At 39.1% G+C, this 66088-nt stretch overlaps 1 long non-coding RNA gene across 1 annotated transcript; it reads left to right on the top strand.

Annotated features, from left to right (window-relative positions):
* The first annotated feature begins 8555 nt into the window (after window positions 1–8555).
* Window positions 8556–57519, top strand: LOC140843531 (uncharacterized). Its single transcript, XR_012121373.1, has 3 exons — window positions 8556–10019; window positions 12304–12367; window positions 56808–57519. It is a non-coding gene; the product is annotated as an uncharacterized lncRNA (long non-coding RNA).
* Window positions 57520–66088: the final 8569 nt, after the last annotated feature.

Below are 66088 nucleotides of genomic sequence, written 5' to 3' on the forward strand. Positions count from 1 at the left end.
CTCGTGACAGCTATCCAACCCTAGGAACACCTCCATCTATAGCAGTCCCTCCAAAATAGACTGCAAAGATTGTTTGTGGGAGGTAAACTCTCTCAGCTTTTGCTTATCTGGAAATTGTTCAATCCCTCCTTCAAATTTAAGTGATAATCTCACCGGATAAAGTAATCTTGGTTCCAGGCCATTCTGCTTCATGGCATTTAATACATCATGCCACTCCTTTCTGGCCTGTAAGGTTTCTGCTGAGAAGTGTGATGTTAGTCTGATGGGCTTTCCTTTGTGTGTTATCTTATTTCTGCCTCTGGCTGCTCTTAACAGTCTGTCCTTATCCTTGATCTTTCCCATTTTAATTACTATGTGTCTTGCTGTTGTCTTCCTTGGGTTCCTTATGTTGGGGATCTGTGCATCTCTATGGCCTGTCACTCTATGTCCTTCCCCAGATTGGGGAATTTTTCAGCAATGACCTCCTCAAAGACACTTTCTATTCCTTTCTCTCTTCTTCTTCTGGTATCCCTATAATGTGAATATTGTTCCACTTGGATTGGTTACACAGATCTCTCAATATTCTTTCATTTTTAGAGATCCTTTTTTCTCTCTGTGCCTCAGCTTCTTTGCATTCCTCTTCTCTAGTTTCTATTTCATTTACTGTCTCCTCCACCATATCAAACCTGCTTTTAATACCCTCCATCGAGTTCTTTAATGATTGGATCTCTGACCTGAATTCTTTCCTGCGTTCTTGGATATCTTTCCATACCTCCATTAGGATGTTGATGATTTTTATTTTGAACTCCCTTTCAGGAAGAGTCATGATGTCCATATCATTTAAATCTTTCTTGGGAGTTGTATTAACAATTTTACTCTGGACAAGGTTCCTTTGGTGCTTCATGTTTGTATATGGCGCCCTCTAGTGTCCAGAAGCTCTATTCTGGAGCTGCTCATCCCCTGAAGCAATGTCAGGGGTCTCAGGGGAGTGGTACTGGTGCCTGAGGGTAAGAAAGAGCTGTTCCCCGCCTCCTGGCTGCTGTTCCTGTCTCCACTGCCTGAGCCAGTGGGCCGGTCACACAGGTATAAGTTTTTGTCCCAGAGCAGCCGGATATGGATCCCTGCTTTCCACAAGCAGCTGGAATCCCAGTCTCCCCAAGAACTCTGCCTGTATTAACTTTCCAACCCGGTAGTCATGCGAGTCTCATGAAAGCACCATGAAATGTAGGTTTGTGCTCCCAGTGCAGATCTCTGGAGCTAGGTATTCAGCAGTCACAAGCCTTTCAGTCCCTCCCTGGTCTGTTTGTCTTCCTCCCGCCAGTTAGCTGGGGTGGGGGAGGGGCTGGGGTCCCGTGGAGCCACAGCTCTGGTATGTTACCCCGTTCGCTGAGGTCTGCTCTTTTCTCCAGGTGTGTGCTGTCTGATGCCGTCCTCTTTCCTGTTGCTCTCTCAGGATTAGTGGTGCCAATTAAATTTTCTAATTGTATCCAGTTTTAGGAGGAAGCCTCTGTCTCTCCTCTCACACTGCCATCTTTAATCCCATCCTGTGTGGCTACTTTTTGATTTATGTCTGTTAATTATAAATCCTGATAAGTCATTTATGCCTCAAACTTCGTTTTCTGACTATTAAAGCAATATAGTCTTACTATATTTTGTAGAAAATGTAAAGAATGGTAGAGTACACAAAAAGTACTCATGTAATTCCTCCATCAAAAGAATAAATCATTCTTAATATTATGGCTTATTTCCCTCTAGTCTTTTTTAAGAGAATTTTTTCCATAGATGAGAGCACATGGTAGGTACACATATAAATGGTGTCCTTTTTCCCAGTTATCATTATAGCATACACATTTTGCTTATTATATATAAAATTTTAAACATTTTAAATAGCTGCGTAGTGTGCCTTATAGATGAATCCTGTTTTACTTCAGTATTTCCTAATTATTGAGCCTTATATAGTTTCCAGTTTCCACTTACAGTAAATAATTTTCAGTAGGCAATTGTGTATATAACTCTTTATCTGCATTTTAAATATTTTAGGGAGAAGGAAGAAAAAGAATACCTTCTCAGTTGGTTAATTCTTAGAAGGAAATTACCAGCTGAGAAGGTATTGTTTTTACAGTAAAGAATAATGTATTTTTATCAAATCTATCATGTTTATTATGAAAAATGAAAAGTATAAAAAAATTATCCGTAGTATCAACACCCAGAGATAACCATCATTAGTTATTATCAGACCTTCTCTGTGACAGGTATTTCACAGAGGTTCTGATTTATTAAAATGACATGTAGACATTGGGCTATTGGCTTAACCTTAAGAGAATCTGGAATACAAAGCTGTTCTCAAGGACATTCTGAAAACTGCTTCTGTTCACTGAAAAGCTTTGTGTGTGCATTTTAGGACTTTTATATTTAGGTATAATTCATTAACCATTGTCTTAAGTACTTTTGAAGCTTTCCAAATAGGTAAAATATCAAAACTGCATTTTTAGAGGAAGGATAGAAACAAGAGAAGAGCATATTATACCCTGATTACAATATTCCTTGAAGAAGAGAGCTTTTTAAAAAAATACATTTGAATTTTTCATTTTGTTTTAAAATTTTAAGAGTCCTATCAATAGACTTGGTATTAATCTTATGTTGTGAAATAGTGCAGATTCAAGAAACAGCTGTACTATATGCAACAGAAGGACTTGTTACCAAATAACTTAATCACTAATATTTGTATCTACACCTATGTGTGATTTTTAATTGTGTGTTGAAATAAAAATTATATTTGCATGGACTATGTATGATTTATTAGAAATCATTCCTTAGTTTCTTGGCACCCAGATAAGTAATCCCCAGACAAGGCAATAATTTGCCTTGCTTTTCCCAGTCAAGGCAAATTATTATGCTAAATATTATTTAGAACAATCTGTTCTTTGATGGGGGGCCAGGAGGCGACAGCAAATACAAAGTAAGAGTTGTGTAAAGTTTTTATATTCTGTAGAAATTTTTAACTTTAACAGAGTTTAATGTGTTCTGATTTTAATTCCAGTGGGAACTTCTATCTCAATATAAGGCAGATTTAAAAAAAACATGTATTTAGAAATAACTGAAACTGGCCTCTTGGATTCATATGACGACATTTGGTTTATGGCCCACTGCCAATGGCAGATTCATTTCCTTTGAGTGAAAGGGATTCTAAAGATTTATTAAGATATCTTTCTTTCTGCTTTAGTGTACCTAGTACCTCTTCTACCTTCCATGTCCATATTTTGAAATGAGTTATTTATGTAAAGATTTATCTATTCAAAACATTTATGGAGAACACTTTCCCATACTTCAGAGAGAAACAGCCCATACATCCAGTCTGAGAAAGGTATGCTTTTGGGAATTTCAAAAGAAACTTTTCATTTTAAAATACATTTAAAATATACTTTAAACAGTTTAAGAACAGAATCTTGGATGAACTAAAAAATTATGCTAACATTTGTTTCACTTAATATTCTTTAAAATAAACATAGTATTTATGTGTTTTTCCCCCAGTTATAAAAGGTATGCATATTCATTATAGGCATCTTTGAAAAGCTTAAATAAGAAAATAAACATCCTTAATTCCACCAGAGATCCACTGTTAATATTTGGTTCATATCCTCCCAGTTATTCACATATATCTTGTGCATAATAAAAATTGATGTCATCTGTACATATAATGTTTTTTACTGTATAATTAACATTTCCCCAAGTTAAAAAAAAGTGTCTGAAGCATGGTTACATAGTATCCTTACATATGACTGACCCTGTTTTACTTAATCCATTTCCTGTTATTGAATGTTTAGATTATTTCTCTTTTTAAATAATGTTTCAGAGGCCATTCCTGTATATACATACATATACACACATCTCTTTGTATACCTGATAATTTCCTCAGGGTAATCCCATAGTAATAGAATTCTCAGGTGATCTAAAAATGTAACAACATCTACCTTTCCTCCAATCTGTTTGCCTTACCCACCATTTTAAAAGTATGGTTGAATCTTCATAAGGATTTATTTTATTACATAAATTATTATGTTTTAAAAGTCAAATTTTAAATTGGAAAAATGTCTATTTATTCATAAAGGGTAACTTGAGAACTCCATATCAGTTTTACTACTAACTTTTACTGATTTTGGAAACCCTTTCATCTGTGGACCACTCAATCACACTCACTTTTCAATCAAATGGTAGGCTGGTATGTTATCATTCCACCGTAACTTGATGTCTAAGTTTGAAAAGTACATTTATTTTTAATTTCAAAGATCTAATTTTATGATAAGGATAATGCTGCTTGGTACTTGAGAAGGACAGTTGGAACTAGGGCATTATAGTAAATAGCACTGAAGCAAATATTACCTGAGACAGCAAACATAAATTAATGCCTTCTAATTTGTTACTAGAAGAATAGCTCTTATTGTGTAACTTCCTTATAAAGTTCCCCAAAGCCACTTTTGTATGTGTGGTTTCTTTAAGTACATGAGATTATTATTTCTTTTATGAGAAGTCAAATAATTTTTTTAATTATCAAAAAGACAGGGTAACATTAATGTTCAATTACGATTTGAAAAATGAAACAATTCCTTTTATCCATTAACCTAGTTTCATTTCTGATCTTACATTTAATCCGTTGTATTCTTTGCAAATTTGTATTTCACACATTTGCTACTTTTTTCAAATTTAAGTTTTATTTAGCTTTTAAAAATAGATAATATATTGAGATGTTCCAGAGTTCGAAAGTTCCGGAAGCATACAGAACTGTGTGGCCAATATGGAAGCCACTCATGCACATGGCTATTGGAATGAATTAGAATTACAGAAAATTAAAGGTGCGGGTCTCAGTGGTACTAGCCACTTTTCAAGAACGCTTCCATCGTTGCAGAGAGTTTGGTCAGCACAACGGCGGAGTTAAAAAGTCTTCCAGCCCTCCTCAAAGCGAAGCTGCTGTTAGTTTTATCTGATCCCCTCTCAGGTATAATCTATGCCTCCAATCAGCAAATAGGTGTGAATATACTTTCCCCTTACCTTTTTTTTTTGGTATCATTAATCTACAATTATATGAAGAACATTATGTTTACTAGGCTCCCCCCTTCACCAAGTCCCCCCCATGTACCCCTTCACAGTCACTGTCCATCAGCATAGTAAGATGCTGTAAAATCACTACTTGTCTTCTCTGTGTTGTAGAGCCCACTCCGCCCATACTCCCCCTCACATTATACATGCTAATCGTAATGCCCCCTTTCTTTTCCCTGCCCTTATCCCTCCCTTCCCATCCATCCTTTCCAGTCCCTTTCCCTTTGATAACTGTTAGTCCATTCATGGGTTCTGTGATTCTGCTGCTGTTTTGTTCCTTCAGTTTTTCTTTGCTCTTATACTCCACATGTGAGTGAAATCATTTGGTACTTGTCTTTCTCCACCTGGCTTATTTCACTGAGCATAATACCCTCTAGCTCCATCCATGTTGTTGCAAATGGTAAGATTTGTTTTCTTCTTATGGCTGAATAATATTCCATACACAGTTGCTACTTTTATGTGTACTTTTACTTAACATTGTTGGAAACATTTACATGTATATATCCTTATTTAATACTTAAATCTTATAAAACTAATAAAACTTTAGAAAATAGAGGATTTAGAAAATAAAATGATGAAAATGACTAATATTTCACAGATGGAAAAGCTGGCATATATGATAAATACAATAACTTTCATTTTTTATTAGAAAAGTAATTCATGCTTATTGAAGAAAAATTGCACATAAAAGTGTAACGCAGGAAAATAAAGTAATTCATGAGTTTTTCACCCACTGACAATATTTTGGTTACATTTTTATCTATTTTTTCCTACTCTGAATTATATATATGTTGTATTGAGACTGCACTGATCTCCTGATTTTTTCTTTAATATAAGAATTTCTCTATATTGAAATTGATTTGAATTGAATTGAAACTTTTCATAGTTGTATAATAGTCATAAATTTACCATAATTCATGTAATTATTTCTCAATTATGATTTGTTTTTTTGTATTATAAATAGTATTCTTTGAATATATTCACACATAAATCTTTTTCATAATTTCAGATTATTTCCTTCAAATAATTTCTCTGAAGTAGAATCTTTAGAATAAATGGGATGGATGATGTTTTAAGGTTCTTGATAAAGACTGCCAAATTACCTTCCAGAGTAATTATGACCTATTTTTCATTCCTGCTAGCAATGTATAAAATTGGCTATCTCACTGAACCTCAGCTCACAAGGTTGTTTACTTTTTAATCTTTGTAAACAATATGTGAAAATGGTTTGTTTGTTTTTTGAGATAATTGCCATATAACATATCAGGTATTTCATTGTTTTGGATTTATTCCTTATTTCTGAGATTGAATATTCAGTCTTGCTACTTTACATGGGATTTAGTTTAATAGAAACCATTCCAGTTTATCCAGTATACACTCCAGAGTTGTATAGAAAACCTTCCATTGTCCCCTAGCAGAAGGAATATTAATGTTTTTTATCTCCATAGAAAGTCACTGAAGGTTTATTTCTTTAAAGATATTGCATGCATAATTAGGAATTAGAGAGCTGAATAAGTAAGATGAATAAGAACAAAAGGGATTATCCAGTTTGTTACAAAGTCCCTTGCCTGACTTTATTGTGACCATCTGGATTTTCTCCTTGGTACTGTGTTCTGAACTATATAAAGAAAGGATATAGAGAGTAAATTTCCAGAAATCTAAGTTCATCGTTATCTTTAAAATAAACTATTGGAACACAGCCCTTTTGTAAGTTGGGATTTTTGTACACACACTGGTTGGGGAAATCTCCAAATGTAGATTTCTGTTGATAAAATCTGTTTCTGAAAATGTGTTTACTTTGTTCTCACAGACCTATTAAATTACCTGAGGGTAAGAATCCGATCTTGTTCATTTTTGTATCCTGAGCATAATTCCCGGTACACAACGGTGTTCACTAAATGTGTGAATAACAGAATCTTTGAAAGAGTGAAAAGATTGAACTTGAAATTAGAAGACCTGAGGTTTTTTTCCTATTAATTCTCTTGAGCTTTAGGAGTTTTGTAGATTATGTAACATCCTTTGAACCTCAATTTCATCAACTCATGGCTGTACTGCTTGTTCCATTTACTTCACAAAGTTGAGAAATAGAATAAAATATGTTGAAGTATCTCGTTAAATAAAAAAGTGCTGTGTAGTTGTGAAACTCATCATCATTATCATTATTACACTTCTGGGAAGTACTTGGTTAAGAGCCTCACTGCTAAGAAATTACTTAAAAGAGGATGGCAGAGACTGCTTGCTAGCTGATCACAAATCCACTGTTTCCTCTTCTTCCTGGACATACAATGGCACTGTTTCTTGGCCTCCCTTGCATTTAGGTATGCTCATGTGACCGAGTTCCCATTAATGGAGTATACAGAAACAATGTGTGCCACTTCCCAGGTATGGCCCATAAAAACCTCTCATGAGGGCTCCTCCAAATTTTTTGTCTTTCTGTGTGACTGGGATGGAGACAACATTCAGGGTAGCCATGGAAGCCATCCATTACAGGTAGTACAGTCTCCTTGAACATCATATGCTTGCATGGAGGAAGTCCACCTATAAATGTCTTCATCCATCCAGTTCTGCTACTTGAGCAAGAAGTAAACTGTTTTTGAATCATTACCCATTTGGGGACTACTTGTTACAGCAGTCAGACCAGCACTAGCTGTGATATGGAGCATGTTGACACAGGCTCTAATTTTTCTTCAGTGCTTTACTTTTACATAATCCTGTTTAGCAACCTTACAACAAGGGCTAACAGTGTAAAGATACAAATATACAGGCCTGTGGTCCTATATGCATATTCTGTGACCCAAGATAAAATTGAGGAGAGAATTATATTTTGTCACTTGAGAATTTTTTGGCTGAGAAAAGTTAAATAATGAGGTTTGTAACTAGTTATTACCAAAGTTTAATTAGGTAATTTATCTGTTTTTCACTTTTTCATTGAGACCAAGTTCCCAAAAGAGTATCAAAGAGATCGTAAGTTTTGGTAATACCACTTCAACTGATACTTAGTATCTAAACTTTTTCTTTAACATTAAATACGATATTCAAGATAACACATGTAATAAAAAAGTTTTCTTAGTGACAGTAATCATGCCAAAAATTTTTTAAAACATGATTCATTTCTGTCCAATTCTTTTTCTATTTATTAAATGTTGTAACCCATTTCATTATAAAATAAGATTTTTGTTTGGGAGGGGTACTGGTATTTAAACACACTCCAGGAATTGTAGGGCAAGATATTTACTTCAAAAAATGTATGCTTGTGAAAACTTCCATGTCATACTCCTAAGGAATATTGATGGAATTAAAATATATACTTATCTTTTTATTTGGCAGCTTTTAACCAAAGTAACTAATGCTGTATTCTAGCATGCTCTTATTTGGGGAAGGAAGATTGCTTTAGTCAGTTTTCTTATTTAGCAAAGTTTAGCACATTTAATTTTCTAAAATATTTTGATTATGGAAATAAATACTACCAAGCATAGTGAAAACAGCTATGACAAAACCTATACACTTTGCTGCCTAGAGAAGGGACTTCCCCCTTTCTTCTTAGGCAATACATTTGATTTTATTCATTATATTTAATTATCTGATTTCCCTGGGAATCCCAAGGTCTTCTGTGAGTTACAATTAATGAGAATCAGAGAATAAGCTGTGGACATCAAGTTAAAAATAGCGAAAGGTAAGAAATAAACCTTACAGTGAAGCATTAGGAGGTAACAGCAAAGGACAGCGCAGCAGCCATAAGGAAAGAAGGAAAAGCTAATTGTATAAACAGGAGTCTGAAGGAATTAAGTGAATTGACAAGCTGAGTGCTACTTTCTTGGGTACCTTTTAGGAGTATTGAACTACTATAGTATATACAGTAATTGATACTAAATATTACCCTGAAATAATGTAAGTCTGAATTATGTTCAGAATACTTAAGGGTGGAATGCTAAGTACATTTTATAATTCCTTCAGAACTTACTGTAAGTTTGGGTGGTTCCCAATTATCTGAAAATTTTATCTAACTCAGAATGGCTTATTTCCTAACCAAGTATCTACTAATACATAATTTTTTAAACTAAAAAATGAGGTTTTTTTGGTTGAATGAGAAAATATATGTGATTGTTGATTTCGGAGTACCTAGTTATTCAGACTACCTTCAATGCAGTTCCTTCAAGATATTAACCTTGGAGTGGTTTGGGTTTATCTAGTTATGGGAGGAAGAGGCCATATTTTTTAAATCAAATTCCTTTGTCAAAGTTAAAATATAGTGTAATTATTTAACATTTCAGTTTTTGCACTTGGATTTTCAAAACAAAACCTAATCCAATTGGTATTTCTTCATGTAGATGGATTTTAATATTTTATATTTAGCTTTTTTCTACAAAGGCATGTCTATACTCTGAAACTTACCACTTGGCTTTTCTAGAAAAATTGTATTTCAGTATAATAGGAAGTGTCTTCTCCTTGGCTGATCATTTGTTTATATATGTATACCATTTGCAGTCAAATAATAACTAGTTGTAACCTCTGAGATTTTATTTCTTCAGTTTATAAATGGAGTTAAAAGGCATTACAATTTTACTGAAAGAATTTTATTTAAAAAGTAACTCTGCAGGGTTATTCTTCATAGCACACTAAAGGAAATCTCCAATGAAATCTACAACAGTGACTTAAACGTAGTATATGTGTATAAAATATTTGTTGAATTAATAAATGAGCATTGAATTTAAGCTTAGTATCACCATTGTCATAGGAACCTACAGTGAAGTCCCAGATGTCATGTATTAAATAAATTGTAATTTGGAAATGTTAATTGTTGTATACTAATTGTTTTTATTTGTGTCTGGAATGCAGGTGGCAATAAAAATGATAAATCTCAACTGGATGCAGTGAACTTTGAGAAAATCTACTGAGTACAAATAATGAAAATGTTAGACCACCCACACATAATTAAACTTTATCAGGTATGGCTTAGCCTTATATCTCTTAATGCTTTCACATTCATTTCTGTATTTTGCATCATCATTTTTCTCTTTTATGGTAGTTTTTCTAATCTATAAAAAAGATTTATTATATACTTTTCTTAAGCTGAGTACATCCATTTTTCTACATTTAAATAAAAATTAGGAAATCAAAAACTAGTAGCTTAATTTTCAGTTCTCTCTCACACTGAAAATTATTTATTTAAGAATGTCTTAGTCATACATTTTTGATACCCTGCTTAAACCCACAGGGTTTTGGTGGTGGCCCTATTAATGAGGGTATAGCATTTTTGCTTATTCAAAAAATACACTGTTTATGTTTCATGAAATATAAAAGTTAAAATAGTATATTACTTAGTGTCTTGTTTTGTAATACCTGGCACAAAATCTTATATTTTGTTTGGGTTATTTTATCAGATTAAAGTAAGAGACATTTTTAAAGAAATCAACTTGATTAAGATATAACTTTTGTAACCTAAACTGCACCCATCTCAAGTGAAAGCCATGTTTTGTAAAAGGAAGAATTTATCAAAATTTTAAAAAGAACTCATGTCAGAATAATAATAATAATACACAATTTTTGGAATATTTCCATTCATTACTATGTAGAATTTTTGTGTTAGAAAACTATCTTTAAGTAAAATGTCACATTATGTGAACCCATGACTTCAGTCTACAAAGTGTGATGTTTGCACCCAGGGTGTGCTGTGCTAAGCCCATATGGGCTTGTGAGAGCTGACTGTTAAATTTTAAAAAGTTCTGCAAGTTGATCAATACCATGTCAGTAGCTCCACATCAGAAAAAGTAGGAGCATTTATACCACAGACATTGGTTTACAAATCAGGGTCTTTTTTCCCCCTCAGTGTGTGCACATAAATGGGTTAGCACAGGTGTCCATTGGGGTACAATAAGGAAATATTAGAAATTCTATTTATGCTTATTTTTTTGTGGTTATCTTCTTGTGAGCACTTTGTAATGTATATAATATACTTACATAGTGGCACAAGTATATAATTTGTGTCTGTATATATTTATAAATACACACATATATAGGCATGTGTGTGTATATATATATATACACATGTACATACAGGTATGTATGTTTAGCTAAAAAACTTTGTTGATAGAAATTTGCAATTGAAAATATGTGGAGACCAATGGAGATCATTAGCATTATCCTTAGTCAAGAATGAGTCTGTGGTGTTCACCTCTAAACAATTCATAAAGTTGTAAACTACAGAGGTCCACTTAGGTCAAATTTAAACCAGAGTATTTCTCCTTTTAAGCTTTTTTTTTCTCTTTTAATTACTAAAGAGGATGTTTTTAAGAAGCCAATCACATCCTTAGAAGTCTGATTAATCATAAGCCAAAGTGAGATTAAAACTACCATGAAACTCATGGTAATTTATCAGTTAAAATTGATTTACTATTTGACTTATTTAGACCCTAACTGTAGGTAGCTCTTAGTTTTCTGGTGTGATAGGGAATAGTCCTAAACCTATGTATTAGAGAAAAAACTACCCTTCAGCCTTTCAGTAGACAGCAACTAAATTTTCACTCATTTGATTCTATAAATTCATTTCCTTTTGGGCTCAATATAATTTTAAAAAATCAGGTTTGGCATGCTGCTTTTCTGAACCTAGAAAAACCTAGAAAGCCTAATAAAAGTGTATTACAGGGGAGTTCTGAGGAAGCTTTTAAACAGTGTTTTAAAATAACAGTACTTTGTAGGAACATTAAAGTATTGTATGAGGAATATCATATTGTGCCAGATTAGCTAGGATACTGGCCAGATAAACTGAGCTTTTTTATTATTCTTTCCTTAACTAGAGTTTACCATATCACACAGGGCTAGAAAGTCAGTAAGGAGGTGGTAAAAAGTTGATGTTCAAAATTCCTTCATTTATATTAGCATTTCTCAAGCTTGGATGTCTATAATGGTCACCTGGGTATGTTGTTGAAGTGTGAATTCTGTGTCCATAGGTCTGGAGTAGGGTATGAGGTTCTGCATTTCTAACAGAAGCTTGGTCAGTGCTGCTGCTGGTACATGGACCTCACTTGGAAAAGTAAAGATCAAAATTTTTCACAAAAGCATTAACATAAGGTTATTGTCAGTCTTGTACACTTGGATAGCTTCTGAATTTCTCATAAGTTTGATACTTTGATTAAAAGTTTTAACTTAGGTAACTCCAAAGAATGTTGAATTGCAACAGATGAGGATTGGAATACTTTTCTGTCAGACTAATATGGAATTATTTATCATTAGGTAATGGAGACCAAAAATATGTTGTACTTTGTCACAGAATATGCAAAAAGTGGAGAAATTTTTGGTAAGCACTTCTTTTTTTATTTAATTTGAAGGTGTGACTAATCTCCATGGAGTATTTTTGTTAATACCTCTGCTTGTTTAAGAATCAGTAATGACATATACATGGAGGTCCTAGAAGATGGTGGCGTGAGTAGGACAGTGGGAATCTCCTCCCCAAAACATATATATTTTTGAAAATACAACAAATACAACTAATCCTAAAAGAGAGACCAGAAGTCACAGGACAACAGCCAGACTACATCCACAACCTGCGAGAAGCCAGCGCCTGGTGAAAGGGGGTAAGATACAAGCTGCAGGCAGGCAGGACCCGGGCGCCCCTCAACCCAGCTCCTGGCGGGAAGAGAGGAGTCGGAGCAGGGAGGGAGTGGGAGCCCAGGACTGCTAAACAACCCAGCCCTAGCCATCCACACCAGAGCGCAGACACAGTGCATGCATGGGGTGCTAGAAACTAGGGAAGCAGGACAGTAGGAGCTGTGAGTGGGTCCTGAAGCTGGCACCCCTGTGACAAAGAAAAGCGAGTGCTTTTTGAAGGTCTTAAAGTGACAGGGGACCCCACAGCTGGATGGAAGTATCCCAGGTCACAGTCCAGCAGCTGGAAATTCCAGGGAACTCCAGGCACAAGAAACCCCTGGGCAACAGCTCTTAGACCCCTCATGGAGGTAAACAGCCAAACAGCTCCCCGTCCATTACCCCTCTGGGGCCCCACCATAGCAGAGCAGCAGCCTGAGGCTGTCCACAGCCCTGAGAAAGGGAGCTTCCTCCATACCGGCCAGGCAAAATACAAAGACCCAGTCTACACACAATTGCCCAACACAAGACACTAGGGGTCGCAGTTGTCCCAGAAAACAAAGGACAGGAGCCAAGTGGAAAGAGGCTTGACTCTCCCAGCTGATAGATGTGTCAATAGCACTCCACTGCACCTATCAACATGAAAAAGGCAAAAAAAATTTGATCCAGACCAGACTAACCCAGACAGCTTCAACATCTTCTACATCTTCTCCTGAGAAGGAACCTGGGGAGATAGATTTAACCAGTCTTCCTGAAAAATAATTCAAAACAAAAGTCATAACCATGCTGATGGACGTCCAGAAAAATATGCAAGAACTAAGGAAGGAGAATACAGAAATAAAACTAGCTCTGGAAGGACTTCAAAACAGAATGGACGAGATGCAAGAGATCATTAATGTACTAGAACACAGAGAACAGGAATGCAGAGAAGCTGATGCAGAGAGAGATAAAAGGATCTCCAGGAATGAAAGAATTCTAAGAGAACTGTGTGACCAATCGAAACGGAACAATATCCGCATTATAGGGATACCAGAAGAAGAAAAGAGAGAAAAAGGGATAGAAAGTGTCTTTGAAGAAATAATTGCTGAAAACTTCCCCAAACTAGGGGAGGAAATGGCCTCTCAGACCACAGAGGTACACAGAACTCCCATGAAAAGGGATCCAAGGAGGGCAACACCAAGACACATAATAATTAAAATGGCAAAGATCAGAGACAAGGACAAAGTATTAAAGGCAGCCAGAGAGAAAAAAAAGGTTACCTACAAAGGAAAATGCATCAGGCTATCATCAGACTTCTCAACAGAAACCCAACAGGCCAGAAGAGAATGGCATGATATACTGAATGCAATGAAACAGAAGGGCCTTGAACCAAGAATACTGTATACAGCACGATTATCATTTAAATATGAAGGAGGGGGTTAAACAATTCCAAGACAAGCAAAAATTGAGGGAATTTGCCTCCCACAAACCACCTCTGCTGGGCATCTTACAGGGACTGCTCTAGACTGTAGCACTCCTAAAAAAAGCACAGAACAAAACACCCAACATATGAAGAAGGGAGGAGAAGGAATAAGAAGGGAGAGAAATAAAGAATCATCAGACCGTGTTTATAATAGCTTAATAAGCGAGTTAAATTAGACAATAAGATAGTAAAGAAGCTAACCTTGAACCTTTGGTAACCACAAACTTAAAGCATGCAATGGCAATAAGTACATACATTTCAATAATTACCCTAAATGTAAATGGACTCAATGCACCAATAAAAAGACACAGAGTAATAGAATGGGTAAAAAAGCAAGACCCATCCATATGCTGCTTACAAGAGACTCACCTCAAACCCAAAGACATGCACAGACATAAGGACTAGGGATGGAAAAAGATATCTCATGCAAACAACAGACAGAAAAAAGCAGTTGTTGCAATACTAGTATCAGACAAAATAAACTTCAAAATAAAGTAAGTAACAAGAGATAAAGAAGGACATTACATAATGATAAAGGGGTCAGGCCAACAAAAGGATATAAACATTATAAATATATATGCACCCAATACAGGACCACCAACATATGTAAAAAAAATACTAACAAAATTAAAGGAGGAAAAAGAAAGCAAAGCATTCATTCTGGGAGACTTCAACACACCACTCACTCCAAAGGACACATCCACCAGACAGAAAATAAGTAAGGACACAGAGGCACTGAACAACACACTAGAACAGATGGACCTAATAGACATCTACAGAACTCAACAACCAAAAGAAACAGGATACACTTTCTTCTCAAGTGCACATGGAACATTCTCCAGAATAGACCACATACTAGGCCACAAAAAGAACCCCAGTAAGTTACAAAACATTGAAATCCCTACCAAACAACTTTTCAGACCACAAAGGTATAAAACCAGAAATAAATTGTACCAAGAAAGCAAAAAGTCTCACAAACACATGGAGGCCTAACAACATGCTTCTAAATAGTCAATGGATCAACGATCAACTTAAAATGGAGATACAGCAATATGTGGAAATAAATGACAACAAAAACACAAAGCCGCAACTTCTGTGGGCGAGCAGAGAAAGCAGTCTTAAGAGGAAAGTATATAGCAATCCAGGCATATTTAAAGAAGGAAAAACAAACCCAAATGAATAGTCTAATGTCACAATTATCAAAAATGGAAAAAGAAGAACAAGTGAGGCCTAAAGTCAGCAGAAGGAGGGACATAAAAAAGATCAGAGAAGAAATAAACAAAATTGAGAAGAATAAAACAAAGAAAAAAATCAATGAAACCAAGAGCTGGTTCTTTGAGAAAATAAACAAAATAGATAAGCCTCTAGCCAGACTTATTAAGAGGAAAAGAGAGTAAACACAAATCAACAGAATCAGAAACAAGAAAGGAAAAATCACAATGCACCCCACAGAAATACAAAGAATTCTTAGAGAATACTATGAAAACCTATATGCCAACAAGCTGGGAAACCTAGGAGAAATGGACAACTTCCTAGAAAAATACAGCCTTCGAAGACTGACCTAGAAAGAAACAGAATATCTAAACTGACCAATTACGAGCAAAGAAATTGAAGCAGTAATCAAAAAACTACCCAAGAACAAAACACCCCGGGCCAGATGGATTTATGTCAGGTATTTTTTTATCAGACATACAGAGAAAACATAATTCCCATTCTCCTTAAAGTTTTCCAAAAAATAGAAGAGGAGGGAATACTCCCAAACTCATTCTATGAAAGCCAACATCATCCTAATACCAAAACCAGGGAAAGACCCCACCAAAAAAGAAAACTACAGACCAATATCCCTGATGAACGTAGATGCAAAAATACTCAGCAAAATATTAGCAAACTCAATTCAAAAATACATCAAAAGGATCGTACACCATGACCAAGTGGGATTCATCCCAGGGATGCAAGGATGGTACAAACTTTCGAAAAGCCGTCAACATCATCCACACACATCAACAAAAAGAAAGACAAAAACCACATGATCATCTCCATATATTGCTGAAAAAGCATTTGACAAAATTCAACAACCATTCATGATAAAAAACTCTCAACAAAATGGGTATAGAGGGCAAGTAGCTCAACATAACAAAGGCCATATATGATAAACCCACAGCCAACATCATACTGAACAGCGAGAAGCTGAAAGCTTTTCCTCTGCGATCGGGAACAAAACAGGGCTGCCCACTCTCCCCACTGTTATTCAACATAGTACTGGAGATCCTAGCCACAGCAATTAGACAAAACAAAGAAATACAAGGAATCCAGATTGGTAAAGAAGAAGTTAACACTCCAAAACTACTAGAACTGATATCGGAATACAGTAAAGCTGCAGGATACAAAATTAACACACAGAAATCTGTGGCTTTCCTATACACTAACAATAAACTAATAGAAAGAGAAATCAGGAAGACAATTCCATTCACAATAGCATCAAAAATAATAAAATACCTAGGAATAAACCTAACCAAGAAAGTGAAAGACCTATACCCTGAAAATTATAAGACACTCTGAAGAGAAATTAAAGAGGTCACTAACAAATGGAAACTCATCCCATGCTCCTGGCTAGGAAGAATTAATATCGCCAAAATGGCCATCCTGCCCAAAGCAATATACAGATTCGATACAATCCTTATGAAACTACCAACAGCATTCTTCAATGAACTGGAACAAATAGTTCAAAAATTCATATGGAAACACCAAAGACCCCGAATAGCTAAAGCAATCCTGGGAAAGAAGAATAAAGTGGGGGGGGGGGGATCTCACAACCCAACTTCAAGCTCTACTACAAAGCCACAGTAATCAATACAATTTGGTACTGGCACAAGAACAGAGCCACAGACCAATGGAACATTATAGAGACTCCAAATATTAACCCAAACATATATGGTCAATTAATGTTCGATAAAGGGGCCATGGACATACAGTGGGGAAAGGACAGTCTCTTCAACAGATGGTGCTGGCAAAACTGGACAGCTACATGTAAGAGAATGAAACTGGATCACTGTCTAACACCATACACAAAAGTAAACTCCAAATGGATCAAAGATTTGAATGTAAGTCATGAAACCATAAAACTCTTAGAATAATACATAGGCAAAAATGTCTTAGACATAAACATGAGTGACCTCTTCTTGAACATATCTTCCCGGGCAAGGGAAACAAAAGCAAAAATGAGCAAATGGGACTATATCAAGCTGAAAAGCTTCTGTACAGCAAAGGACACCATCAATAGAACAAAAAGGTATCCTACAGTATGGGAGAATATATTCATAAATGACAGATCCGATTAAGGGTTGACATCCAAAATATATAAAGAGCTCACACACCTCAACAAACAAAAAGCATATAACCCAATTAAAAATGGGCAGAGGAGCTGAATAGACAGTTCTCTAAAGAAGAAATTCAGATTGCCAACAGACACATGAAAAGATGCTCCACATCGCTTGTCATCAGAGAAATGCAAATTAAAACCACAATGAGATATCATCTCACACCAGTAAGGATGGCTACCATCCAAAAGACAAACAACAACAAATGTTGGCAAGGTTGTGGAGAAAGGGGAACCCTCCTACACTGCTGGTGGGAATGTAAATTCGTTCACCCATTGTGGAAAGCAGTATGGAGGTTCCTCAAAATGCTCAAAATAGAAATACCATTTGACCCAGGAATTCCACTTGTAGGAATTTACCCCAAGAATGCAGCACTCCAGTTTGAAAAAGACAGATACACCCCTATGTTTATCGCTGCACTATTTACAATAGCCAAGATATGGAAGCAACCTAAATGTCCATCAGTAGATGAATGGATAAAGAAGACGTGGTACATGTACACAATGGAATATTACTCAGCCATAAGAAGAAAACAAATGCTACCATTCGCAACAACATGGATGGGGCTAGAGAGTATTATGCTCAGTGAAATAAGCCAAGCAGAGAAAGACAAGTACCAAATGATTTCACTCATATGTGGAGTATAAGAACAAAAGAAAACTGAAGGAACAAAACAGCAGCAGAAGCACAGAACCCAAGAATGGACTAATAGTTACCAAAGGGAAAGGGACTGGGGAGGATGGGTGGGAAGGGAGGGATAAGGGTGGGAAAAAAAGAAAGGGGGCATTACAATTAGCATGTATAGTGTGTGGGGGTCACGGGGAGGGCTCTGCAACACAGAGAAGACAAGTAGAGATTTTACAGAATCTTACTATGTTGACGGACAGTGACTGTGAACGGGCATGTGGGGGGGACTTGGTGAAGGGGGAAGCCTAGTAAACATAATGTCCTTCATGTAATTGTAGATTAATGATACCAAAATAAAATTTAAAAAAATAAATAAAGCACAGATACACATACATACATGGAACAACTAAAACAAAATTTAATGTGTGATCACAGGCTTTTTGAATGGCGACTACTGCTAGGAAAAGAGTGAAAGGGAAAGCTCTTTCAATTTGGATGCACTCACTGTTCCAGTCACTGAGGATATAGCAGTGAAACCAATAGATGTGGTCCCTGCTGATGTTTTATGGTGGAGGAAAGAAAATAAACAACTAAATAGAAAAAAGAATCAGTAATGCGGATTAGACATTCTTAAGCATTATAATATAAGAAAATATCCAGTAAGCTTAAATTTTGGAATACAATTTATTCTCTTGTGTTTATGATATTAAAGCTACTGCTTAATTCTGTCATCTGTGTTAAAGAGATTGGAGAATAAACGATAGGGAGAAAATTTCAGTAATATTCAAGAGAGATTTTCTTTCCTTGTATCTTCAGTTTTACCTTTCTTTCCAGGATAAAGATCAGTCAGCAAACATTTACTGAACTCCTACTGTTTCTCAGGCATTGTATTAGGGGATACAGGTGTGACCTAAATAACACAGCCTCTGCCATTGTGGTTCTTACAGTTCAGTAAGCTATTACCTACACCTGTGAGACCTAAGGAACATCACTAAATCTCTCTGAGACTCAGTCCCTTATCTCTAATGAGAAAGTATTTGATTGATTGTCCTCTGTAATCCATGCTAACCCTTAAAAAATTACAAACATTTTATTATTTCTAGCATTCATCTATTTTATTTTTACTTTATGGAGCCATAACATTGTCACTAGTCTTAAATATTTTTGACTTTTAACCTGAATTTAAGTCAAAATTGCTTTTTAAACAGCTTTATTGAGGAATAATTAACATATAATAAATTGCATCTATATAATGTGTACAACTTACAGGTTTTCAGACACATACACATTTGTGAAATAAACCATCACAATTAAAATATCCATCACTCTCAAAACTTTCTTTGTACCCCTTTTTAATCTGTATTGCTCCACCTCATCACCAGACAACCACTGATCTGTTTGCTGTCACTATAGATTAGTTTGTGTCTCCTAGAGCTTTATATAAATGTAGTCATTAGAGTATGTACTCTTTTTTTGGTTTGGTTTCTTTCTCTCTTTCAGTATAATTATGTCAAGATTCATCCATTTTCTTGTGTATACCACATGTCATTTCCTCTTATTGTAATTACAGTTGACCCTTGGACAACGCAGTTTTGAACTGCATGGGTGCACTTATATGTAGATTTTTTCTGTTAAAATATATTGGAAAATTTCTGGAAATTTGCAGCCATTTGAGGAACATTTTCTTTCCTCTAGCTAACTTTATTGCAGGAATACAATATATAATACATACAACATACAAACTGTACTTTAACTGACTACTTAGGTTATTAGTAAGGCTTCCAGTCAGTAGGCTATTAGTAGTTACATTTTGGAGGAGTCAACAGTTCTACATGAATTTTCAGTTACGCAGGGATTTGGCACCCTCGACCCCCATGTTGTTCAGGAGTCAACTGTAGTTTTATTGTAAGTAGTATCCTATTGTATGAATATACTCCAATTTGCTTAACCATTCATGGGTTTATAGAAGTTTGGGTTACTTTCAGTTTTTGGCTATTACACATTAATTGCTATGAACATTCCTGTACAAGTCTTTATCATACAGCGTCCTTTCAAGTAATATTCACCACTTCATGTAGAGTATATAAGAACCTTATAATAACATACTTTTGTTTTGCCTTTCTTGGCCTTTATGTTCTTGTCATATACTTTATTTACACCTATTTTATAAAACATAAAATATAGTATCATTATTTTGTTTAAATAGTCAATTATGTTTTAAAGAGATTTCAATATAGTTTTTTATTATTACATATTTACTAGTGGAGTTAACATTGCTGCATTCCTATATGTATATGCATTCATTCCTTTGGGTAGATACATATTTTCACCTGGTGTAATTTTTCTTCTGCCTGAAGGATTTTCTTTAACATTTCTTATAGAGCAGGTCTGTTGGTGATGAAATCTTTCAGTGTTTGTATGTCTAAAATAATCTTTATTTTATTTGTTTTGAAAGATATTTGTGTTGGGTATATAATTCTAGGTTGACTTATTTCAGTACTTTCATGATGTTGCTCCACTGTCTTCTCATTTACATTGTTTCTGACAAGAAATCTGTCATTCTTCTTTTTCTTTATTCTTCTATGTGAATTGCCTTTTTTCTCTGGCTGATTTTTCAGGTTTTCTATTTACTGTTGGTTTCAGCAAAGTACATTATGATGTGCCTTTGTGTGGCTTTCTTTGTAAGTCTTATGTTTGGTGTCCATTGAGCTCCTAGGACCTGTGAATGCATAATTTCCATCAAATTCAGGAAATTTTGAGCCATTATTTTCTTAATATTTCTGACCTATGCCCTCTCTTCTTCAGAGACTCCAATTACACATTTATTATGCTGTTTGAAGTTTTCCCAGCTTCTGCTTACTGCTGCTCTTTTCCATTGGAAAAAACAAAAAAACCTTTTTCTCTCTGTTTTACATTTTATGTAGTTGCTATTTCTGTGGCTGATTTTCTGTTCTATGAGCTTAACTAGGGCCTTTTTTTCTATTTATTATACCTTCCATGTCTTCTGTTAGCTTTTTGAACATCTGTAATACAATTTTAGTAACTTTTAGTGTCCTCAGTCAGGCACCTCTTTCAGTGCTGGTTCAGTTTTGAATGGTTGATGGTTCTCTTCAGCTTTTGGTCATATTTTCCTGATTCTTTACAAGCCCAGCAGCCCTTGGGTGACAGACATTGTCTGTTTTAGCTTGTTGGTTGCCACTCCATTTTGTATTCCTGTAACTCATGTTGACAGTTCTATTACTTGAGAATAGTTTGAGATACTGGGTCTTCCTTTTACGGTTGGAGCAGTGCTGCATCTAGGTTTAATTATTTCCCTTTTGTAGTAGTCCTCCCTATGCCCCATGACTTCTGGAGTTTCTTTTTTTTAGCCTGGCCAGCAGGAACAGGCACTGTTCTCTCTAGTACTCTCAGATGGCTCTTTGTCTGGCCTGGATAGTTTTCTCACACATATGTGCCAATCAGTACTCTCCTAAATACTCAAGGTGACCTCTCTGCATCTTTGGAATTCTCTCTGTACGTAGCTCTCTCTTCTCTATTTTGTGGCCTACAGAGGACTTGGTCTACCTAGATTCACAACTCTGTCTCCTCAACTCAAGAAATTTGCTGGGCTCTGCCTGGGTTTCCCTTCCCTATATTATAGCCTAGACACTCTCTCCAAGCATTAGTTGAGGGCATTCCTAGGTTTTACATAATTTCTTTCCTGTTTCTCAGGGATCACTCTTCTTGTTTGCCTGATGTTCAGTGTCTCATATATTTTTTGTCAGCTTTTTGTTTGTTTGGCGAGGGGTTTGTTTCAGGCAGGAGGGTAAATCTGGCCCCTGTTACTCCATCTTTGTTGAAAGCAGGTCTCCAATTGATTCAAAATTATCTTTAATTTCAGTTATTTTTAAAAGTAAGAATTATACATACTTATGTAGTTTTGAAAAATATATTATTTACAGTTGAATTCTAAATAAATAGTTCTACTTGAATCCTTTCCTAATTGTATTTCACGAAAGATAGTTGACTTGCCTCTTACTTTTTTTTTGTCTCTTTTATGCTACTGCTTATTGAGCTTTTTGTTTCTCTAGAAGCTTCTTTACTGGTGCCATAATAGAATGATATGGGCTTTGAGGCCAGGTGGATCTGGTTCCACCATATTAATTGTTGCATTGCTTCGGCCAAGTTTCTTCCTTCCCTTTCTTCTTTCCTTTTGTTCTTTTCTGTTCTCTTTCTTTCTTATATTTACTCATTCATTCAGATTTCAATAAAGAAATCTTTGTTGAAAACCAAACATGTGTCACACATTGTTCTGTGTGATGAGAATACCACAACAAGGAAAACAGATAAAAATCCCTGTTTCCATGAACCTTACATTCCAGTGCGGCAAAAGAGACAATAAGCAAAACAAGTGATTATATAGAATATTAGATGGTGATAAATGCTATGGCAATAATAACGCAAGGAAGGAGACATGGGTAGTGCAAGAGTTGATTGCAGTATCAAATAGAGTGGTCAGGGTATGCTTCTCTGACATTTCAGCAAAGATTGGAAAACACCATCATATGGACATGGGAGAAGAGGGTGATCCGGGAAGAGGAAATAGCGCGTGCAAAGTTTCTGAGGCAGCAGTGCTTGGTGTGCTCCAGGAAGAGCAGGGAGGCCAGGATGGCTGGAGAGAAGAGGGCAAAAGGGAAGAACAGGAGTGAATAAGGAGGAAGAACTATAGGAAATGAGGTCAGAACAGAAATTGGGAAAATAGTGGGGCAGATATGAGGGTTTTGTAGGGCATTATAAGGAATTTGGCTCTTATGTTGAATAAAATTAGGGAACCATTAGAGAGTTTTGGGCAAAGAAGTGATTGCATCTAATCGAACATTTTAAAAGCACCATTCTGGCTGCTATGTTGAGCATAGATGGAAGTGAGTAAGAGTGGAAAGAGGGAGACCAGCTAGGAGGCTGCCACAGTCCGAGTGAGCATGGTAATGGCTCAGACTAGGGTAGCAGCGGGACCCACAGTGTTAGTGCTCAGACTGGCTGTATGTTTTGCAAGTACAGTCACCAGCACTTCTTGACAGATGGAGACCACCTATGTAGTGAGTAGGAATAGGAATGAGACCAATGTCTGATCCCTGTAAAGGGATTTGTTCCTTACGTGATCTATGGATTATCCATCAGTGTGGACAGGCAAACTACACATCATGCTCTCCACTTCAGTTAAGAATCAGTCTTTCTTTCTTTCCTCCTGTCTGTCTCTCTTGACGTGTATCTTCCTATCCCCCAAGTTCATATTTCTACAGAAGTTGAATATGTACTAGTATGAGAAGTCAAATAATCCTCCAAGGTTTGTTTAAAAAAATATCAGTTTCCCATCTTCCTCTCCACCCCCATTTCCCTTCCTCAGAGGCAACCACTTTTCACTTCTTTTAGCTGATTAGATTTACCTCCATATCCCTAGGTAATATGCTTATATTGCTGCTTCTGGGTTTTTCTCTTTTAGGCATAATTTTTGTAATTCCCTTTGAATTCCTTCCCTACTCCTGTATTAAGAGGCACATGTTAGAGAGGTTTGTAAAGACAAGTTGTCAGAGACCTTGAGTGTCTGGATAAAGAGTTAGGATTATTTGTTAGATTGGACATGTGTGAACCAAAAATGTGATGATGTGTATAAAGACTTTTTTAGGAAGATAAATCCATCAGGATGTGCAGTCTCAATTAGAGGAGGAGAAAAGATGCCATTTAAGAGACTATTTGAATTGTGTAGAGGTAACAGGCTGAAGGCCTAGAATAAGATACTAGTTGTGAGAATCATGAGAAAAGGTTTAAAGCTAAAGGTGTTTCCAGTTCTAAAAATAACAAGTAACATTTATTGAGCACTCCCTTTTTGTTGGGTACTATTTAAATACTTTACACGATTTATTTGTTTAAACCTCACAAAAACTTTGTGAGATGGTCACCGAAAGATTCAGTGATTTGTGTAAAGTCTCACAACAAATAACTGGCAGAACTTGAACCATGCAGTTCCAGAGCCTGTATGTTAATAATTATACTCTACTACCTCTCAAGAATTCATATTGACTGTCAAGAGGAAAGCATTTAGTTCAGATTTCAAGTAAATATGATTGAAGAATATTTGTGGTGTGGTTGACAGCACTAGAGAGGTCTTGTTCCCCACTAAAAAATTATAAATTAGGTTTTAAATGTGCTGTTGGAGATAACATAAGGACACTTAGTTTGATATGAGCTGTTGGCAGTTGCAGTTTCAGAAGCAAATGACATTTAAAAGAGAACTTAAATTCTACAGCAAAAAGACAAACAACCCAATTTAACAATGAGCAAGAGACTAGAACCAGACACTTCACAAAAGAAGATCTATAAATGGCCAATAAAAATGGCCAGTAAGTATATGAAAAATGACTCAACATTATTAGTCATCAGAGAAATTAAAAACCAGAGTGATTACATTATCAACTGGAATGATTAAAATTTAAAAGGTTGATAATACTAGATGTTAGTGAGGATATGAAACAACTAGTATACTCTAATACATTACAGGTGGGAGCATAACATGGTACAGTCACTTAGGAGAACTGTTTTACAGTTTCTTACAAAGTTAAACATCTACCCAGCATTCCATTCCTAGGTTTACCTAAGAAAAATGAAAACAAAATGTCCATTAAATGACTTGTACAATTGGCATAGCAACCTTTTTTCTCTAGCAGGAGGAACCCAAATGCCCATCAGTAAGATACTGTATCCAAAACAAATTGTAGTATAGTAATACAGTGGACAAGGAAGGACACAGCAACAGAGAGGAATGAGTACTTATATGTGCAACAACATGAACAAATATAGCAGACATATGCTAAGCAAAAGAAGCTAGACACACAAGAGCATATAATGTATGGTTCTGTTTGCATGGAGCTCTATTTACATGCCTAGAACAGGCAACACTAATAATAATAGGAGTTGAAAAGTGATCGGCTCTTTTCATTCTTTCTGGGGAGAAGGGACAATTGACTGGATAAAGAACTACCTTGGTGAATGTTTTATATCTGGTTTAAGTGGTAGTTATACTCAGTATACAATTATCAGATATCATAAGTAACCAGCTAAAAATTTGCATTTTATTTTATGTAAGTTATACTCGATAAATCCTTTTCTCTATAAAAAGGGGAGCTTATTATTAGCAGTATAGATGGGAGAATTATTTGCATAGAAGTTTTGAGTGAAACTATAATTAATAATGAGATCTTAAAAGAAGGCTGAGGAGTTCTGATTATGCTTTTGTTAGCAGGCAGGTGAGGAGACGAGTTGGTGAAGTAAAAGAGTCTTGGAAAGTAAGCACAGTCTCTGTCCTGATTAGCCTGAGGGGAGAGAGCTCAGAGTAAGGGTGACTCAGATATCACCAATGACTTTAAGGAGAGTACTTTTCAATCAATGGGGATATAAAGCCAGATTTCAAGAGGTTATGGACACATGGATGGTGAGGAGAGGGAGAAAGGTATTACAAAACTATTTTGAGGTAGTCAGGGTAGAAGGAAGGAGAAAAGGAAAGACCAGAGGGATAATCAGGGTTCCTTGAACTCAGTATTGTGTCACAGTTTCGTTAGTGGTGGTGATCTTAGTGTTAGAAAAGAAAAGAGTATAAGCAGGAAAAGAAGGAGTGATGAAACTAGGTCCCAGGGTAAACAAGGGATGATGAGGTCAAGGGCACAGAGGGAATGGTTAACCTAGAAGAGAGGAATTTCTCCTTTCCTGAGAAAGGCATGCATAGAAGCAGTCATGGTGCAAAGGAGAGCTCGTGCTGAGGATGTGGTGACACAGTGCTTTGGGCTGAAATAGAAGGAAGATGGGTTGGTTAATGTAGAGTAGATTTAAGTCAATCTGTAATGTAGTGGTTGAATATCAGGGAAGACCAATACATTACACTCTATAGTGTGGGAAAGGTTTGGAGCAGCTGGTGGTGCTATATGATAGTCAAGGGATGAATAGAAGCATTAATAATTAGCAGTGAGGGAGTTCATGGCAGACTCACAGTCAGCAGTGCTTCCCAACCCAGGAGGAGAAAAAGTAGACAGTATGAATGACCCAGGCTGATGATTGGAATGGTAGAAGGTAAAAGGTGTGTAGGAAGTTGCTGTGCCCAGAGGCCTCAGAGTTGAAATGGCTTGACCAGGAAGTCCAGGCTCAGAAGGGAGATAAGGGAAACATTCAAGGGGTCCCATGAGCTGAGAACACAGAACAGCGGAGCAACTGAAGGCTATGAAGAGGGTGAAGTACTTTCAGGAAAACATTTGTATACAAAAACTAAAAACTTTGAACTTGAGCCTGTGTGTAACTTAGCGGCAGTATGTCACTTTCAGGCCCCCTTCTGCTCCCAGGCAGAATCATCCGAACTGTCCTGCTACTCAGGAGGCCTCAGTCCTTTGCACTCTCCTCACCTGCTGCCCCTGTGCATAAAGAGAGGTTTCCTGGGCCATCTGATTTTCTTGCTCCATCTGACTAGGTTTACCCCAAAAGAGTGATTTTGGTGGCATGCTGTGAACGCATCTGTGGTGCGTGATTCATGCATTATGAGGCTGTGGTGCGTATGTCCTTTGTTTTTGTTTGTACCCTCATAGATCATAGCTTTAAAGAGGAATAATAGAAAAATAACTCTAAAATATAAATAAGAATAAAGAACTTCATAGATGTGAGAAGTGACTAGTGGTTATCGGGTGGTTGCGGATAAAGGGGCACAATAATTCTCAATCATGATATAAGTTGATCACTGGGACTGTTGAACCAATGTGATGTACATTGAAAACATCATAAGGTCGTATATTAACAACACTTCAATGAAAAACAATTTAATGAAGAATAAATAACTGAATCAGAAAATACCTTTAAGAGTAGGAAGCAATTATGGGAGGTAGGGGAAGGGAGCACGACTGTGCAGGCAGCAAGGGCCTGAGAGCTTCAGATTTGGCCCAAAGCTTTGTGGTTGTCAAAGTGAGAAGAAGGAATAACCATTTACAGAATTTCATCTAAGAGAGAGAAAGGTACCTACTCATCAAAAATAGCTAAACTTTTCTTGGTAGTAAATTCTAGAATACATCTTCCCTTTGTGATTTCTTAAAAGAAGTACTAAGTAAGCTATCTTTTTAAAACAAAAATCCTATTAAAACTGTGACAAAATTTTCAGGGGCTTCCATTGGAATAATGTCCAGGATCCTTAATCAGCCAACAACTTCACACAACCCAGCCTAAAATCAGTAACAATAAAGATTATCACTTCTCGAACACCTACTATGTGGTAGGCATGGTGCTAAGCCCTGTATATATGTTATGCCATTTCATCATCAAAAACCTTGTATGATAGGGACTATTAATATTTCCACTTTATAATCGAGGAAACCAAGGAACAGAGAGGTTAAACAGTTTGCTGAAGGCATAGAGTAAATAAATAAATAAGGCTTTAAGAGTTGAAGCCTTAGTCTGACTTCAGACTAAGAGCTTTTAACAACTTCACTGTACTAACTGGTTATGTGCCTTCTTAAAGTTCTTTAAAATTAACAAGCCTTCTTCTCTTTCAGTGACTTTGCAAATGAGTGTTTCTTCTGCCTGAGGGATTCTCTGTCCTCCCCTCATCCTCTTAAACATGCCACTAAATTGAATTGAATCTTGATAGATATAATTAATTTAATACTGTGTCCATTATGGTGGATACAACTAATCTTGATAGAACTTCTTATGTCACTATAGTCCTATATATCCCTAATTTTCCCTCCTTGATGGAAGTAGGAGACATTTGAGCCCTGTCTCCAGTATTTTGGGAACTGGGCATTGAACTGCTTACCAAATCTAATCTGATGCCCACAAAGCCCACAACTAGGCTGATTTCCCTGCTGAAGATGACCATCTAAATTTCTGATACCAAATCTGCTCATGTTGCGCTGGAGCCCTAGAAAGCCCCTTGCTCTCTACATATTCAGATCTTGCCTTTTTTAAAGGCGTAGCTGAAATTCCATCTCTTGCATGAAGTCCTTCTCAATTAATTCTATCCACAATGATTTCCTCATATGAAAGCATTACAGTTCTCTTGCCTGCACAGCTCATTTTACCATCTAGCTATATACTGCCTTTCATTGTTATTTAAAATCTCTGTGTCTTCTAATCTCAACTAGATTGTAAGCTTCTGCTGAAAACTTAGCACAATACACAGCATTTTATAAACGCCTGTTGAATGAATGGTGTGATAGTCTCCTTTGGCCTTTTACAGCTTATTTACCCAGTGAAGCAGGTAGAACACTGCCAGGTTAAGTAGTCTGAGGTCCTTCTTTGTTCAATGTTTGAAAGAAGTGTTTTGTTGGGTTAGTCTTTATGAGGTAAACATGAATGAGGAAATACTAACTGAAGCAAGGGAAAATTTGGCTTCCTCTAGTGTACTGCACAGTTTTTGATCACTTACTGGTAGTTACCACCCTACAGTTACATTCTTTCTTCCCACTCCTGCATCTCCCCAAAGTAACTTTTCCAGAGTAGAATGATAAATGAGAACATATAAATTTGATCTCAGAAGTTTTTGTTTTCCAGTTCTTATATAGAAATTGGTGCTCATCTCTGAAGGATATTATTTTCTTAATCTGGCAGCAGAGAATAGACAGTGAAAATGTCGAATGAATTTGCCAAAAAGAGCCTTCAGTCATTTACAAATATAAGGTTTTGACTCTTTATCATTTTCCTTTGAAATCATAGGTGTGATTAATGAAAGTTATTCAAGATTCCTACATTCTTTAGAACTATTTCTCACATTTATCCATGTGGTCACATGCAGGAAATGGCATAAAAATTGTAGGGTAGCCACCTCATAAGACAGTTCAGGCACTGCTCAAACGATTAAACCAGCAGTCAGCAGATTCCGGCCTGGTAATTAAATTACCCAGTGCTTCTGTTTTCAGATTTCTGCTTCTTTATATGTTCTGTCTCTCCTGGCCAAGCATGTGCCCGAGGTTTACTGATTCATTTCCTGTCTTTCTGTTTCAGTGGTAAAATACTAGGATGCAGGCTGTGGTTATTAAAAAGGGGCTTTGTTTCAGCCAAAATACCTTTAGGTACTTGGTTACTCAGAGAAACTATGGGACAATTTCTGTGGCCTTGGTTAACATCTTAATAGCAAGGAGGTAATGTTAGAAAATCTGTTAATTTTCCTTTTATTATGAGTTTAAATAAAATTTGAAGACTTTGCTTACTTTATAACACCAGAGTGACTCATATTTAAGTTTTATTTCTTTAGGTTTTTAAGTAGTTACTCAGGGTCCTAGTTGCAGCACTCTTAAGTCTGTCCTCACCTGTCCAGTTTCTTCCATCCTTAGTTTGGACCATCATAATTTTTCATCTCTACTTCAGCAGCCTTATGTCTCTGCCTCCAGGGACGTCCCTCTTCTAGTCGACCTTCCATTACTATCAAAATGATCTTTGTGAAATACAGATATGATTCTTTTCAGTTTCTACTTAAAATGTATCTGTGGATTGGACTAAAGATGGCGGCATGAGAGGAGAGACAGAGGCTTCCTCCTAAAACTGGATACAATTAGAAAATACACTTGGCAAAACTAATCCTGAGACAGCAACAGGAAACAGGACGGTGCCAGACTGCACACACCTGGAGAAAAGAGCAGGCCTTACCGAATGGGGCACCAGTACTGCTCCCCTGTGATCCCCTACATTGCTTCATGGGCTGAGCAGCTCCAGAGACTACAGCTTCTGGACACTAGAGGGCACCATATACAAACATGAAACACCAAAGGAACCTCATCAAGAGTAAAATTATTAATACAACTCCTGAAAAAGATTTAAATTATATGGACCTCATGACTCTTCCTGAAAGGGAGTTCAATATAAAAATCATCAACATTCTAACAGAGGTACAGAAAGACATCTAAGAACTCAGGAATGAATTCAGGTCGGAGATCCAGTCATTGAAGAGCACGATGGAGGGTATTAAAAGGAGGTTGGATACGGTGGAGACAACAATAAATGAAATAGAAACTAGAGAAGAGGAATGCAAAGAAGCTGAGGCACAGAGAGAAGAAAGGATCTCTAAGAATGAAAGAATATTGAGAGAACTGTCTGACCAATCCAAGGACAACAATGTTCACATTATAGGGATACCAGAAGAAGAGAGAGAGAAAGGGATAGAAAGTGTCTTTGAGGAGGTAGTTGCTGAAAAATTCCCCAAGCTAGGGAAGGACATAGACTCTCAGCCCACGGAGATCCATAGATCTCCCAACACAAGGGACCCAAGGAAGACAAAACCAAGACACATAGTAATTAAAATGGGAAAGATCAAGGGTAAGGACATACTGCTAAAAGCAGCCAGAGAGAGAAATAGGATCACATACAAAGGAAAGCCCATCAGGCTAACTTCAGATTTCTCAGCAGAAACCTTACAGGCCAGAAGGGAGTGGCATGTTGCATTTAATGCCATGAAGCAGAAGGGCCTGGAACCAAGATTACTTTATCCCGCAGGATTATCATTTAAATTTGAAGGAGGGATGAAACAATTTCCAGATAAGCAAAAGCCGAGATAATTTAGCCCCCACAAACCATCTCTACAGTCAATTTTGGAGGGACTGCTATAGATGGAAGTGTTTCTAAGGTTGAATAGCTGTCACCAGAGGAAATAAAACCACAGTAAAGAAAGTAGAACAGCTAATTATGAAGGAAATGCAAAATTAAATTAACGATCCTCAAAGTCAATCAAGGGATAGACAAAAAGTACAGAATTTGATACCTAATATATAAAGAATGAAGGAGGAAGAAAAAGGAGGAGAAACAGAAAAAAAACGTTAGATTGTGTTTGTAACAGCATACTAGGTGAGTTAAGTTAGACTCTTAGATAGTAAGGAAAGTAACCTGGAAACTTTGGTAACCACGAATCTAAAGCCTGAAATGGCAGTAAGTACATACCTATCGATAATCACCCTAAATGTAAATGGACTGCACCAATCAAAAGACAAGACCCATCAATATGCTGCTTACAAGGGACTCACCTTAAACCCAAAGACATGCACAGACTAAAAGTCAAGGGATGGAAAAAGATATTTCATGCAAACAATAGGGAGAGAAAAGCAGGTGTTGCAGTACTAATGTCAGACAAAATAGACTTCAAAACAAAGAAAGTAACAAGAGATAAAGAAGGACATTACATAGTGATGAAGAGCTCAGTACAACAAGAGGATATAACCATTATAAATATATATGCACCCAACACAGGAGCACCAGCATATGTGAAACAAATACTAACAGAACTAAAGGAGGAAATAGAATGCAGTGCATTAATTTTAGGACACTTCAATACACCATTTACTCCAAAGGACAGATCCACCAGACAGAAAATAAGGAAGTACACAGAGGCACTGAACAACACCATAGAACAGATGGACCTTATAGACATCTACAGAACTCTACACTCAAAAACAACAGGATGCACATTCTTCTCAAGTGCACATGGAACATCCTCCAGAATAGACCACATACTAGGCCAGAAAAAGAGCCTCGGTAAATTCAAAAAGATTGAAATTCTACCAACCAACTTCTCAAACCACAAAGGTATAAAACTAGAAATAAATTGTACAATGAAAGCAAAAAAGGCTCACAAACACATGGAGGCCTAACAACATGTTCCTAAATAGTCAGTGCATCAACGACCAAATTAAAATGGAGATACAGCAATATATATAAATGAGTGACAACAACAACAACACAAAGCCCCAACCTCTGTGGGATGCAGTGAAAGCAGTCCTAAGAGGAAAGTATATAGCAATCCAGGCATATTTAAAGAAGGAGGAACAAACCCAAATGAATAGTCTACGGTCACAATTATCAAAAATGGAAAAAGAAGAACAAATGAGGCCTGAAGTCAGCAGAAGGAGGGACATAATAAAGATCAGAGAAGAAATAAACAAAATTGAGAAGAATAACACAAAGAAAAAATCAATGAAACCAAGAGCTGGTTCTTTGAGAAAATAAACAAAATAGATAAGCCTCTAGCCAGACTTATTAAGAGGAAAAGAGAGTCAACACAAATCAACAGAATCAGAAAGGAGAAAGGAAACATCACGACGGTCCCCACAGAAATACAAAGAATTCTTAGAGAATACTATGAAAACCTATATGCCAACAAGCTGGGAAACCTAGGGGAAATGGACAACTTCCTAGAAAAATACAGCCTTCGAAGACTAACCCAGAAAGAAACAGAAAATCTAAACAGACCAATTACGAACAAAGAAATTGAAGCAGTAATCAAAAAACTACCCAAGAAAAAAACACCCGGGCCAGATGGATTTACCTCGGAATTTTATCAGACATACAGAGAAGACATAATACCCATTCTCCTTAAAGTTTTCCAAAAAATAGAAGAGGAGGGAATACTCCCAAACTCATTCTATGAAGCCAACATCACCCTAATACCAAAACCAGGCAAAGACCCCACCAAAAAAGAAAACTACAGACCAATATCCCTGATGAACGTAGATGCAAAAATACTCAGCAAAATATTAGCAAACTGAATTCAACAAAAAATCAAAAAGCTCATACACCATGACCAAGTGGGATTCATCCCAGGGATGCAAGGATGGTACAACATTCGAAAGTCCATCAACATTATCCACCACATCAACAAAAAGAAAGACAAAAACCACATGATCATGTCCATAGATGATGACAAAGCATTCAACAATATTCAACATCCATTCATGATAAAAACCCTCAGCAAAATGGGAATAGAGGGCAAGTACCTCAACATAATAAAGGCCATTTATGATAAACCCACAGACAACATCATACTGAACAGCGAGAAGCTGAAAGCTTTTCCTCTGCGATCCAGAACAAGACAGGGATGCCCAATCTCCCCACCATTATTCAACATAGTACTGGAGGTCCTACCCACAGCAATCAGTCAAAAAAATGAAATACAAGGAATCCAGATTGGTAAAGAAGTTAAACTGTCACTATTTGCAGATGACATGATATTGTACCTACAGACTCCACTCCAAAACTACTGGAACTGATATTGGAATACAGTAAAGTTGCAGGATACAAAATTAACACACAGAAATCTGTGGCTTTCCTGCACACTAACAATGAGTCAATAGAAAGAGAAATCAGGAAAACAATTCCATTCACAATTGCATCAAAAAGAATAAAATACCTAGGAATAAACCTAACCGAAGAAGTGAAAGACCTGTACCCTGAAAACTATAAGACACTCTTAAGAGAAATTAAAGAGGACACTAACAAATGGAAACTCATCCCATGCTCTTGGCTAGGAAGAATTAATATCGTCAAAATGGCCATCCTGCCCAAAGCAATATACAGATTTGATGCAATCCCTATCAAATTACCAACAACATTCTTCAATGAACTGGAACAAATAGTTCAAAAATTCATATGGAAACACCAAAGACCCCAAATAGCCAAAGCAACCCTGAGAAATAAGAATAAAGTGGCGGGGATCTCTCTCCCCAACTTCAAGCTCTACTACAAAGCCATAGTAATCCAGACAGTTTGGTACTGGCACAAGAACAGAGCCACAGACAAGTGGAACAGATTTAGAGACTACAGACATTAACCCAAACATACATGGTCAATTGATATTCGATAAAGGATCCATGGACATGCAATGGGGAAAGGATAGTCTCTTCAACAGATGGTGCTGGCAAAACTGGACAGCTACATGTAAGAGAATGAAACTGGATCACCGTCTAACCCCATACACAAAACTAAATTCAAAATGGATCAAAGACCTGAGTGTAAGTCATGAAACCATAAAACTCTTAGAAAAAAACATAGGCAAAAATCTCTTGGACATAAACATGAGTGACTTCTTCATGAATATATCTCCCCGGGCAAGGAAAACAAAAGCAAAAATGAACAAGTGGGACTATATCAAGCTGAAAAAGCTTCTGTACAGCAAAGGACACCATCAGTAGAACAAAAAGGTACCCTACAGTATGGGAGAATCTATTCGTAAATGACAGATCCGATAAAGGCTTGACATCCAAAATATATAAAGAGCTCACACACCTCAACAAACAAAAAGCAAATAATCCAATTAAAAAATGGTCAGAGGAGATGAACAGACAATTCTCCAAAGAAGAAATTCAGATGGCCAACAGACACATGAAAAGATGCTCCACATCGCTAGTTATCAGAGAAATGCAAATTAAAACCACAATGAGATATCACCTCACACTAGTAAGGATGGCTACCATCCAAAAGACAAACAACAACAAATGTTGGCGAGGCTGTGGAGAAAGGGGAACCCTCCTAAACTGCTGGTGGGAATGTAAATTAGTTCAACCATTGCAGAAAGCAATATGGAGGTTCCTCAAAATGCTCAAAATAGACTTACCATTTGACCCAGGAATTCCACTTCTTGTAATTTACCCTAAGGATGTAACACTCCAGTTTGAAAAAGACAGATGCACCCCTATGTTTATCACAGCATTATTTACAGTAGCCAAGAAATGGAAGCCACCTAAGTGTCCATCAGTAGATGAATGAATAAAGAAGATGTGTTACATATACGCAATGGAATATTATTCAGCCATAAGAAGAAAACAAATCCTACCATTTGCAACAACATGGATGGAGCTAGAGGGTATTATGCTCAGTGAAATAAGCCAAGTGGAGAAAGACAAATACCAAACGATTTCACTCATCTGTGGAGTATAAGAACAAAAGAAAAACTGAAGGAACAAAACAGCAGCAGAATCACAGAACCCAAGAATGGACTAACAGGTACCAAAGGTAAAGAGACTGGGGAGAATGGGAGGGTAGGGAGGGATAAAGGCGGGGAAGAAGAAAGGGGGTATTATGATTAGCGTGTATAATGTGGGGGGTGGGGGAAAGGGGAGGGCTTTGCAACACAGAGAAGACAAGTAGTGATTCTACAACATCTTACTATGCCGATGTACAGTGACTGTAATCGGGTTTGTGGGGGGGACTTGGGGTAGGGGAGAGCCTAGTAAACATAATGTTCTTCATGTAATTGTAGATCAATGATAACAAAATAACAAAATAAAAAATAAAATAAAGTAGCCACACAATTAGTTGGAAGTGAAAAGTGTTTTTGCTAGTATAGTATTAATAAAATAAAACACTGTTCAAGGACACTCACAGCACAGTAAACTAGCAACCACTACTGCTTAAAGTAGTTTAACAGTCTAAATGCTTATATTCATTTCCATTATGCTAATTTTATAAAATTAGCTACTCTAATTCAGAAACCACAAACCAATACTACAGAGCCTTTATGAAATATTAGGAAGCTGGATTCTACCACCACCTGCCTTCCCTTTTGTTTGCAGAATTTACATAGAGATCGAATAGGGGACTACTGCTTCAGTTGATTACATAATTATATTTCTTAAACAATGTTATTTGATAGACTAGACCAAACTGAAGATTTATTTTGTCTACTAATTTATTTTTCCTAAAAGACAGTCATGGATCTTCCAAGTTCTGTAGAAAATATACCATTTTTTAGTTATACAGAACAAGAAGAACCAATTAAAAACAAAAAGTTCCAATTGTTCATTGCGCAGATGTTTAAACAAAGTCCTAAAATTTGTCTCACATTTAAGTTTTTGGGGAAAAAAATCCTGTAAGTTTTAAAATACACAACTTATATTGCTGTTAAGGCATACTATACTGAGGAAACTTTCATAAGTGTGACTATAATAGTATTTTCCTGATACTGTTCCTTATAACATGGTAATTTTTTCTCATGTAATTACTGTAGTATGTTCCGCAAGAGAACCTAAAAATGTTAAGTAAAATTTTATGAAGTTCCCACATTTTATTTATAGTACTTGAGGTAATTGTATTTGTTAAAGACACAAACATTTATCCATGAATAAATGCAGATGACAAATACTGCTTTAAAAAACCTCACTAACAAATAGTTAAGAAAGAATTGTATCTGTTCAGTTACTAAATCATTACTAATGAAAATTACCACAAATGTTCACAGAACAACTGTACAAAACTTGAGATCAGCAGGAATTTTTCACTAATTACCTTGCTATTTACCTCATCCCTCTAAGTATCTCTAAAGACACCAAACAACCACACTCAGTGACCCACCTTAAATTCACACTACTTCTTTTGATATGTTAAGGTCATCTTTTTTAGGAGAGAAGGTTTCTGTGGAGTAAAAGGTTGGCTCTTATGGCTCACACACCTCAACAAACAAAAAGCAAATAATCCAATTAAAAAATGGGCAGAGGAGATGAACAGACAATTCTCTAAAGAAGAAACTCAGATGGCCTAAAGACACATGAAAAGATGCTCCACATCTCTTGTCATCAGAGAAATGAAAATTAAAACCACAATGAGGTATCACCTCACACCAGTAAGGATCGCCATCATTGAAAAGACAAACAACAAATGTTGGCGAGGTTGTGGAGAAAGGGGAACCCTCCTACACTGCTACTGGGAATGTAAATTAGTTCAACCATTGTGGAAAGCAGTATGGAGGTTCCTCAAAATGCTCAAAATAGAAATACCATTTGACCCAGGAATTCCACTTCTAGGAATTTACCCTAAGGATGCAGCACTCCAGTTTGAAAAAGACAGATGCACCCCTATGTTTATCGCTGCACTATTTACAATAGCCAAGATATGGAAGCAACCTAAATGTCCATCAGTAGATGAATGGATAAAGAAGATGTGGTACACATACACAATGGAATATTACTCAGCCATATGAAAAAAACAGATCCTACTATTTGCAACAACGTGGATGGAGCTAGAGAGTATTATGCTCAGTGAAATAAGCCAGGCAGAGAAAGACAAGTAACAAATGATTTCACTCATATGTGGAGTATAAGAACAAAGGAAAACTGAAGGAACAAAACAGTAGAATCACAGAACCCAGGAATAGACTAATAGTTACCAAAGGGAAAGGGACTGAGGAGGATGGGTGGGAAGGGAGGGATAAGGGTGGGGAAAAAGAAAGGGGGAATTACAATTAGCATGTATAGTGTCTGGGGGGGGCACAGGGAGGGCTGTGCCACACAGAGAAGACAAATAGGATTTTACAGCATCTTACTACGCAGATGGACAGTGACTGTGAAGGGGTATGTGGGGGGGGGGGGGACTTGGTGAATGGCGGAGCCTAGGAAACATAATGTTCTTCATGTAATTGTAGATTAATGATACCAAAAAAATTGGCCCCTAACTTCAATAATTTTGCACGCATATACTATACACACAATCCAGGTTCTGAGTGGTCTTTGACCATCTCAACCGTGCCTTCAACTGTGTAAATGCACTGATCTCACTCTAATAGCCAAACCATATTACTCCACATTGCCCCCTAAGCTCTACAAGATATATCAGTTTAAAAGGGACACCCTTTGAACTGTCAACCTCGAGAAATGTCAGTCACTATCAGCTCCACTCGGCAGTTCTTAAGTAGATACTGTATTACCAAAATTTGACCTAATAAGTAAGAGCTGACTTAATTAAATATTGCAACTTAAACTGATTAAGAGCTGATGAGAAAAAATATTGTAAATTGGTAGGTTTGGAATTCAATCACCCAACAACATAGTTCAAAAGTTCTGTAGAAGCTTTCTGTAAGATGCAATTTGTTCCATTTTTAGGTAGTCATTAAGCAGGGGCTCAAATACAAAATACATATTAAAAATGCCCTCTTTTCGTGTAATTTAAGGGGAAACAGCATGACATTGGGCCATGGTTCACTAGAGGAACGGAATTAATTTCTTCATTTTTAAAAACGCTGGATCAGATGAAGTAATCTTACCAGAGTCACATTATTTATCATTACAAACTTATTCTAAATTGCTGACACTAGTTAATTTGTGAGAATAAAGTTTCTGGCCTTGGTCCTATGCTAAAAAGAAAAGTCATATTTGGGCTTCTTCAGGATTAGTAGGGGAGGGCGAACCAGTGAGGATGAGAGAACACACACCCCTTCTCTTTGGAAGTGGACCTCCTCACATGAAGCAAAACTTCTAAGAGCAGCTACAAAAATCACTCAAATTTTCAAATGACCCTCACCTTACACAGCCACTCTTGACAAAAAAAAGCCCTACGTTATTCCGTATTCAAATTCTAGTATACTCACACTAATAAGGGGGAAACTGAACAGGATGAAAACTGGGGGGTGGGGATGGGGGACTGAAAAGGGATTAAAGTCCAGAATAACTACGAGACAGTCTGGAGTATGTCAAAACCACAAGGTTTTGTCCTAAAGAATGGTTTTTGTTTCCACTGTATTTCTAATCTGCAGGTATTTTAATCTGCACGTCTTAAAACAGAGACCCTGAGGAGAGCAGCTTGAGGCATTGAAAGAAAGGAGGCAGGCAGGTTAGGTAAGAAGAGAGCCTTGTGCAGTGCGTTAGAATGTGCAAGGCAGGGGGATGCTGGCTTCACCTTGGGGAAGCATTCGAGGGCTTCACGCGCGCACAGGCAGAATTGCTCGGCTTAAGCAGCTCGTATGCATGGCCACAATGCACACCTAGGAAAGGCACAACCTAGGATAGGAACGACCACCCACCAACTGTGCAGATGTGGCCAAGACCCTTTCAACCAGTTCTATTGTCTGGGGTACTCGATGGAAATGCCTCAGGCGCGAGATCAAGCGAGGCTGCCACGAGATCAGAGACACTACCGGGTACAAGGAAGGAGAGAAACGGACAATGGCCGTCCGGGCTCCCTGCCCGGGGACCCTTCCTCGCGGGGCCGCGCCATGCCCCGTGTGGGAGGCCGAATGCAGGCGGTCCTCTCCTCGCGGCTGGCGACGTCTCTGGCTGCGCAGCCCAGGGGAACCGAGACTTCCCCTCTGCCCCTCCCCCAGCGACAGCAGAGAAGACACGGAACTTGGGCTGCGAAGTGGAGGCCACAGACCATGTCACAGCCCGGGTGGGAGGCCCGAGGAGAAATTCGGTGGAGCCGCCAGGGCGCCAAAGCCTGGGCCGGTCGGGCTGCCAATCGGACGACACTTGGGTCCGGACCCGGGCCCGACCCCACTGGCGCACACGGGCCCCCGGCGCCTCCTGGGTCCTCAGTCCCAGGCCCTCTCGCATCCGCCAGTACCCGGCCTGTCGGGCCGCCCCGGACCCCTGCAACCGCCCCCCCTCGGGTAACAGCTCCTCTCCCGAGCCGAGCCTCGGACGCTCCCGCGAGCCCGGGGCGCACCTCCGTCTTGGTGATCCGGTGCCGCCCCAGCTTCACCACGGCGAAATTGCCCTTGCCCAGCGTGCCCTCGATGTCGTAGAACCCCACCCAGACCGGCCCGCGCTGCAAGTGCTTCGGGACATCCGCCATGATCATGCTGGGCCCTCTGCTAGACACGGCGGGCTGGAGCGCGCGCGGGCGGCGGGCGGGCGAGCGGCTCTGGTGGCGGCCGCTCAGCTCGCGCCGCCGCCGACGCGCACCGACGTCAGGGGCCCGGGCGGGGGCGGGGCTGGCGCGGGCCTCCGCTGGTCACCATGGCGACCGGAGCTGCGCCGCGTCGGTGGCTGGAGGGGGGAACGGGCGGGGCCCGGACGCGCGTTCTTTCCGGGCTCAGGCGCCCTGGGCTCTTGCCGCCGTCTCGCGGCCCGCCAGAGTCCCTCGGCTCCCAGCCGAAGCGCAGGGGCAAGTCCTGGTGGCGGAGCGGAGGGGTGCAGCGGCCAGGACGGCCCTGCAGCCTCCATTCTCCCAGGCATCCATTGACCGCCCTGGCACCTTCCCGCCAAAACCTCCGGCCGGTGGCTACGTGCGCCTGTGTTGGCACCCGCAGGGACAGTGCCTCGCTCACAGGCTCCCCTGTATCTGTTTTTCGTGTTTGTGCATCAATCCCTCCACATTTTGATGTCTCTGAGGAATCAACCTGACAGCAGCACGGTCTCTTAGAGACTCACAGAGCTCAGCGTTGAAGATGGAGGTCACTTAATCTAGGGATTTGGAGCGTCAGATGGGCTTCGCAACCTCGAGCCCCTTAAATTGTACGAAAATTTTTGCTTATTTGAGCTTGTCTCTGGTGAGATGGGACTATAGCTTTTATAAGATTCCCAAATGTTTTGGAGACCCTGAAAAGGTTAAGAAATATGCATCTAATCCAATTTCTGTTTGGATGAGGAGTCAGTTCCCCAATGAAGGGAATTGCTGAGGTCACACAGGTTATGCTAGTTAGGATTGCAAATCAGACACCAGTCTTCCTTATGGTGACCCAAAGAAACAGGTACAATGTTATTTCGAATTTTGAATAACATTGCATGCCTGCAGATCTTGGCTTCTAAATGCCAGTCTCCACTTCTCTAGGGATAAAGTGGCTGATTCCAGGGCAGAGAGAAGGAAAGCATAAAATGCCCTTGAAAAACCTTGTGTCAGAAAGCAATATTCTCAAAAAAGATGAGGACATGTCAAAAGGAAATAGGAGCCCACTTGAAGGTACCTGCACTTACCAAATCTGGGACAATTCGAGCATCATTAATGCATAATGACAGAAATGGATTATAACGCAATGAATTTAAAAACAAGAATTCACAAGGGCATACTTATTCTGAAAAAGTTAAGTAAATAAATATAAAGAGGGAAGAAATGACAGTTCTGGACAGTGGAATACCAATTGATACACCAGAGGAAATTATGACATCACCATTTTGCAACGTACTTGTATATTAGATAATAACATTTAATGTGAAGCCTATTGAATTTTGTAATTGTGTTGTGGTTATGAGAGAAAGTATCCTTCTGAAGGGTACACACTGAAGTGTGTAAGTGTGGATAAAAGGTATTGATATATGCAACTTATTCTCAAATGGTTTAGCAAAGATAGATGAGGCAAATATGGAAAAATGTTAAATCAATACATCAAGGTAAAGGGTATATAGTAGTTTACTGTGCTGATCTTGCAACCTTTCTGTAGTTTTAATTTTTTAAATGGAAACTAATATGTGCATATGCATATATTTTATTTTGACATTTATTTTATGTCATACTCTGTATGGTCAACTGGCTCTGGGGTCCTGCACTTGCTCACTGTGCTTCTGCCCCTCACTCTCCTCAAGCAATACCTTACCTCCTTTGAGTTATGTAACCTGCAACAGTGAGAAGGGGAGTGGGGGAGGCTATAAGACTGATGAGATTTCTGGATTGATGGGAATAATATATAAGCATGCATCTAACTCTACCAGGAGCCCTCATATGTACCTCATTTAAAATATAATTCCCATATACATTTTTCCAGTTAGATTAATGTATTTTAATTGCTCTGCAGGTAGGTTCCTTTGGGAATCTGATGAAAAAGTACCTACTCAAGAATGAGAAAATGCAAATAGAGACCCACTAAAGTTAACAACATCTTTTTTTTTTTAGATAATTATTTTTTATTGAAGGGTAGTTGACACACAGTATTACATTAGTTTCAGGAGTACAACACAGTGATAGAACATTTGTATACATGATAATTCTAGGTACCAGCTATCACCATACCAAGTTGTTACAATATTTTGACTGTATTCCTTATCCTATACATTACATCCCGGTTACTTATTTATTTTACAATTGGAGGTGTGTACTTTTCTTTTTTTTTTTTCTTTTTGAGGGCATCTCTCCTATTTTTTTGGATCAAATGGTTGTTAACAACAATAAAATTCTGTATAGGGGACTCAATGCTCATTGTATAATCATTAATCCACCCCAAGCCTAATTTTCGTCAGTCTCCAATCTTCTGAAGCATAACGAACAAGTTCTTACATGGAGAACAAATTCTTACATAGTGAATAAGTTACATGGTGAATAGTACAAGGGCAGTCATCACAGAAACTTTCGGTTTTGATCATGCATTATGAACTATAAACAGTTCATATATGAATATTCGTTTGATTTTTATACTTGATTTATATGTGGATACCACATTTCTCTCTTTATTATTATTATTTTTAATAAAATGCTGAAGTGGTAGGTAGATGCAAGATAAAGATAGAAAACATAGTTTAGTGTTGTAAGAGAACAAATTTAGATGATCAGGTGTGTGCCTGTAGACTATGTGTTAATCCAAGCTAGACAAGGGCAATAAAACATCCACAGATGCAGCAGATTTCCCTCAGAACGGGGGGCGGGGGGGGCGGGGGAGGTTCTAAGCCTCACCTCTGTTGATCCCCAATTTCTCACCTGATGGCCTCCCTGTGACTGTGCCTGTCTTAGGTTGTTCCTCCCTTGAGGAATCTTACCCGTCTCTGGCTAACCAGTCATCTTCCGGGGCCATACAGGGAAATGTAAAGTTGATAAGTGAGAGAGAAGCCTTATTGTTTGAAAAGGTTAATTTTTTACTTCTTTGCATATTTATGCCCTGTGGCTTCTATGCCCAGCATTTGTCTTGAGATATCTTTACCATTTGGAAGAATTATGATACACGGTAAATTCGATATGAGGCACGAATTCTATTTATGGGTTGTAATTAGGAAGGAAGAAGAAAAGCTATAGAAGTAGCAGGCGGAAGAAAACATGGGAAGATTGATTATTTCTTTGACATATCTTCTTGTATAGTAACTTCAGCATGTATAGGTTTTAAACTACTAATTAAATTGCACACACACATTAACATAATAGGAATACAGTTACATAACCAAAGCATACTTATAATTACCAGCCATCTCCAGTGAAACCAAGAAAACCAGTTAGGCACCTTAGGCGTTTGTGAAAACTTATCTATGATATGGTGGATATTGTCCAACTGAACTTGAACAGTCTGAGAGAAATCAGACAAATTAGAACACCCCATTCCTGGGGACTGTTCACATCCCATATGTTCTTTTAACAGTAAATAGTCTGTAGTTGTAAGATTTTGGAGCACTATAATTTGCACTTCTCCTAATTCTTGGTTGAGTTCCAACAGTGTAGATCCAGTCAAATTTGTTGTTTTACTGTATGCACAGGCCAGCTTAGATATCTCCTTCTTCATTCCCGTGGCAAGTCCAGGAACCGGTGGGGTGAGTGCATCTACTCCTGTAGCAGCGCGTGGATCTTTGTTGGGGTTTTTTGATGATCATCTTCTGGCATGAGTCTTCCAGAGAGTGGTGATGTTGGAAGTTCTTTTTCATATCGTATCTTAGTTCATTTTCAGGGTAGCCAAATTAGGCTTTGATCCTCTGTATAAGCAGAAACAAATCCTTTGCCTACACTTTTATATGCCCTTTATACCATTGTGTAGAACTCATGGGAGGTGACCATACAGGAACTGCTTTTTTTTCCCCTTGTTATCTTAATCTACACTTACATGATGAATATTATGTTTACTAGGCTCTCCCCTATATCAGGTCCCACCTATAAACCCCTTTACAGTCACTGTCCATCAGCACAGCAAAGTGTTGTAGAGTCACTACTTGTCTTCTCTGTGTTGTACAGCCCTCCCCTTTCTCCCACCCCCCATGCATGCTAATCTTAATACCCCCCTTCTTCTTCAACCCCCTTATCCCTCCCTACCCACTCATCCTCCCCAGTCCCTTTCCGTTTGGTACCTGTTAGTCCATTCTTGAGTTCTGTGATTCTGCTGCTGTTTGGTTCCTTCAGTTTTTCTATTGTTCTTATAATCCACAGATGAGTGAAATCATTTGGTATTTCTCTTTCTCCGCTTGGCTTATTTCGCTGAGCATAATACCCTCCAGCTCCATCCATGTTGCTGCAAATGGTAGGATTTGCCCTTTTCTTATGGCTGAGTAGTATTCCATTGTGTATATGTACCACATCTTCTTTATCCATTCATCTATGGATGGACATGTAGGTTGCTTCCAATTCTTAGCTATTCTAAATAGTGCTGCGATAAACATAGGGGTGCATCTGTCGTTCTCAAACTTGATTGCTGCATTCTTAGGGTAAATTCCTAGGAGTGGAATTCCTGGGTCAAATGGTAGGTCTGTTTTGAGAATTTTGATGTACCTCCATACTGCTTTCCACAATGGTTGAACTAATTTATATTCCCACCAGCAGTTTAGGAGGGTTCCCCTTTCTCCACAGCCTCGCCAACATTTGTTGTTGTTTGTCTCTTGGATGGCAGCCATCCTTACTGGTGTGAGGTGATACCTCATTGTGGTTTTAATTTGCATTTCACTGATAATTAGCGATGTGGAGCATCTTTTCATGTGTCTGTTGGCCATCTGTATTTCTTTTTTAGAGAACTGTCTGTTCAGTTAGTCTGCCCATTTTTTAATTTTGTTATTTGTTTTTTGTTTGTTGAGGTGTGTGAGCTCTTTATATATATTCTGGACGTCAAGCCTTTATCGGATCTGTCATTTTCAAATATATTCTCCCATACTGTAGGGTTCCTTTTTGTTCTATTGATGGTGTCTTTTGCTGTACAGAAGCTTTTCAGCTTAATATACTCCCACTTGTTCATTTTTGCTGTTCTTTTCCTTGCCCGGGGAGATATGTTCAAGAAGAGGTCACTCATGTTTATGTCTAAGAGGTTTTTGCTTATGTTTTTTTCCAAGAGTTTAATGGTTTCATGACTTACATTCAGGTCTTTGATCCATTTTGAGTTTACTTTTGTATATGGGGTTAGGCAATGATCCAGTTTCATTCTCCTACATGTAGCTGTCCAGTTTTGCCAGCACCATCAGTTGAAGAGACTGTCATTTCGCCATTGTATGTCGATGGCTCCTTTATCAAATATTAATTGACCATATATGTCTGGGTTAATGTCTGGATTCTCTAGTCTGTTCCATTGGTCTGTGGCTCTGTTCTTGTGTCAGTACCAAATTGTGTTGATTACTATGGCTTTAGAGTAGAGCTTGAAGTTCGGGAGTGAGATCCCCCCTACTTTATTCTTCTTTCTCAGGATTGCTTTAGCTATTCGGGGGCTTTGGTGTTTCCATATGAATTTTTGAACTATTTGTTCCAGTTCATTGAAGAATGTTGCTGGTAGTTTCATAGGGATTGCATCAAGTCTGTATATTGCTTTGGGCAGGATGGCCATTTTGACGATATTAATTCTTCCTAGCCACAAGCATGGGATGAGTTTCCATCTGTTAGTGTCCACTTTAATTTCTCTTAAGAGTGACTTGTAGTTTTCAGAGTATAAGTCTTTCAGTTCTTTGGTTAGGTTTATTCCTAGGTGTTTTATTTATTTTTTTTTTTGATGCAATTGTGAATGGAGTTGTTTTCCTGATTTCTCTTTCTGTTGGCTCATTGTTAGTGTATAGGAAAGCCACAGATTTCTGTGTGTTGATTTTGTATCCTGCAACTTTGCTGTATTCCGATATCAGTTCTAGTAGTTTTGGGGTGGAGTCTTTAGCGTTTTTTATGTATAGTATCATGTCATCTGCAAATAGTGACAGTTTAACTTCTTCTTTACCAATCTGGATTCCTTTTATTTCTTTGTTTGTTCTAATTGCCATGGCTAGGACCTCCAGTACTATGTTAAATAACAGTGGGGAGAGTGGGCATCCCTGTCTAGTTCCCGATCTCAGAGGAAAAGCTTTCAGCTTCTTGCTGTTAAGTATGATGTTGGCTGTGGGTTTATCATAGATGGCCTTTATTATGTTGAGGTACTTGCGCTCTGTTCCCATTTTGCTGAGAGTTTTTATCATGAATGGATGCTGAACTTTGTCAAATGCTTTTTCAGCATCTATGGAGATGATCATGTGATTTTTGTCTTTCTTTTTGTTGATGTGGTGGATGATGTTGATGGACTTTTCAATGTTGTACCATCCTTGCATCTCTGGGATGAATCCCACTTGGTCATGGTGTACGATCCTTTTGATGTATTTTTGAATTCGGTTTGCTAATATTTTGTTGAGTATTTTTGCATCTACGTTCATCAGGGATATTGGTCTGTAGTTTTCTTTTTTGGTGGGGTCTTTGCCTGGTTTTGGTATTAGGGTGATGTTGGTTTCATAGAATGAGTTTGGGAGTATTCCCTCCTCTTCCATTTTTTTGGAAAACTTTAAGGAGAATGGGTATTATGTCTTCCCTGTATGTCTGATAAAATTCTGAGGTGAATCCATCTGGCCCGGGGGGTTTGTTCTTTGGTAGTTTTTTTGATTACCGCTTCAATTTCGTTGCTGGTAATTGGGTCTGTTCAGATTTTCTGTTTCTTTCTGGGTCAGTCTTGGAAGGTTGTATTTTTCTAGGAAGTTGTCCATTTCTCCTAGGTTTCCAAGCTTGTTAGCATATAGGTTTTCATAGTACTCACTAATTAATTCTTTGTACTTCTGTGGGGTCTGTCGTGATTTGTTCTTTCTCGTTTCTGATACTGTTGATTTGTGTTGACTCTCTTTTCCTCTTAATAAGTCTGGCTAGAGGCTTATCTATTTTGTTTATTTTCTCGAAGAACCAGCTCTTGGTTTCATTGATTTTTTGCTATTGTTTTATTCTTCTCAATTTTATTTATTTCTTCTCTGATCTTTATTATGTCCCTCCTTCTGCTGACCTTAGGCCTCATTTGTTCTTCTTTTTCCAATTTCGATAATTGTGATGTTAGACCTTTTATTTGGGATTGTTCTTCCTTTTTTAAATATGCCTGGATTGCTATATACTTTCCTCTTAAGACTGCTTTTGCTGTGTCCCACAGTAGTTGGGGCTTAGTGTTGCTGTTGTCGTTTGTTTCCATATATTGCTGGATCTCCATTTTGATTTGGTCATTGATCCATTGATTATTTTAGGAGCGTGTTCTTAAGCCTCCATGTGTTTGTGAGCCTTTTTGCTTTCTTTGTACAGTTTATTTCTAGTTTTATGCCTTTGTAGTCTGAAAAGTTGTTTGGTAGGATTTCAATCTTTTAGGAATTTACTGATGCTCTTTTTGTGGCCTAGTATGTGGTCTATTCTGGAGAATGTTCCATGTGCACTTGAGAAGAATGTGTATCCTGTTGCTTTTGGATGTAGACTTCTGTAGATGTCTATTAGATCCATCTGTTCTATTGTGTTGTTCAGTGCCTGTGTGTCCTTACTTATTTTCTGTCTGGTGGATCTGTCCTTTGGAGTGATTGGTGTGTTGAAGTCTCCTATAATGAATGCATTGCATTCTATTTCCTCCTTTAGTTCTGTTGGTATTTGTTGCAGGTATGTTGGTGCTCCTGTATTGGGTGCATATATGTTTATAATGGTTATATCCTCTTGTTGGACTGAGCCCTTTATCATTATGTAATGTCCTTCTTTGTCTTTTGTTACTTTCTTTATTTTGAAGTCTGTTTTTTCTCATACCAGAATTGCAACACCTGCTTTCTTCTCTCTGTTGTTTGCATGAAATATCCTTTTCCATCCCTTAACTTTATGTCTGTGCATGTCTTTGGGTTTGAGGTGAGTCTCTTGTAAGCAGCATACGGATGGATCTTGCTTTTTTACCCATTCTATTACTCTGTGTCTTTTGCTAGGTGCATTCAGTCCATTTACATTTTGGGTGATTATTGAGAGGTATGAACTTATTGCCATTGCAGGCTTTAAGTTTGTGGTTACCGAAGGTTCTGGGTTAGCTTCTTTACTATCTTACTGTCTAACCTAACTCGCTTGTTGAGCTGTTATAAACGCAGTCTGATGATTCTTTATTTCTCTCCCTTCTTATTCCTCCTCCTCCCTTCTTCATATGTTGAGTGTTCTGTTCTGTGCTCTTTTCAGGAGTGCTCCCATCTAGAGTAGTCCCTGTAGGATTCCCTGTAAAGGTGGTTTGTGGGAGGCAAATTCCCTCAACTTTTGCTTGTCTTGGAATTGTTTAACCCCTCCTTCATATTTAAATGATATTCATGCTGGATACAGTAGTCTTGGTTCGAGGCCCTTCTGTTACATTGCATTAAGTATATCATGCCATTATCTTCTGGCCTGTAGGGTTTCTGTTGAGAAGTCTGATGATACCCTGATGGGTTTTCCTCTGTAGGTAACCTTTTATTTCTCTCTGGCTGCCTTTAATACTTTGTCCTTGTCTTTGATCTTTGCCATTTTATTTATTATGTGTCTTGGTGTTGCCCTCCCTGGATCCCTTGTCATGGGAGTTCTGTGTACCTCTGTGGTCTGAGAGGCCATTTCTTCCCCTAGTTTGGGGAAGTTTTCGGCAATTATTTCTTCAAAGACACTTTCTATCCCTTTTTTCTCTCTCTTCTTCTTCTGGTACCCCTATAATGCGAATATTGTTCCTTTTCGGTTGGTCACTCAGCTCTCTTAGAATTCTTTCATTCCTGGAGATCCTTTCAGCTCTCTCTGCATCAGATTCTCTGCGTTCCTGGTCTGTTTTCTAGTCCATTAAAGGTCTCTTGCTTCTCATCCATTGTGTTTTGAAGTCCTTCCAGAGCTAGTTTTGTTTCTGTATTCTCCTTCCTTAGTTCTTGCATATTTCTCTGCAAGTCCATCAGCATGGTTATGACTTTTGTTTTGAATTATTTTTCAGGAAGACTGGCTAAATCTATCTCCCCAGTTTCCTTCTCAGGGGAAGATGTAGCAGATGCCGAAGCTGTCTGGGTTAGTCTTGTTTGGATCATACTTTTTTGCCTTTTCATGTTGACAGGTGCTATTGACTGTCAGCTGGGAGGGCCAAAACTTTTCACTTGCTACTGGCCCTTTCTTTACTGGGACAACTGCGACCCCTAGTGGCTTGTGTTGGGTAATTGCGTTGTAGACTGGGTCTTTGTGTCTTCCCCCGGCCGATATGGAGAAAACGACCCTTTCTGAGGGGGCGGGGCCTGCCTTAGGCTGCTTCCCTGCTTTCGCAGTGCCCGGAGGGTTAATGGATGGGGGCGTTGTTTGGCTGTTTACCTCCGTGAGGGTTCTCAGAGCTGTTGACCACGGGGTTAGTGCACCCGGTTTTCCCTGTAATTTCCAGCCACTGGACTGTGACCTTTGTTGTTTCCATCCAGCTGTTTATGTCCCTGTCCCTTTAAGACTTTCAAAAAGCACTTGCTTTTCTTTGTCACAGGGGCATCAGCTTCGGAACCCGCTCAGAGACCTTGCTGCCCTATTTCCCTAGTTTTCCAGCCCTCCATGCATGCACTGTGTCTGCGCTCTGGTGCAGGTGGCTGGGGCTGGGTGTTTAGCAGTCCTGGGCTCCCTCTCCCTCCCGCCAGGAGCTGGGGGGGAGGTAGTGCTCGGGTCCTGCTGGGCCGGGGCTTGTATCTTACCCCTTTCACCAAGCGCTGGGCTCTCGCATGAGCGGATGTATTCTGGCTGTTGTCCTGTGTCTTCTGGTCTCTCTTTTAGGATTAGTTGTATTTATTTCTTTTTTTCAAAAATATGTATGTTTTTGGGAGGAGATTCCCACTGTCCTACTCATGCCGCCATGTTGGCTCCACCCCTCTAACAACATCTTTTTAAACTACACTTTTTGTTGTAGTTGAAGTTAACTCTCATTTCTGTCAGCTTATTTTAATCAGATCACTGGCCAACTACCTCCTTGCACAATGTGGGAATAAGGCTTGATTTGGGACGGGAAAGAAGAGAAAAGAGATGGCTGGGGTACCAAAAGGTTTTTGGCGGGTCAGAATTCCGTGTGAGTTCCGCTGAGTCTACAGGTTAGAGAAAGAAAGGCCAAGGATGGGGGAGAAGTAGGAGGGGCTGTGCCAAAAGCAAACCTTACCTACTTGGAAATGCAGCACGTGTGCCCCTGAAAATTACTGGTAGGTGGTAAATGTAACCCTGAAGAAATACCTGTCGACTAAAATTATTGCGAGCTTGGAAATGGTGAATGGGCTCGGGTTCCCCTTTCCAAGAGATCCGCTTCTCCTTCTCCAGTTCCAATCCTGTATGTGTCTTACGTGCTCTTGCTTCAGTAAAATGATAGCTATATACATTTTAGCAATTATTTATAGTATTAAACTCTGGCTTTCCTCTCCTCTTCCTCTCTGTTTTTTCTTCTCTCTCCTTTTTCTTTCTTCCTAGGCACACACACACACATGCACACACACACACATACACACCACTACTATCACCACTGGCACGCCCCTCAGGAAAAAGAATAAAAGATAAGAGGGAGAAAGAGAAGATAAGAGAGGCTTCATACAATTCCCATCTTTTCCATCTCCAGTTTTAGGTTCAGTGAGGTAGAGCAATTCAGTCACCTTCCTATTTCCTTGACTTTTAAAATGTAACATGCCCACCTGATGCTGAGTCCTCTGTATTTGCCATTGAATGTGTTTAAAATGTTAAGATAACACTTCATAAGGCCAAAGGACATACATGAACAAAGAATGAGAGAGAAAGACGATGAGAGTCCGATGAAAGAATTAGTTTATATAACATTCTTAGTTTAGAATAAAATGGACTTAGAATGAAAATTCAGAATGAGGGGAGTTAGCAAAGAGGTGATAAAAGAGTAATTTGAAATGTGAGGGGAAAAAAACTTCATGATCACATGTACATATTTTGCTGAAGCAGATAGCCCATGAACTTGAAAAGCAAGATATATACCATGTTCCCTTGATCATGAGGAACTTCTGCATTTTTACCCTTTTTATCACTTCAGGAATGAATGAAAGTCAATATGCCTGTAACCTCAGGCCTGAATTTAGATTGAGTTCAAATTAAAGACTGGTGAAATCATGATTAAATTAACTTTGCTTAGAAAATATAGATTATAAAGCTAGAATGAATCCCTTGCTTTTCATGTTACAAACAGCAGGAAGCACATGAGAAAATGCAAATCACTGCCCTATGCCAATTACAAGAGCTGCTTATTATTATAAAAGACAGGCATTTCTGAAATATGCTTCAGTCTGTCAGGTTTTTGAACACGTGGGCACCACTATGTTGAAGGTACTATTATGGAAATAAACTGGATGATCAATGTTATTTAAAGAAAACTTTATTTGGCTCTTTTGATGGATGGGTTACCATGGTCCAGTTTTAATTTTTTAAGTTTAGTTTTAGCTGTGATGGATCTTCTCCAAATGAAGAATGTGTGATTCTCTCTGAACTTTGAAAATCATCTCAAAATTTTTGTGGCATCTCAGATGAGAGACTTTCTTAGGATCTTAAATGAAAGGGATCTTAGAGAGCATCATATGAGCCTATCTTCCCATGTCAGTAAAGGAATCTATAGAAAGTTGACAGATAGCATAAAGCCCTGGTTTACTGCTTCCTGCCTCAGTACATGTCTCACATGTAATCTATGTGAGACAGTTCATATCTGTTCATATCATAGAAAAACTTCCTCATATTGGCTTCCTGGCTGCTACTTTCTGACTTCTGTCCACAGTTTTAGTTCTTTTCCCTGGCACAGGATATTGCAAACAGACACTCATCTGTTATTGTATTCTTTCTCTAGTTCTCCAGGCAAAACATTCCAAAGTTCACTGTCTGGCTGATTATGCTTCTAGCCCTCAACCCTCTCTTCTGCTTCTATGGACTCTGATTTGTCAATGTCTCTCTTAAAATATTGTTCCCACTAGTGAATGAAATAGCTTAGGTGTAGTCTAAGCAGTGTAGAACACTGGCCAGTAACCAGTTTCTCCTTTATCTAGGCGGTCTATTTTACAAATTCACACCAAAATTATGCTAGTTTCCTTTTCAGCAGCCATAATCCACAGGTAAGATTATGCCAACTAAATTCTTGGTCTTTTTAAAGTACAATTATTGTTACCATTTTCTTGGGAAATTGATTTAAAGAAAAATTAGAAATTCTGATGGTTAAAAATGCCATCTTGTTGATTTTGCTCATAGTTCCAGATAACCCATTTTCCCATCTATCATATTACCCAATGTTAGTTATCTGAGCCATCCTCAGATTTCAGCACGCCTTCTATATCTTTATTGCATTAATTATTCTTTGTATCAACACCCCTATTACAATTGTGTGGCTCATAGTGGGCTCAGGATTGGTATATAGTACACTGGTAAATAGGGCAAAGGCTGGGCCAGCATGTTAGAGTTTGTCACTAGACATCTTCCAGTTTGGATTGCAATAATTCACTGGTCATGAGTCATTGGATTTGGTTTTTCATGCAACCATGGGTTCCAGGGAGATTCTATGTGCTACTGTGATGAGATTTTAAATAGGATCCTCAACATTCTAATACAGCCTGTCAAAGTGTAAACTGCTGAACTCTGTTTCTTTTCTTTTAGTTCATTCCTTTCCATTATTGGAATCTTTTACTAATTCTCCCTAACGCTAATAGGGCACAGATTTCTTTGAGAGTAAGAATCATGTCTTAGTCATTTTTGATATTCCTAAACTTTTTAGCAGAATTCAGCAAATGCAGTTTAGTTTGACTTATATTGCATTTATGTGCTAGGTTCCCTGGTAGACCCTGGGAATGCAAAGATACATAAAGCACTGTCTCTGCCCTTGAGAATTTTGAGTCTAGAGTGGGAATGCTAAAATCTGACTGCTTAGGTGTGAATTCTGGCTCTACTACTTACTAGCTGGTGACCTTGGGAAAATTGCTTGACCTTTCTCCGATTTAGTTTCTCATCTGTTACGTAGTGCTAATCATAGCACCTACCTCAGAGAATTAATGTGAGGAGAGTACAAACATAAACTAATACCTATAATTTAAAGTCGTAATGGCTAAGTATATAGTTGCTGAATCACAGTGTTGTACACCTGACACCATTTGGTATGTATTTCAATATTTCAATAAAAAATAGGCAAAAAGAAATTATGTGAGGGACGTAAGACTAACAAAATGGCAACATACTTTCTGAGTTTGAAAAGAAGCCAATAGAAAAAGTAAAGAAATGAGCATGAAAGCATCTGTTATGACGGGGAAGAGGCACAGAAAGAAGAGAAGGAGACCGGAAACATGACCACGTCATCTTTGAAAGTGAGATGCAAAATTAAACCAAGTGCCCTCGTATTTTCTACTTGCAACCAGAGAAAATCTATTTTCCATAAATACATCTGATTTAGGAAAGGGAGATAATGGTTTGGCTCTTCAATATTAAGGTAATTTCAGTTCTGAAACTAGTTCATCCTGCATGAATTTAAGCAGTATGCAATAAAATTGGTAATAATCTTCCCCAAATCAGCATCATCTTTTCATCATCTAACCCAGATTTAGGAATTAGGTTACTCTAATCATATGACACATTAGGACTTACCCTTCATTCACTTACCTTGTTTCTGAGGAGTCTTATTTTGAGACTCCCAGAGTTAATGAAACCTTCAATAGTTAGGCTTTAGAGGTATTATTTCATAGTCTCCAGTACAGTGATCATCTTTTCTTTACAGTCTTAGCTTTGGTCACTAGCTGACATAGTGTGTCTCAGGTTTCTCCACTCTGAGGTTATTTTTTCCCATGTCCATTCTGTTTCTTTTTTTAGGAAGAAAACAGTATGTGGAGCCTGGGCTAGGAGCGGGGAGTTAGATCCACCGCCATGATGGACGCTGAGGGTCTACATCATTTGGAAATCTTCTGCATAGGACATTTCTGTTCAACCCCATTCATAAACAATATGTATAGTATTTTATTTTTACTGGTGTGGGTGCCAGACAGTTGTGCCAGGCTTTTGGTGATGCTGCAGCACCGCGGTGTTTGGTGCTCAGGTCATGCCTGCCTGGCAGCGGTGAGCTCCTTCCACCGGCTCCTGTTCCCTCTGACATATTCCATCTTTGTGGGTCTTCGTTCTTGGTGTTACTTCCTTACTTTGTGATCCTTGAATAGTGTCCTGAGTCCTTTATTTATTGTCTCATTTTTAGTATCAGCCATTTCTTCAAAGATCCCTGGTTCCCTTCATTTGAGAATGGTATTAAAAATCTACATGTGCTCAGAGGAGAATGCAGGGAAATACATGCAACTCCTCCAACCTATGTATACATTCCTAAGCATAAAGATTTCTATGTGGAACTTTATGTATGCATATTAAGCTAAAGATGAGTTTATTCTGATGTCTCCATTATCATATGGATATTGTCACATACTCCTTGCTCATCTGTAACTGCACTGCAATATGGAGAAACCTGGCTCTCATCAGCTGCCGTTTATTAAATTCAGTGATTGCCCCATTCCAGTTTACAGGTATAGTGGTTCCAGCATTCTTAGCTAATACCCCCTTTTGATTGAAGACAAATCAAAAACAGTGGAAACCAACAGATGTCTGAAATAAAAGGGTTTATTGAGACTTTACAGATGTTAGCCAGAAAAGGGATTCATTTCTGAGACAGGAAGTTTCTGGTTCACCAGCAGCCAGACCAGTGAGCAGAAACAACTTGTCTGCCAGACTCAAGAAACAGGGATCATTCATAAGGGGTCTGAGGGAAAGAAAGTTCTTTAAGTTTATACTGGTGTTAGATAAAGATGGTGGGCAAACGTGAAGTGAGAAAGTCCAGGGATAAGTGGATAGTCCGTAAGGAAGGACCCTGGATTGGTTGTCGATGATGGTCAGACATTGTTCATGCTCAAGAGGAATGCTGTGCTTCTAGGACCTTCTAGCTAACAGCTGAAATGATTTCACCCAGTCACATGGACTTTCTGGCTAGCTATGGCCCTGGCTATTGGATGAGCACCTTCCCTTGTCTCTTCCCCCGGTCCTGCAGCCCTTACGGCACTTAATTTTAGAACATCAGAATTTTTCCTTATCCTGAGAAGGAATTTTCTAAACTGGAGTCCACTGTTTATTTACATCATTAGTCTACATTGCCAAAGTTATTTAGGTGAGCATGTTTTGCCCCAACACTGACTGATTTTTTTTTCATATATATTTTTTATTAAGGTAACATTGATATGCAATCTTATGAAGGTTTCACATGAAAAACATGTGGTTACTAGATTCAAATATATTATCAAGTCCCCTCCCCACATACCCCATTACAGTCACTGTCCATCGGTGTAGTAAGATGCCACAGAGTCACTACTTGTCTTCTCTGTGCTACACTGTCTTCCCCGTGACACCCCCCACACATCATGTGTACCAATCATAATACTTCTCAATCTGCTTCTTCCTCCCTCCCCACCCACCCTCCCCTCACCCTCCCCTTTGGTCACCGCTCGTCCCTTCTTGGAGTCTGTGAGTCTGCTGCTGTTTTGTTCCATCAGTTTTGCTTTGTTGTTATACTCCACAAATGAGTGGTCATTTGGTTCTCTGCCTGACTTATTTCACTGAGCATAATGCCCTCGAGTAGTTCCATCCATGTTGTTGCAAATGGAAGGATTTTTTTCCTTCTTAGGGCTGAATAGTATTCCATTGTGTATATGTACCACATCTTCTTTATCCATTCATCTACTGATGGACACTTAGGTTGCTTCCATATCTTGGCTATTGTACAAAGGGCTATGATAAACATAGGGGTGCATATGTCTTTTTGAATCTGAGATCTTGTTTTCTTTGGATAAATTCCTAGGAGTGGAATTCCTGGGTCAACTGGTATTTGGTTTCATTCTCTTAAATGTAGCTGTCCAGTTTTGCCAACACCAGTTGTTGCACAGACTCCTTTAATGTATATTAATTGACCATAAATGCTTGGGTTTATATCTAGGCTGTCTTTTCTCTCCCATTGATTTATGGGTCTGTTGTTGTGCCAGTACCAAGTTGTCTTGATTACTGTTGCTTTTTAGTAGAGCTTAAAGTCAGGGAATGTAATCCCCCCAGCTTTATTATTCCTTCTCAGGATTACTTTGGCTATTCGGGGGGGTCTTTTGTTGTTCCATGTGAATTTTAGAACTATTTGCTCTAATTTGTTGAAGAATGCCATTGGAATTTTGATAGGGATTTCATTCAATCTGTAGATTGCTTTAGGCAGGATGGCTGTTTTGACAATATTAATTCTTCCTATCTATGAGCACAGGATGGGTTTCCATTTATTGGTATCTTCTTTAATTTCTTTCATGAGTGTCTTGTAGTTTTCAGAGTATAGTTCTTTCACTTCCTTGGTTAGGTTTATTCCTAGGTATTTTATTCTTTTTGATGCAATTGTGAATGGAATTGTTTTCCTGATTTCTCTTTTTGTTAGTTCATTATTAGTATATAGGAATGCAACAGATTTATTTGTATAAATTTTGTATCCTGCAACTTTTCTGAATGCAGATGTTACTTCTAGTAGTTTTGGAGTGGATTATTAGGGCTTTTTATGTACAATATCATATCGTCTGCAAACAGGGACCATTTAACTTCTTCCTTGCCAATCTGGATGCTTTTCATTTCTTTGTGTTACCTGAGTGCTGTGGCTAGGACCTCTAGAACTATGTTGAATAAAAGTGGGGAGAGTGGGCATCCTTGTCTTGTTCCCTATCTTAAAGGAAATGCTTTCAGCTTCTCCCTGTTAAGTATGATGTTGTCTGTGGGTTTGTCCTTTAATGTAGTTATATTCTTTGTCACATTTTGTTTTTCATCCTGTGATACTTTCATTGTCTACATAATAAAATTTGAATTGGTTTTTATTTCCTCTTACAATGTAAAAACCTTTGGGTTTGGAGAAATGCATAGTAGCACGTGTCATCCACTAAAGTGTCCCATGGAATTCTCCAAGCCCCACCTCATGATCTATTCACCATCTGTGTAATTTTGCCTTGTCCATAATGTTCTGGAAATGGGGTCCCACAGTGTAAAGGAAATGCGGTCCTACAGTTTAAAATTCTTTTAGTTTTCAATATTCACATCAGATTCATCCACGTATCTCAATGGGCTGATGCTGATTTCTAGTGCTGGATAATATTCAATTACATGAGTGGGGAGGAAAGATAATTTTCCCTCTATCCTCCTGTGTATGTGGCTGAGACCTTTCTGGTAATAAAAGATAGATTAACATGAGAAAACAAACAGAAAGTTAATAATATGTGTCTCTCTCATTGCAGAGAAAATGGAGTTCCCACGGCCAGGCTGCTTGCCTGACCCTCACCTACTCACACACTTGGCATGCCCTGTGCTGTCTCCTGACTCCTCAAAATGTGTGTGCATTGTGATCTCATGACTGCCTACTGAGCTTGTGCAGGCTTGCATACTGGTTGGCAGGAGGTCACTGATGTCTGTGCTGCTATATAAGGATCTTTGCCTGGTGCTCTATTGCAGAGTGTGGATCAGAGACTTGCTGCATGCAGATACAGGAGGTGTAATCTCAGCACTGAACTGGCCACCGGGAGAATAAAGCTTGGTTTGAACCGTGTAGCCTTGTCCTGTTTTGGGCTCGTGGAATCCACTGCGAACTTGCCAGGAGCTGAGCTCCTACGCTTCACCCATATATGTTAGACTCCTAGTAAAACTTAGTAAGTCCCACAAAAGACACAAACCATCACTGTAAATGACATCTTCATGTAAGAATGAAAGAAAAGATGTTGGCTGTGGGGGAGGCCAGTTATGGGAGGTTTTCAGGCAAAGCACCATAAAAGGCATCTGGTTTTTATTCACATTTATGTCTTTGCCTGTGCTAAGATTTCTAGATTCAGTCATTCACCTCTTCCTGATTCAGAGGGGAAGACACCCTCACAAATGGAGATTTCCCTTGCACAGGTAAATCTCATACAAAAGGCCAACTTCCAGTGGGTTTTCAGAGTTTCTCTTGTGTTTGCAGTTTCCGAATAATAACCAGTGTAGAATAATCACTCTAACAAAGAGGTGTATCCTGGGGTGACAAAACAGGTGCCCCTTCAGGTCCTTAACCATAGAGAAGTTGTGGGGATATTTGGCTCTCTTTCAGTCTGAATTTCCAAAATTTAATAGATTCAGCCTGACCGCGGCGAGGTGGACCCGCCTGCCCTGGGCCGAGAGCACATCCAGCCTGTAGGTGTGCAGAGAGCCCTTGGGCAGCCGCTCACCCACCTGCCCCCTGAGAGCGCGTCTTGGGCCTCCGCCTGGCTCCCCGCGGTCGGACAGGAGCGCGGCTTTCTGTGTCCAGGGAGGCGCGGTGACCCACGGAAAGGTGAGTGGAAACCGGGAGAAGCCTCCTGGGCACCGGTTGCAGGGGGCTCAGCTTTGGGATGTCCCGGGAGGAAGGGCTTGCTGTGGAGACCGGGGTTTAGTGATTTCTGTGTGAGGTGTGAGTGGGGCCTGGTTTTCCCAGCTGTCTTCGTTGGAAAGACTGTGCTTTCCCCACCATGTGTCCTTGATTCCTTGGTCCTAGACCAGCAGCCGTCTGCTCTGCGACAGCCCCACTGCTCCACGGCTCCAGAACCCAGGTTCTAGCCGGGACTGAAGCCTCCACTCCGAGCTCCTTGGGGGTGGTCTGTTGTGCAGGGTCCCGCGTGGTTTCACACATGTGTGGAGATAAAACTGCAGACATAACTCATGCAGAAATCTGAGTTCTGTGAGATTGGGTAATACAGAGATGGATGCAGAACTCAGAATACCAGCTATGCTTATATAAAGGATACACAGGGATTTTGAAAACCCTCACAGCCATCTACGTAGATGACACTGCTAAACTTTTTGTATTCAAATGCCAAAGTTAACTGGCTTAAAAGTTGACTTACTTTTTACTAAATTCTCTAGAGCTGTGGAACTATTTGTGTTTTGATTTGTTTTGGATTTAGCTTGGTGTCTCTATTTTCCTTCCACATAGTGTTTCTGCATTCATGTATTCTTAAATCGAAGACCACATAATTTACTTATTATAAAGTCTTATGTGTAAAACCAAGACATGTATCCAGCAATAAAACATTCTGTGAATGTAGGTCATGATATCAGGGCTTTTTTTCTCCCCAAAAGTGGAATATACACTTCTATAGAGGAAAATTAAAATATGTTAATTTTTTAAAATAAAGATTTATATTATTTTGATGCCGTCCAAATAGTAAATCAAAGTACATAATTGTATTTTAAATAATTAAATTAAGATGTCAACTTATTAAATATATTGTTTCCTCTTAAACTGCTCAATGGCTAAAGGGCAATGAATCAGCTTGCAGCTGCACAACTTTAAAAGAAACTACAAATTACCAATTTTAAGTGTTGCCAGCTACAATAACATTTATTAACTGATATTTGTGTTTGTTCTTCTCATATAATTATTTTATTATGTTCTGTATCTCCAAAAAGTTTTCCCACATCTGTAGAAAATGTTTAGCTGGTACCGCAGGATGCTTACTACATGAAACCACTACTTCTAAGACCAGGAGCTATAGCTGATGTATCTAATACATAGAAACAAACACAGGGAACCAGACAGAGGAGGAGCCAGAGGAATATGTTCCAAGCAAAAAGAACAAGGCAAAACATCACAAAAAGTGCTAAATGAAATGGAGATAGGCAATCTATCTGAGAAAGAACACAAAACAATGGTCATAATGGTGCTCACTGAACTGGGGAAAAGAACAGATAATCTCAAGGAGGATTTCAACAAAGGGACAGAAAATATAAAAATGAACCAGTCAGAGCTGAAGAATACAACAGGAAATGAAAACACAACAGAGGGCATAAGTAGGCTGGAGGATGCAGAGGAAAGAATCAGTGAGCTGGAAGACAGGGTGGTGGAGAGTGACCAAGCTGAGGAACAGAGAGAAAAAAAATTTCTAAAATGAGAATACATGAAAAATCTCTGTGACACAGTCGGATATCACCTCACACCAGTTAGGATGGCCAACATAGAAAAGACTAAGAACAAAAATTGCTGGCAAGGAGGTGGACAAATGGGAACCCTCCTACACTGCTGGTGGGAATGTAAACTAGTTCAACCATTGTGGAAATCAATAAGCAGGTTCCTCAAAAAACTAAAAATAGAAATACCATTTGACCCAGGAATTCCACTCCTAGGAATTTACCCAAAGAAAACAACTTCTCAGATTCAAAAAGACATATGCACGCCTATGTTTAATCTCAGCACTATTTACAACAGCCAAGATATGGAAACAACCTAAGTGTCCATCAGTAGGTGAATGGATACAGAAGATGTATATATACACAATGGAATACTATTCAACTATAAGAAAGAAACAAATCCTACCATTTGCAACAACCTGGATGGAACTAGAGGGTATTATGCTCAGTGAAATAAGTCAGGCAGAGAAAGACAAATACCACATGATTTCCCTCATTTGTGGAGTATAACAATGAAGCAAAACTGAAGGAACAAAATAGCAGCAGACTCACAGACTCCAAGAAGTGGAGGGGTAGGGGAGGGTGAGTGGGGACAGAGGGAGAACAGGATTGTGGGGTATCATGATTGGTGCACATGGTGTGTGTGGGGTCATGGGGAAGACAGTGTCACTAAGGGAAGACAAATAGGGACTCTGTGGCATCTTAGTACACTGATGGACAGTGACTGCAATGGGGTATGGGGCAGACTCGATAATAAGGGTGAATGTAGTAACCACATTGTTTTTCTTGTTAAACCTTCATAAGAGTGTATATCAATGACACCTTAGTAAAAAAAAAAAAAAGACAGCATCTCTGTGACACCTCCAAACCAAACAATATTCTCATAATAGGGGTGGGTTCTGGAAGCACAGAGAACCCTTAACAAGATGAACCCAGGGAGGTCCACACCAAGACACATAGTAATTAAAATGGCAGAGATCAGCGATAAAGAGAGAATCTTAAGAGCAGCAAGAGAAAAGCAGACAGTTACCAGTATCTACAAGGGAAACTCCATAAGGCTATCAGATTTCTCAGCAGAAAGTTTACAGGCCATAAGGAAGGGGCATGGAATATTCAAATTACTGAGAGGAAAAAAAAACCCTACAACCGAGAATATTCTCCCAAGCAATGTTAGCATTCAGAATTGAAGGAGAGAGGAAAAAGTTTTCCATAGATATCAAGGCTAAAAGATTAATCACCAGTAGACTGACCTTACAGGATATGTTAAAGGGACTTCTTTAGATGGAATTGTTTTTAAATTGAGATGTTTTTCCTCAGTGAAATGTAGCTACACATCACTCACAAAGTGACTGTGAAGTACCAAAGGCAAAAGTAGTAAAATCAGTAATACACAAATTATTAAGTGATATGCAAATTTAAAAGATGTAGATTATGACATTGTATACATAAAACATGTAGGGTAATAATAATTAAGATGAGGGAGTTTGGTGTAGATTTAGGGCATTAGGGTTTGGTTTAACTGGCATTAAGCACAAGCAGTGCATTTCCCCTGCCCCTCTATGTCTATTGAGGCCTCCAGGATGGAAAGGACTTGCCCATGGTCATACATGAGACAGGGTTAGGCTGGACTGGTGGTTTTCTCTCCTTCCCCCATCTCAGTCCTGGGCTCTGAAAGGAGAATAATGAAACATTCACTCTGGTGCTTTCAAGTCCACCTCCCTGACATGTTTTGGTGGTCCCAGTGATCACATTTCCTCCTGCCCCACCTGGGCTGGGTGTTGATGGCCATACTCCTGGGCAGCCTGAGTGTTTGTCACACAGGGCCCTTGGTAGGCATGTGTGGATTTATACAGGGATGGGTGCAGTGACCTGCCAGCTCCCAAATGTTGCCTTCTTTAGGGCTGGCAGGGCCCTCTTGGGACTGGATGGATCCCTTTTCCTTTTCGGTGGGCAGCCACAGACAATCACATGTAGACAGGACAGTCCTTGGCTTCTGTCCACCAGGCAGGCAGCCATGATCCTCCTACTAAGGCCAGTGTGGGCCCTGTCAAGCCCCCTTGGCCAGTTACTGATCTGACCCTGCTGCTGGGCAAGTGAACGGCTACCTGGGCAGTATAGACAGCCCTTTGGGATGTTTCAGTTCCTACCACCAGTGTGGCTGACACAGGTGTCTCCTGCCTCACAGCCTTAGTCTGCCATGAGAGGTAGTAAGTTTCTGAGCATTGAATGTGGTCCTGACCACAACAGCCATACAGCAGAGTTACATACATACAGCCCTGCATTCCTTCAGCCTTCCAGCTGTAACAAGCCTTTGACATTCATACTCATTGAAAATCAGAGACCTGAGAGCAACTGTCTCCCAGAGGGCAGGGAGATGCCTGTTACATTTACCACCAGCATTAATACTGCTTTTTCTGTCAGTGGATTAGCTTCTTGTGGCCATGGCAGGGCCCCAGGTGCAGCAGATGGGCAGATGCCACCCCCGACCCTACGTGAGCTCCCTCCTTCCTTGGGCTTTGGACTCACTGCTGTGCACCGGGCCAGCAGTGATGTGGAGTGTGCTGCTTTCCCTGCCCGGCACCTGTTCTCATGTCCAAATCTGCGCCTCAGCTTTCCTTTCAGTCACCTGCCTCCATTCCAATCAGCTCCAGAAGGCAGACCCTATGTTCCACCCACCTTGAAGATGGGTGTGTGATCCCAGCCCAGCCAACCCCGCGTTCCATCCTCTGGGTGTTCTGATGGGGTCAAGGATGCAAATGCAACTGGAGCCAGGCCAAGGGCATTGAACGACATGACTTTTCATGGAACCTGAGGGAAGGAGAAACACTGCCTTAGAATGGTCGGTGAGTGGGTGTCCACCTGGAGCTGCTGGAGGCCCCAGATGCAGCGAGAGAGGGTGCCCATGAGTGGGGCCACCCCACAGGCACTCAGGTCGGAGGGATGGAGACCGACCATGCCCTACTGGGAGTGCCCCTGTATCTGGCAGGCTCAGGCACCATCTTAAAATTGCCTCTTGCAGTCACTAACTTATTTCTATCATTTATAAAGTAATTAGTTTATTTTACTTCTCTAAGTGTGTCTGATCCCCTGCAACCAGAAAAGTCCCAGCTGACACATCATTATCAATAATTCCTGAGACTCCCTCTGCCTGGCGTCTTCCCTCGGTGGGGCATGGCTGGGGGGCGGGGGTTGAGGAGTACATGGGGTCAGATCTGAGGGGCTGCAAACAGCTCTGTCCCTGTTCCTTCTCTGTTCTGGGGTAGAGAATCCCCAGCACAGTGAGAGGAGAAGTTAGGGAAGAGGTCCCTGCATGTTGTGCTTGTATTTTCCTTGTTTTAGGGCTCATTCTGTTAGTGTGTGTTTTTTTTTTTACTAGGAAATCACCCAGTTCCTCTAGGCTTCCAGTTTGATGCAGCTTATTTCTAAACATGCTCTCAAGGCATCTTATTGCTGCTCACATTATCTGTGGCCACTGGTTTAGGTTGTGTTCATCGGGTCTCCCCACTGGGAAGGTACTTTCCCCCATGTCCATCCTGTGTGTCTTCTTGAGGAGGAAGACCTCCTCTGAAGAGGGGAGTTGGCCACACCTCCACGATGGATGTCTGAGTGTCAACATCAATTATTCAGAATTCTTCTGCAGTATATCTCAGTTCAACCCCATGCATAAAAATCACTTAATAACTTATTTTTACCAGTGTGAATGTCTGGATCACTGTTTTAGGCTTTTGGTGACAGTCCAGCACTAGCATCTGGTTGCTCCGGTCATGGTTGCTGTGGCTCTGGAGAACTACGTCCGTCGGCTCCTGTTCCCCTTTGACATATTCAGTCTTTTTCAGCCTTTATTTGGAGGGGGGTACTTCCCTATTTTGTGATACTTCATTATTGTCCTGGCTTCTTTATTTACTGTTTCAGTCCTGGTGTTAGCCATTTATTCAGACAGCCCTGCCACCTTAGGGAATGGTATTAAAAATTTACATGTTGCAGCTAAATGTGCTCAGTGGACAATGGAAGAAAATATATGCACCAGTTCCAATCTATGCATACATACCTAATTATAAAGATTTCTATGTGGAACTGTCTTTAGCTAAGGATGAGTTTATATAGATGTCTCCAGCCTCATCCAGTATCACATGGATATTGTCACCTTCTCTCCTTTTGTTTATCTGTAACTTCCCACTCCAACAGGAGAAGCCCGGCTTCTAAAGTCACAGGAGCAAAATGAAGTCACTTATGCTAAGTCTCCATGTCAGGGAACCAAGACTTAATGCCTAACCTAACTGCAGTTTTGCCAGGCCCCCAGTCCCTCCTCAATTGCAAAGTATAACCTTTAACCAGCCATATTGGAGTTTCCTGGTCAGCACTAGGAGGAAATCTGCTGACAGACCCCTTCTATTCCCTGTAGGAGGGTGACCTTGCCTAAAACAATGCATTCTTTGCTTTTGTGTTTCCCCTCCCTGCCTTTATAAACTTGTCCTTTCCTGCAGCTCAGTGGATTGCCCCTCTACATGCTAGATAGGGTTCTTCCCAGTTTATGACTCTTTTAAATAAAACTAATTTGAAATTTAAATTTACATTTGGTTTTTGTATTTTAAACATATGTAAGATTCATCTGTGTCTGGATGGGTTGGTGATTCATTTCTTTCTATGGCTGAATAGTACTGCATTGTATGTGTAGGGGAGGAAAAATAATTTTTCCTTTACTTTTCCAGGTTCTTGGCTGAGACCCTCCATAATAAAAGAGAGATTAATAGTGAGACAGGGATGGCAGGTGTAGTCAGAGTAGGGTGATGGCCTGTGGGGGGGGGGGAAGCAGGGTGGAATATTTACAGTAAGATCAATGTAACAATGGGCAAAGAAGTTCCTATTGAAAGTCTGTGTTAAGCATTATACAAAGTCAAGGTCACACTAATTCTCTAGGGTAAAGATATAGACATCTTCAGTGAGATCAGTTAAAGGTCAAAATGCCAGGAGCAACTTGGCCTGGAATGTTTGAGTGTTCTACAAGGGTATCATCACAACCCATGACTCTGCTGTCAGCCCTAGCAATCAGAGTATGACCCAGCCCACCTTGAGGACAGGGCAGGTGATGCAAGTCCACACCCCTAAGTTTTTTTATGTTCTCGCAAAATCCTCAGCTGCCTATAAAACCAACTTGACAATGCACCACTACAGGCTCTCTTGTCCCCTCCTGGCATGAGCCAGGAGTTCTATTCCCTCACTTTATTTCTAAATAAAAGCCTATACCTTACTCTCCAAACCTTGAGTGTTTGTGAAGCTCATTCTTCAGCTTCGTGAACAAGAACCCCAGCATCAAAGGTAGGAAAAAAGTCTAGAATTTTGATAACATGAATACTGGCTGTATACACGGGGGATTCCCAGGAAAACTAGTGAACTCCAGGAAATGGCCCAGGCCATCACCTTAAATAGGATCTTCAGGTAAAAACAAAAGGAAGTTTTCCAGGCAGAGAGCCAGTTGAGGGAAGTTATCAGGCAAAGCACAGTAAATAAGGGCTTAAGTCCAGGCCTCAGGCCTCCTCTGTTGGCATGAATTTCTAGGGATTTATTCATCCTTGTATTCTTGGTACAGAGAGGGAGACACTGTACAAATGGAGATGTCCTTTATTAATGTAGACTTCTCTCACAAAAGGGCAACTTGTAGTCACTTTTTAGTGATTCCTCTGTGTCTGCTGTTTTTTAAAATTAATCAGCCCCAAATAATCCTATGCCCAAGAGGCATATTTTAGGGTGGCATATTCTGGTCCCTTTCACATGAATGTACCACAATTTACCTATTCATTCTGAATTTATTATCTACTTATTTCAAGTGTTTAGCCATTATGAATAGAGCTACTGTGTATAATTGCATGGTGGTTTTCTCAAAGCAGTTGTCTAAATACTGGAGGCATGATTCTTGGATCCTAACGTGAGACTTGTGTTGAAAGAAACTGGCAAACTCTCTTCCGAGGGACTGTCCATGCAGTGGAGGAGGCTCCCAGTGCTCCTCGCCCCACAGAGGTCGGTGTTGTCATGTTTCTGGAGCTTGGCAGTTCTCCTAGGTGTGCAGTGCTGTGTCTCCTGATTTCCCAAATCCTTTATCAAATATATACTTTGCAGATATTTTCTCCCAGTTTGTGTCTTGTCTCTGGGTTCTCTGAACAAGGTCTTTCATATTAGAAAATTTTAATTTTATAAAGCCAAGAAATTATTTTTCTTCTGTGAACATGCTTTTGGTGTAGGATCTTAACAGTTATCAGCAAATACAAGATTGTGTAGGTTTTCATTTTTTATCTAGAACTTATAATTTTGCATTTAAAATTTGCCTATGTACAATTCTGAGTGAGCTTTGGTGTAAGCTGTAAAACTTGTGTCTGTAAGATAAATTCTAGCTGAAATAAGCAGGCAAAGAGAGACAACAAAGGGCCAGGTAATTTATACGAATGCCCCCGGGTGAGGTTCTGCGGTCTGGCTATCACACACCGGGGAAGTCACATGAAAATAGACAGGCAGCGAGTTTTTAAAGAAGGTAGGGGGTGGCAGAGCTTAAATTTACAGCGGCGCAAGGATTGGCTAGCCTAAGGCACATGTTTCAGGTTGGGTGGGGGCAGCA

Source organism: Manis javanica, chromosome 9 (genome assembly GCF_040802235.1).
Source record: "Manis javanica isolate MJ-LG chromosome 9, MJ_LKY, whole genome shotgun sequence".
Lineage (NCBI taxonomy): Eukaryota > Metazoa > Chordata > Mammalia > Pholidota > Manidae > Manis > Manis javanica.